General features: G+C 37.1%; 6 protein-coding genes across 7 annotated transcripts in view; 4 read left to right on the top strand and 2 right to left on the bottom strand.

The window, feature by feature from the left end:
• Positions 1-25,323: 25,323 nt before the first annotated feature.
• Positions 25,324-25,902, top strand: LOC126791717 (transcriptional activator hap3-like). The gene has a single exon (XM_050518182.1). The coding sequence runs from the start codon at positions 25,333-25,335 to the stop codon at positions 25,828-25,830; it is 498 nt and encodes a 165-aa protein (XP_050374139.1). The 5' UTR covers positions 25,324-25,332; the 3' UTR covers positions 25,831-25,902.
• Positions 25,903-33,428: 7,526 nt separating this feature from the next.
• On the top strand, positions 33,429-39,376 carry LOC126791712 (cullin-1). Its single transcript, XM_050518176.1, has 20 exons — positions 33,429-33,595; positions 33,910-34,083; positions 34,182-34,281; positions 34,525-34,710; positions 34,982-35,029; positions 35,113-35,316; positions 35,406-35,483; positions 35,600-35,689; positions 35,795-35,875; positions 35,993-36,055; positions 36,505-36,540; positions 36,627-36,713; positions 36,806-36,955; positions 37,065-37,120; positions 37,262-37,382; positions 37,490-37,651; positions 37,739-37,882; positions 38,006-38,224; positions 38,317-38,484; positions 38,581-39,376. The coding sequence occupies exons 2-20, from the start codon at positions 33,944-33,946 to the stop codon at positions 38,680-38,682; spliced, it is 2,235 nt and encodes a 744-aa protein (XP_050374133.1). The 5' UTR covers positions 33,429-33,595; positions 33,910-33,943; the 3' UTR covers positions 38,683-39,376.
• A 3,178-nt stretch (positions 39,377-42,554) lies between these two features.
• On the bottom strand, positions 42,555-44,194 carry LOC126791568 (protein SRG1). Its single transcript, XM_050518037.1, has 4 exons — positions 43,906-44,194; positions 43,525-43,772; positions 43,090-43,417; positions 42,555-43,007 (listed from the first exon to the last, which is right to left on the bottom strand). The coding sequence occupies exons 1-4, from the start codon at positions 44,164-44,166 to the stop codon at positions 42,735-42,737; spliced, it is 1,110 nt and encodes a 369-aa protein (XP_050373994.1). The 5' UTR covers positions 44,167-44,194; the 3' UTR covers positions 42,555-42,734.
• A 3,056-nt stretch (positions 44,195-47,250) lies between these two features.
• LOC126792257 (pentatricopeptide repeat-containing protein At4g15720-like) lies at positions 47,251-49,018 on the top strand (the record flags this gene model as incomplete). Its single annotated transcript, XM_050518720.1, is given in 4 exon segments — positions 47,251-47,681; positions 47,683-48,016; positions 48,018-48,992; positions 48,995-49,018. Coding segments are annotated over 4 exon segments (1,764 nt in total), but the record flags the coding sequence as incomplete, so codon positions are not given.
• Positions 49,019-49,887: 869 nt separating this feature from the next.
• LOC126790658 (cysteine-tryptophan domain-containing zinc finger protein 3-like) lies at positions 49,888-59,376 on the bottom strand. The gene is made up of 11 exons (XM_050516985.1): positions 58,896-59,376; positions 58,003-58,075; positions 57,771-57,895; positions 57,258-57,650; positions 55,864-57,164; positions 55,279-55,691; positions 53,282-55,182; positions 53,019-53,176; positions 51,796-51,956; positions 51,076-51,212; positions 49,888-50,602 (listed from the first exon to the last, which is right to left on the bottom strand). Exons 1-11 carry the CDS (start codon positions 58,998-59,000, stop codon positions 50,384-50,386), a joined length of 4,986 nt encoding a protein of 1,661 aa, XP_050372942.1. The 5' UTR covers positions 59,001-59,376; the 3' UTR covers positions 49,888-50,383.
• An 8,189-nt stretch (positions 59,377-67,565) lies between these two features.
• Positions 67,566-72,089, top strand: part of LOC126789839 (sucrose nonfermenting 4-like protein) — a 7,841-nt gene continuing 3,317 nt past the window's right edge. The window contains exons 1-8 of one of the 2 annotated variants that reach the window (XM_050515900.1): positions 67,566-67,740; positions 67,885-68,106; positions 68,242-68,329; positions 69,277-69,459; positions 69,864-69,995; positions 70,106-70,165; positions 70,505-70,594; positions 71,364-71,498. In XM_050515900.1, coding sequence (XP_050371857.1) covers positions 67,982-68,106; positions 68,242-68,329; positions 69,277-69,459; positions 69,864-69,995; positions 70,106-70,165; positions 70,505-70,594; positions 71,364-71,498 — 813 coding nt within the window. In that variant the 5' untranslated portion in view covers positions 67,566-67,740; positions 67,885-67,981. Of the gene's footprint in view, positions 67,741-67,884; positions 68,107-68,238; positions 68,330-69,276; positions 69,460-69,863; positions 69,996-70,105; positions 70,166-70,504; positions 70,595-71,363; positions 71,499-72,089 lie in introns of both variants that reach the window. The other variant, XM_050515899.1, reaches the window with a different exon arrangement.

Genomic DNA, 72,089 nt, shown 5'->3' with positions numbered 1-72,089 from the left:
CAGTGAGGACCACATGGATGTTGTTGTAAGGATCTTGAGGTACTTGAAGTCAGCTCCGGGGAGAGGAGTAATGTTTTCTAATCACAACAATATCTTTGATGTTTGTGGCTTCACAGATGCAGACTGGGCTGGAAATATTACAGATCAGAGGTCCACATCAGGGTATTTTACCTTTGTTGTAGGTAACCTTGCTACGTGGAGGAGTAAGAAACAAAATGTGGTAGCTCGATCTAGTGCTGAAGCAGAATACAGAGGTATGACTCAGGGAGTGTGCGAGTTGTTGTGGATTAGGAATTTGCTACAAGATTTGGGTGTTAAACCTAAGTGTGCTATACAACTGCACTGTGACAACAAGGCAGCTATTAATATTTCACAGAATCCTGTGCAGCATGATCGTACAAAACATGTAGAGGTTGATCGTCACTTTATAAAAGAAACCTAAGTGTGCTATACAACTGCACTGTGACAACAAGGCAGCTATTAATATTTCACAGAATCCTGTGCAGCATGATCGTACAAAACATGTAGAGGTTGATCGTCACTTTATAAAAGAGAAGCTAGACGCTAAGATCATTTGTTTTCCGTTTGTTCCTACAGAAGAGCAACTTGCAGATATACTCACCAAAGGAGTGTTCAAGAAGGTTTTTATGACTCACTTTGCAAGTTAGGCATGGTTGATGTGTATGCGCCAACTTGAGGGGGAGTGTTAGCATAAGTGAGCTGTGTGTGAGTTGTGTAAAGCAACAAACATGTTACTCATGGTGCTAGAACAGCTAGGATTCGTCATTAGTGATAGTGCTAATGTTCAAATCAATTCCTATAAATAGCTAGACTTGTATCAGATCAAATATATCAATATCAAGCAGTATAATTACCTCATTCAAGTCATCTGACTTGACCAACTCCGTTTTACACTTGATGATTTCAGCTTTGAACTTCTCCTTCTGTCTATTCAGCTCCAACATCGACCTTTCACGTTCTTGCTTCAAATGTTTTTCCAACTCGAGATTCTCGGATATGCGCTTATCTATTCTTGACAAAAGATTCTCATTAACTTGAGATTCTTGGAACTGTGGTCGAACAAGTTTTCGAAATTAAAGATGAGTAATTAACTTCAAAAAGCATGTTCATTGCAGGAGTGCAGTTACTTAAAGAAGCTTTTGAGATCTTCGGAGGATGGCTAGATAGATCATCAATCTTTAACTGAGTTCGCTTCACACCCAATTACTTGGGAGAAATTTTAATGGATGTAATGAACAATAGATGAATTTTAAACTGTATTGATCGATATGTTTACAATTGAGAATACAAACCAATATAAAGGCATAGAAGATCCAGCCCTTGCCTACCATAAGCCAATACCTAAAGAATAAAGACTATCTATACATTGAACTAATCAAAATTAACATAGAGGACAATAGGACTAAACAACTCATAAACTGCAACTAGCCGTTTCTTCCTGCACAAGAAGAAAGGCTGAGAAGAGAAAGAACTGAAGTTGTCAACCATAAATGCAGCAGTTAATGCTATGATAAAACTAAACGGATAAAACCCTAACACAAATAACCAAATCTTCCAATACTCCCCCTCAAGTTGGATCGAGGGAGTCTGTTGAGCCAAACTTGGATAAAAGATGATGAAACTGAGCAGTGGGCAATACCTTGGTAAAGACGTCTGCCAGTTGATCAGAGGAACGAACAAAAGAAGAGGCCAGAATTTTGGTTTGAACCTGGTTACAAATGAAGTGACAATCCACTTCGATATGCTTTGTGCGCTCATGAAAGACAGGGTTAGCATGCACATACTTGATTGTTACATTGCAAAGTGATAGGAGTTTTGCACTTGATACCAAGATCATACAATAAGGCCTTCAACCATATCAACTCACATGCGGTGGAGGCCATAGCCTTGTACTCAGCTTCTGCGCTCGATCGTGCCACCACTGATTGCTTTTTGCTCTTCAATGTAACTAGGTTTCCACCTACAAACGTGCAGAACTCAGTCGTAGACTTGCGATCAAGAGTGTTGTCTGCCCAATCAGAATCACAGAAACCCTCCAGGACAAAGTGACCATTATTTTTCATAAACACTCATTTAGTCATTGTGCCTTTGAGGTATCAAAGTATGTGTTTCACCAACTGCATATGTGTAGATGTAGGAGCATGCATAAATTGATTAATCAAGCTAACTGCATATAAAATATATGGACGAGTAATTGTGATGTAAATGAGTTTACCAACCAATCTTTGGTATTCAGAATTGTGAGAGTAGATATCCTTGAGCTTTAATGTTGAGATTACTTAGAAGATGAGTAGGAGCTGAACTAATATCCTTCATGTTAGCTTCATCTAATAGATCAATCACATATTTTCTCTGATTGAGAAACAAACCAGAAGATGACTGATCCATTTCAATTCCCAAAAAGTACCTCAAGACACCAAGATCTTTGATGGAAAACTTGGTATGCAGAGTGTCTTTGAGGGATTGAATCACTTCATTGCTATCACCAGTCATGATTATGTAATATCCCAGAAATTTATAATTATTTTCTAATTATTATTCAGAGATATTTAAGTTGGTGGTGATCCGATTATATAGTACGAGGGAGAAAACGAAAGTGTTCGAACGATTTATACTCAGAAACATTACCGTGAGGGGTCAAGAGTTGACTTTTTATCCGTTACGAATCTCAGAAAACTTCATTCATGAAAATCGTAGAGTTCATCAATACAAGTTCGTAGACGCGTGACATGCTTTAATCGGGTGTCGTATGTGAAAGCTGTTAGCAACGGAAGTTTGGTTTCCGAATTTGGAAAAATATAAAAGGAAAGAGATGAGATTAAAAATCAGAAAATCAGTTTTTTTTTCCAAAATCAGCTCGGTTACTGTTCACCCGAGCTCGAGTACTGTTCACGTGATTTTTCCCTCTTTGTTGCCGAACATTTCTCCGGCCATATCTCTGTCGTCCGGCGATGGAATTGAGTGAGACCGGTGGCGTTGGAACCGTCTCTTCGTCCCCTACCGATCTAAGTTAGTGTTGGGAGAGATTCGAGCTGTTTGAAGCCCAAAAATGAAGAAACAATACAGCTATTCCGTTTGAAGAAGTGAAGAGAACTCCCTCCTCTGACAACCCATCAAGATGACTTTTCTTGTGTTTTGAAGCTTGTAGGATGTATATCAACCCTCTAAAACAGTTTTATTTATTTCAAAAATACAAGGAGAATTGACTATTTCTTTTTCTATGGTCGATGAATAGTGCTGATTTTATGTTCTTCGTTGATTGGACTGGTTAGACTTTGATTTAGCCTTTGGTGTCATCTAGAAAGTTGTTGGAAATGTTGTTTTGTTATGGTGGTAAATTTTGGTGATCATTGGTGGTCACCGGAATGGTGGCGGTGCATGAATAGTGTTTCATGGACATTTATTTGTGAACAGTGTTTCGTGAACATTGTTCCAGGAATAGTGTTTTATGAACAGTGTTCAGCTGGAATGAATCGTCACCTGTGATTTTACATATCTTTTTCTAAGTACTTTATCATACTTTATCACCGACGAAATGAGTGAAGGAATCGCTCTCGGTGTCATGCAAGTTGCACGCAGGAAATAAGGTGAGTAAACCTCATAATGATAATCATGTTTGAAGTAGTGTTATAATCATTGAATTTAGTTTGAGTTGTTAACATAGTCATTGCATCACTAGCTTATAAAATGTTTTCTAAAAATATGTTTTGGTTTAAATTACGTGAATTTGATGATCTACGGTTCATGGGTAAGTTAAACGCTATTTTAATAAATGATTTTTAAATGTTTTAGTGATTATGGACTATGGTGAATGTGAGTAAATCTCACTATGACAAGTCTACCATTGGCGGTGACTCATATTTACGATTTCTTAAAAAGAGTGAACTCTGACATCTATATACTATAGTGGGTTGTGTATGTGTAGAAAAATGGTAAATACGATACATATATATGGGTTGCTATATTATATAATGTTACGGTCCTTATTTCAAAAAAATGAGATTATATTGTGGTGACGATATTTATATTGTTGTACAAGAGTCGCTTGGTTGTAGTACATAAACATGTGTTGATTGTTATATTGTACGTGGTTTTAACATTGAGTCTTGTTAAAATGTTTTCTGTCTTCGAACATTGTTGGCAGTAATCAGAACCAAGCCTTGTCCGGGTGTCAATTACGATTCAGTTAGAGCTCTAGTCTGTTTGTCTGTGTACTGCATGAGGGGTAACAGATGGGTTGCTTGGGTCTCATGAGTACCCATGTTTTTGAGTGATATTGGGTAACAGATGGGCTTCCCAGTGTCTGTCGGTGTACTGCATGAGGGGTAACAGATGGGTACCTGGGTCTCATGAGTACCCATGTTTTAAATAATTTTGGGTAACCAGATAGGTTGCCCAGTGTCTGTCGGTGTACTGCATGATGGGTAACAGATGGGCACCTGGGTCTCATGAGTACCCATGTTTTAAATGATTTTGGGTAACCAGATGGGTTGCCCAGTGTCTGTCGGTGTACTACATAAGGGGTAACATATGGATTGTCTGGGTCTCATGAGTACCCATGTTTTTAAATGATTTTGGGTAACAGATGGATTGCCCAGTGTCTCATGATTACACATATTTTTAAATGATATTTGGTAACAAATAGGTTGCCCAGTGTCACATGATTACGTTTGTTTTTAAATTTTATCTGTCATATTTTCTTTGTATGCGATGTATGTTATACTGTTGGTTTACTCATACGGGCTGAAAAGCTTACCGAATTTGTGTTTACAATCCCGGTGCACCAATTTGATGGTGTAGGGGATAGTTCTGCATGTGGGGATTAGTAGATTCGGAGGGCTTACTCTAAAGATTTATTTCTTCTGTTTGTGGTGAGGATTGAGTGAATTTTATATTTCCATTGGTTATAATACTAAGGTATAAACTGATTATGTCTTATTCAAGTCGATTGAGTCGTGATGTGGACTCAGTTTTGATACACTTTTATTATAAGATGATTTCAATATATTTGAGATTGTTTTAGAGTTTTCATGCCTTCGAATTCGAATTTTTATCATTCGAAATTTCGGGACTGTGACAGATTAAATCATCTACATAGACTAGAACAATGAATCTTCCAAACGTTCTAATCCAAATAAACATATATGAATCATCCATGCTTCTTTTAAAACCACAATCAAGGAGCACATAACTTAGCTTGGAATACCAAGCTCTTGGAGATTGCTTGAGACCATATATGGCCTTATGCAATTTGCACACAATGCCAGGTGCTTTCTCTCGGGCATGGCCAGGAGGTGGACACATATACACATCTTCTTTTAATTCTCCATGTAAAAATGCATTCTTGACATCCATTTGAAATAATGACCAGCCACAATTGACAACCATATATAAGAGAACACGAACAGTATTCATTTTAGCAACTAGATCAAACATTTCTTTGTAATTAACACCAAACGTTTGAGTGAAGCCACGAGCACCTAACCTTGCTCTCAATTCTACCATCTGAATGAAACTTAATCTTGTAGATCCATCTTGCTCCAATTACATTGTGTCCTTTTGGCAATTGAACAGTGCTCCAAGTATGATTGTCATGAAGAGCACTAAGTTCATCTTGCATAGCCTTCCTCCAAACTGGGGACTGATTAGCTTCAGTAAACGATCTAGGCTTTGTGGTGTCACATAAACTGTTGAGGAAAGCTGAATGTGAGGAATAACATTATTGAGAGTTGCTACATTGCCAAGTGGATGGCGAAAAGCATGTTACAAAACCAGTAAGTCTTATATTTGGTTTCCTAGTTCGACTAGGATACCTCCTTTTAGGAGGATTTTCAGCATTATTTTGGACTTCAGATTCATTCTCAGCAGTTTAATCAACTGCTACATCTTCTATGACTTCATTTTCAACATCATGAGTGGGAGGTGAGGGCTGATCAACGTAGTGATCAACGTTTGGAGCTGCAGTATTAGGAACAGGAATGTTGTCAGTAACCACAGGCTGAGGAACAGAAAATTCAAATAGCTCCCCCTGAAGATCATTATCATTAGCTTGAAAGAATGGATGAGCTTCATCAAACCTTACATCTCTAGATACAATCAACTTCTTTGATTGAGTATGATAACATTTGTACCATTTTTGTGAGGAAAAGTAACTAAGAAAGACACACTTGATAGCTCTCAGATCAAGCTTGTCTTGATTTTTGGCATGAACATGTACAAAACACACACATTCAAATATTCGAAGATGATCAATGTTAATTTTTCTGCCTTTTAATAATCCGACTATGCAATCTATTAATAATGTATGCAGCCATGTGAATAGCTTGAGACCAATATTTTTTAGGAACATGAGCATGAAGCATCAAGGATCTAGTCTTCTCCAACAAATCTCGATTTTTCCTTTCCGAGACACCATTTTGTTGGGGCGTTCCTACACAACTTGTATGATGAAAATTCCTTGTAAACTCAAGTAACTTTGCATGATTTTGGATGTGTATTCAGTCCCATTGTCGGATCTTAATATGCAAATGTTTGAGGAGAAATGTGTTTTGACTAGATTATGGAAATCTTGGAGGATTGAAACACTTTACTCGTTGATTTAAAGATACAGAAAAGTAGTTCTTGTAAAATCATCGATAAATGTTACATAAAATTGATAGCCATCAAACGATTATACCCTTGCAGGTCCCCATACATCCGACTGAACAAACTCAAAAGCTCGAGATGTCCTAAAATTTGAACTAGAAAAAGGTAATTATCTGGTAGATTTGGACTTGTGGCACGTCGCACATTCATGAGTGATTTTACATAAATTTAGAAACAAATACGACATGACATTTGATGAAGAATGAGCTAATCTCATGTGCCACAGATTTTGGAGAGAGATAGAGCTTGCATCTGCTACAAGACTTTGATGAAAACTTGAGGAAGCTGAGATATAGTAACGTCCATTCAAGAGGAACCCCTCACCAATCCTCATTTTTTAAATTCGATCTTGAAACACAACACTATTAATTGAGAAAATAACATGGCAATCTAACATAAGTGATTTCTCCCACCGAGAGAAGTTTAAATGGGAAGGAAGGAACAAACATGACATAAGAATGCTTATGATCATAAAATAGCTGAAGTCTACCCTTTCCTAGAATTGGAACTTTCTTTCCATTTGCAATTGACACATGTGAAGGAGTTTCAAAAGCTTAAAAATCAATTAAATGTGATGCATCATTTGACATGCGATCTGATGCACCTGAATCCACAATCCAAAAATCATTGTTTTTGCACAAATCCAAGGCAGTAGATATTGCATAAATGATACTTGGTATCTCCTCTTGGTATGCAAGATCAGAATCTACTAGATACCCTGCAAACTTGCCAAGCATGGCAGTAACACCACCACTGTCACTGTTGCCTTGTCTCTGTTGAATAAAGGTTGCAAACTCATTTATGAGGTTAATGGGATTTGCAGAGAAGTTGTTGAGACCTTGATAGGTGCTGCAGCTTGTCTAATTTGCTTTAGGAGTATAAGTAGGTTTAGACTGCCCTTTTGAGCTTCCATGGAACTTGTTCTTCAGCTCAAGATGGAGAATCCAACATGTTTCTTTGAGATGTCCTATTCCAGCCCTTCCAATTCTCTCACAGTGTGTGCATTTGAGATCCAGATGCCTGCCTCGATATGATTTGCTGCTGCTAGCAAAAGCTCTAGCAATAGGAGCTCTCTCCTTTTTTTCAACAATAGCAACTTAAGCATTCATCATCACTTTCCTCCTTATTTATTCTCTATGAATGGTATTGTTCACAATGGTAAGTGTCACAGCCCCGAAATTTCTAATGATAAAAATTCGAATTCCAAGCCATGAAAACTATAAAACAATCTCAAATATATTGAAATCATCTTATAATAATAGTGTATCGAAACTGAGTCCACATCACGACTCAGTCGACTTGAATAAGACATAATCAGTTTATACCTCAGTATTATAACCAATGGACATGTAAAATTCACTCAATCCTCACCACAAATAGAAGAAAAAAGCTTCAGAGTAAGCCCTCCGAATGTGCTAATCCCCACCTGCAGAACTATCTCCTACACCATCGAATTGGTGCACCGGGATTGTAAATACAAACTCAGTAAGCTTTTTAGCCCGTATGAGTAAACCAACTGTAAAACATACATCGCATACCAAGGAAATAAACATTTAAAGACAAACGTACTCATGTGACACTGGGCGACCCATCTATTACCCAATATCATTTAAAAATATGTGTAATCATGAGACACTGGGCAACCCATCTGTTACCCAAAATTATTTAAAAACATGGGTACTCATGAGATCCAGGTACCCATCTGTTACCCCTCATGCAGTACACCGACAGACACTGGGCAACCCATCTATTACCCAATATCACTCAAAAACATGGGTACTCATGAGACCCAGGCAACCCATCTGTTATCCCTCATGCAGTACACCGACAGGCACTGGGCAATCAACTGGTTACCCAAAATCATTTAAAACATGGGTACTCATAAGACCCAAGTACCCATCTGTTACCCCTCATGCAGTATACCGACAGACACTGTGCAGCCCATCTATTACCCAATATCACTCAAAAACATGGGTACTCATTAGACCCAGACAACCCATTTGTTACCTCTCATGCAGTACAATGGCAGACAGACTAAAACTCTAACTGAATCGTAACCGACACCCGGCCAAGGCTTGGTTTCGATTACTGCCAACAACGTCCGAAGACCAGAAAATGTTTTAACAAGACTCAATGTTAAAACCACGTACAATATAACAATTCACACTTGTTATTGTACTACAACCAAACAACTCTTACACAACAATATAAATATAGTCTTCAGAACATAATCTCATATTGAAATAAAAACCGTAACATTATATAATATAGCAACCCATATATATGTATCGTATTTACTATTTTTGTACACATACATAACCCACTATATTATATAGATGTCACAGTTCACTCTTTTTAAGAAATCGTAAATATGAGTCACCGCCAATGGTAGACTTGTCATAGTGAGATTTACTCACATTCACCATAGTCCATAATCACTAAAACTTTTTAAAATCATTTATTAAAATAGCGTTTCACTTACCCATGAACCGTAGATGATTAAGTTCACGTAATTTAAACCAAAACATATTTTTAGAATAATTTTTATAAGCTAGTGATGCAATGACTATGTTAACAACTCAAACTAAATTCAATAATTATAATACTACTTGGATCATGACGATCATTATGAGGTTTACTCACCTTATTTCCTCCGTGCAACTTCCACGATACCAAGAGTAATTCCCTCACTCGTTTCGTCGGTCAACTAATAGCATAATAAAGTACTTAGAAAATGATACGTAAAATCTTAGGTGACGATTAATTACAGCTGAACATTGTTCAGAAAACACTGTTCACATAATATTGTTCCAGTTTTACTGTTCATGATACTGTTTACAGAACATTGTTCATGCGCCGCCCGTTTTCCGACTACTATCAAATTTCACTACCACAATCTAAATGTCATTCCTAACAACTTTCTAGTTCACCACAAAGTCAATTCCGAGCCTAAACACTTCAATTTAACAATGTAATAACCCGAATTGTTCGGAACTATTATCGAGTTGATTTCAATTTATAAGTTTGTGAAATTTATTTAAACGACTTTTGTTTGCTTAGCGAAGCGGTAAATCGAAAACGGAAACGTTATCGGAACGTTTATTTAGAAAAACGTTACGTTTCCACGACGTGAATATCGACTTTTACTCTGTCGATCGTTTGAGAAAACTTCCTTCACGAAAATCGTAGAGCTCGTCGATACGAGTTCGTGGACGCGTCACGCGATCGAATCAGACGTCGTACGTGAAAGTTATTAACGACGGAAGTTAGTTTCCGATTTAGAAAGGGGTATAAAAGGAAACTTATCAGAAGTAGGGTTTCCATTTTCGGAAACCCTCTTCTCTCCCCAAACCCGCGCCTCCCTCTCATCTCTCTCTTCCCTCGAGCTCTCTCTCTCACCCTCACTGTCATCACCGGCGATATCCGCCTCCAGGCTGCGGTGCCTCTCACCGCCGGTCCCTAGAGCTTCGTGCGACCTTCCGCTTCTACCGTCGAGCTCGCCAGATCGTGCATCGCCACCTTGAAGCCGCACGACGTAACCTAGCTTCTGCAACTCGCCGCCGCTTGAACCACCATCTACGGTGACGCAAGGGCTCGAAGGAGGGCGCCTTGACACCGGTTCTCACCCTTGGGACCACCTACAAGCGATTGGGGGGCCAAATCGCATCGACTCAAGTTCATCCCGAGAGATAGAACACCGCCGGCGATCCGAGCTTCTCCGGTGCTAAATCGGAGTTCTTAACTTAAATTAAGGTATGATTTGATGTAATTGATGGGTTGGTTGTGATTGTTGTTGAATTTATGCCTTGATTGGAGGAAGATCGGAGGTGTAGGAGGAGGAGAGGATACCGCCGCCTTAGGCGGAGTGTGTGGGGGTGTGGAGAGGTCTAGGGGCGGCGTGAGGCCGTGGGGAGGAAGAGGGGAAAGAAAGGAGCAGTTTTAGGACGGTGGTGGCGTGCTACGCGCCGGCCTTAGGCTCGGCGCGTGAGCTCCACGCCCGGCCTGTTGGAGGTGGCGCATGTACCCCACGCGCCGCCACGTGCGGCGGCGCGTGAACAGTGATTTCAAACAGTAATTGTAAAAATTTATTTTTTTACGACGATGAATGTAAAAAGGTGATTTACGTACGGTAAATGTAAATTTATTTTACGTACGGTAAATGTAAATTACTTTCAGTAAATGTAAAAAGTAATTTCAGAAGGGTAATTCAATAATTATTATTTACTGAGACAGTATTTACATTTGAATAGTATTCATACGTACAGAATACGTAAAACAGTATTATACGTACATGAATACGTAATGATGTGTATTTGTACAGAAATACGTGAATAGGAAATACGTGAATAGTAACATATTATTACTGTGGCAGCAAGTGGGGCACGCCAGAAATTGCTGAACAGTAACATATTATTACTGTTTTGGCATTTAAAAGTTTACATAACGATTCTAAATTCTTTTCTTATCTTTTCAAGGTGATCGATAAATCAAGGAAAGGAATTACTTTCGAAAATTGTGGAATTACGCACGAGATTATAAGGTGAGTAAAATCTCACTTAATTACGAATCTACCCTTGTAGAGATTCAAGATTATGCAAAAGTTTAAAGAATGAAATATGACATGTATTTAATATAGTTGAATATATATATTCGTATTAATAGTAAATAAGTACATATATATAGTTTGCTATATTATTTACTGTCATGATTTCGTTGTGGATATATTCATTTTGATGATGATATTATATATTGAGCATGTCGATTTAATTGTACAATATGAGGCGATGATTATTGTATGTGGTTTTAACATGGAGTTTGTTTAAACGTTTTGTCTTCAAACGTGATTGATGTCTTCGGACGAGTTTTTTTTGTCTTCGGACGTGTTTGATGTATTCAGACGAGTTTTTGTCTTCGGACGTGTTTATGTCTTCGGACCAGTCTTTGGACGTGTTTGGCATGTCGGGGCCTAGCCTTTGGCCGGGTGAAAGTTATGATACAGTTAGAGCTCTAGTCTATCTGCCGGGGTACTGCATATGTGGTAACAGATGGGTTATCGGCTTATGAGTACGCATATATATTTGATATTGGATGACAGATGGTTGTTTAATATCGGCGGTGTACTAAATGAGGGGTAACATAGGTGTACCACCGCTCATGAGTACCCGTATTATAAATACATTTGGGTAAACAGAGGGGTTGCCTAATTCTCATGAGTTCATATATTTTTCACACTATTAGACAACCAGATGGGCCGTCTAGTTTGTAATGAGTGCATTTATATTTGTTGATTTGTGTATTTTCGTATATATTGATATGCGAGTGGTATTTGTCATTTTACTCATACGAGCTGTGAAGCTTACCGGGTTTGTGTTTAAAATCCCGGTGCACCTATTCGATGGTGTAGGGGATAATTCCGCATGTATCGATTAGTGGAAAATCGAAGGACAACTTTGAAGATTCGAAGTCGTTCATTTTCCATCTTGTGGTGAGGATTTGTTGTGGATTTGTGTGAGATTATGTGAGGATTATTACATTTCCATTTGATGTAATATTGAATTATAAATTTGGTTTGTAATAATTGGTTTGTCTGAGTTATATTGTGAACTCAGTAATGATCCACTGAGACATTAAAACGATTTCGATTTATTGAGATTTGTTTTAGCGTTTTTTTTCATGACTACGAAATTAGAGTTCATACTCGAAATTTCGGGGTCGTGACAAACAAAAAACGAAAAGCCCTAATTTAAAACTAATATTTCTTTTCTTCGATTCTCCAAGCACAAAATGATTTGGATTAAATATTTTGGAGGGTTTGTAGTATGGAATGAGACCTTCAAAATGGAACAAGAATCTCATCCATTGGTGGCCGGAGGAGAGAGATCCGGCGAGGTGAAGTTCGGCGAGGTGAAGTTCGGCGAACTGTGCACTTTCGAGGGAACTTACAGGCTTCACCGCTCCCAAACGGCGGCAAGATGGCAGGTGGCACTCCCACCAATCGACAGAGGATGCAACAACCTTTCAAACGGGACCGGTGCGCCGGTCTATGGTGGTCGGACAACGAAGATCCGACGGCCCAAAGTCAGCTGTTCGGGAGGAAAAATCTGTGTTTTCATGTGAACAGTGATCGTGAACAGTACCCGATCCGAATTTCTGATTTTTCTCCCCCTTTTCTCTTTAATTTTCCTATTTATACTACTTTCCAAAAATGTACAAATACCTTTTGATTAATAACTTTTTCATACGAACTCCGATTTAAGTGTGCCGCATGTCCACGAATTCGTATTGACGAACTCTACGACTTTCATGAACGAAGTTTTCTGAGATTCCTAACGGATAAAACGTCAACTATTGACCTCTTACGGTAACATTTCTGAGATTCCTAACGGATAAAAAGTCAACTCTTGACCTCTCACGGTAACGTTTCTTAGTATAAATCGCTCTAACACTTTTGTTTTCTCCCTCGTACTATATAATCGGATCACCACCAATTTAAACGTCTCCGAACAATAATTAGAAAATAATTATAAATTTCCGGGATATTACAGTAAGAGTAGGTAATATGAGAAGGTGGCTTTTGATGTCTTCATACTCAGCTCCAAGGCTAGAAAGGAGCTCAAATATCTTATCTTCATTTGCTCTTTCCAAAAGTGTAGCTGTGTCAGTGGTGAAGGGTCTGTGAAGCTCGAGCTTATTCCATTTCGCAGTAAGGTTGCCAAGATGCTGAGTGAAAGTTTGACTTCCCTGACGGAGGTCAGCCGATTTCCTCTTGACTTGGAACAGTCTAGGACAATTGTTTAGGTCACCATACATACTCTTAATAGCAGTTCACATGTCGAGAGCACTTTATGAGTATTGAAAAATTGGCTGCAACCTTGCTTCCATGGAGTTGATGATCCATGCTCAGACTAATTGATCTTGAGAGAGCCAAAAACTCGAGATATTCCTCACTCCCTGGCATGGCACCAATCAAACTCTGTAGCAGAAGTAGCAGGCCTCTTGACCTTATCATTGATGTAGCTCATTCTCTGCCTTCCACCTATTGCCAAGGTCATGGTACTGGCCCATTGAATGTAATAGAATTCATTCAGCAGTGTGAAAGTGAGACGAGTTGATGTGTTGGAGTCGATGACTTCTTTGGAAGCAGATGAGGAAGCCTCGGTTGGCCTATTTCATCCAGTCATGATGAAAAGATAATGAACACAAGAACGAGATTAGAATTGAACACGAAAGCAGAAGCATGTCTTATAAAGATCACTGCTCTGATACCATAAAGAAAGAGATGCAATGAACAATAGATGAATTTTAAACTGTATTGATTGATATGTTTACAACTGAGAATACAAACCAATATAAAGGCATAGAAGATCCAGTCCTTGCCTACCATAAGCTAATACCTAAAGAAGAAAGATTATCTATACATTGAACTAATCAAAATTAACATAGAGGACAATAGGACTAAACAACTCACAAACTGCAACTAGTCGTTTCTTCCTGCATAAGAAGAAAGGCTGAGAAGAGAGAGAGCTGAAGTTGTCAACCATAAATCCAGCAATTAATGCTAGGGTAAAACCAAACGGATAAAACCCTAACACAAAGGAAACAAATTTGTCGTCCACCCTATCATACCCACCACATTCTCACCGCCTTAAGTAAATGTCAAATGTATTTTATAATACTATAGTTATAAATTTGTTAAGAAAATATGCACTTGATATTTACTTAGGGTGGTGGGTATAATAGAGGTGAACGACAAATTTACTTCTTAACATAAATAACCAAATCTTCCAATAGACATCTTTGCCATTAGTGTCTTATTCTCTGAAATAAAACTGTCAAAAGTATACAGTAAGGATTAAGGTTGAAGAGGGATGAAAAAAACAATAGAAGAAGTACAAATGCTTCATTGTTTCACAAGTAGGTCAGCAATAATTGATCTATTGATGTTTTCTAAAGGACTGTCCGTAGATCATATTTTCCTAACGTGGCTATGAAAACAAACAATACTGAATGAAGGAAAGTGGACAATTTGAAAGCTAAAAGTAAGAAACTGATTCACAACCACGAGTACGTATGGGGCCACTTAAATACAGTAACAACCAAGATTAGAAAAGGTGGTAAGACAAATATAGCTCGGATGGCCAGGTAGTAAGAACTTCCCAATGCATCTGAAAGTGATACACTGAACCATTTCAGATCCCTAGATTTATTTAATAGAAAGCTTCCAATGTTAATGGACGCACAAGTTCAATTTAGTCAAAAAGTTTTAACGGAACTTCTTTAATTGTCACGACCCCGAAATTTTAAGTGTTTAACTCAAAATTGAAACCATGAAAAACTCTAAAACAATCTCAATAAATTGAAATCATTTTATAGTCATAGCGTATCGTTACTGAGTTCATAGTGCATCTCAGTCGAATTGATTATTACAAAACCAATTTATAATTTAAGTATTATATCAAATGGAAATGTAAAATCTTCTCAATCCTCACCACAAAATAAATAAATAAACTTCGAAATCTTCAGAGTATTCCTCCAATTCTGCTAATCCACACATGCAGAACTATTTCCTACACCATCGAATAGGTGCACCGAGATTGTAAATACAAACCCGGTAAGCTTTGTAGCTTGTATGAGTAAAACAACAGTATAACACGCATAGTAATGCAATAGAAAAATACTGAAATCATTTAATTATAAATGTACTCATGAGTCACAGGACGACCCATCTGGTTGTCCAATAATGTCTGAAAATATAAGTGTTCATGAGGAATCGGGCAACCCATCTGTTTACCCAAATACATTTATAATACGGGTACTCATGAGACCCAGGTACTCATCTGCTACCCCTCATGCAGTACGCCGTCAGACATTGGGCAACTCATCTGTTACCCAATATCCAAAAATATGGGTACTCATAAGCATGTAACCCATCTGTTACTCCTCATGCAGTACGCCGTCAGACATTGGGCAACTCATCTGTTACCCAATATCCAAAAATATGGGTACTCATAAGCATGTAACCCATCTGTTACTCCTCATGCAGTACACCGACAGACAGACTAGAGCTCTAACTGAATCGTAACTGTCGCCCGGCCAAGGCTAGGTTCCGACATGCCAACACGTCCGAAGACAAAAAAACGTTTTAACATAACTCATGTTAAAACCACGTACAATACATTCCTCACATGTTATTGCACAAAAAGACAAGTGATTCATGCTTAAATAACATAATATCAGTGTTATAAATAAACTCATTTGAAATATACATATGACAATATATAATATAGCAACTCATATATATATATATATATATCGATTTTACCATTTCTACGCATACACAACCCACTATATCATATATATATCATAGTTCGATCCTTTAAAATAAAGTGTAATTATGAATCATCGCCAAGGGTAGACTCGTCATAGTGAGATTTATTATCCTTATTTTCCTGAGCATAAATTTCCACAATACCGAAAGCAAATCTTTTACTTGTTTAGTCGATCACCTAAATTGGATAAGAAGTGATTAGAAACATTACATAAAACCTCAAATGCCGAATCAGTACTAATGTTTTACTCTTCAGCAATTTCCGGTTTTTACGAAATTACTGTTCATGTAAATACTATTCACATATTACTGTACAAGTACATATTGTTACGTATTCCTGTACGCCAATGTACTATTCCATTGTAAATATTGTTCTAGTAAATACTAATAACCGATTTACCTTTTAGAAAATTACTTTTACAACTATTGTGCGTAAATTACTTTTACAATTACTGTATGTAAATTATTTTTACAAAAGCTGTACGCAATTTACTTTTATAATTACTGTACATAATTACTTTTTACATTTGCCGTACAGAAATTCATTTTTACAAAAATTTACTGTTTAAAAATTACTGTTCACGCGCGACCACTGCGCGGCCCAGAATGGCAGCGCGTGGGGCCACGCGCCAAATCAAAAGCGCCGCGTAGCTCGCCTACCGTCGCCCAAAACCGTCCATTTTCATCTCCTACACCCTTCCACAACCTAAGGCCGTCTCCTGCCCCCTGACACTCCCTCACGCGCTATCCTAAGCGGCGGTACGAACCTCCCCTCCTCCTCCTCCGAAACTCCTCAAATCGCCACAATTTCACCCACAATCAAACTCAACAATCAATTTAAACAAACCCTTACCTAGATTGGACCTTAGAACCACCGGAAAGTCGCCGGAGAAGCTTGAATCATCGGAGGAGCTTCGGAGCAGCGAACGACGGCGTGTAACGTCCAAGGGTGGAAGCTAGAGGCAGTGCGGTGCCTTTGGGGTCAGCGGTGAGGGCCACGGTGGCCGGTGAGCTGAGATCGCCGGAGGCGATTTTTTTGAGAGAGAGAGAGAGAGAGAGAGAGTCTCGGGGTAGAGGGGTGCAACTACGGGGGAGAGGGAGAGAAAATGAGGGTTTCCGTTTTTGGAAACCCTAGCTTCTAAAAATTCATTTTATACTTTTTTCCAAAATCGGAAACTAACTTCCGTCGCTAATAACTTTCACCTACGACGTCTGATTAGAACGCATGACATGTCCACAAAATCGTATCGACGAGCTCTACAACATTCGTGAAGGAAGTTTTCGGAAACAAGCGACAGAGTAAAAGTCGACTCCCGCGTAGCGAAACATAACGTTTTTCCAATTTAGATTTCCAAAGACGGTTCCATTTTCGATTTGACATCGTCGTGAAGCGAAACAAAATGATTTATTAAATTTTCCAAGTTTATTCAATTCTAACAATTCATAGAAATTGAATCCGAGAAATCGGGTTATTACATCAATTGAAGTGACTCCTTTTGAGCTCTGACTGCCAAAGTACAATGCTTGCTCAAGAAACCTTTGAAGCAGAAAGACATGTTCAAATATGGATGAAGCATATCTTAGATAAGATGAAACACAACCAAAGGAAACAACAGTGGGTCAAGAAGGACTAAAGAAGTGGAAGTCATCAGATTTGCATGCTTAATGAATAAGCTTGCACAGGCTCAATGACTAAAAAAATGCCTCAATTAGTCAATTACGTCAGTAATCTAAATGCTCCGTAAAAGAGTAGTAAGCATCCTGGCTGAGACTTCACTACATAAAATACGTAATCAGAGGCTAAAATAAAATACTCTGCAAAAATATTCTTATATTAACAAACTTACGGTCTTCAAAACAAGCTAATTTGTGGATGTGCTGGGTACCAAGCAAATCAGGGAAAGAGTCCGTGGTCTGCTTTACAACTTCAGAAAATTTTTCTTGCTCCCCAGAGCTTAAATCTGCAAGTCTCTTCCGGAGCACTACGCTAGAAAGTAAATGAGGTCAGACACAAGAAACAATAGCCAATAACAGTAACAACATTAACAGAAGTTCTGCTATTCCACGATCTAACATAATTGTTGCTTTCTGAAACATTTAGCAAGCTCTCAACTTTCTCATTGGTCCAAATTGACACCTTAACACCATGAGAACAGAAATAGTTACAAACATCCAGAGGGAGAATGAATTTCCACCCCCGTACCTATCTCCAACTCTAGGAAGTACCTCAGTGTTACCGAAAACATCAGATATATCAAAAGCTTCTAAAGAAAATAAATGCTGACCAGATTCATCCTCATTGAGGTCCTCATTTGAATTTACTTCAAGTCTTCTACAGAAGAAGCTAGTTTATTCTTCTTCTTTTTTATCAACAAATGATAAGTTTGACAAAGAGGCAAAGAGATTCTGAAACTTGATGAATGTTGCATGCCAATTTAGAAATATTTTATTCAGTACTAGTATAAGTAGATAGGAAAACAAAAATGAAATGAAATTATGAACAAGAAACATGCTAAAGACCAGAGTTCCTGAAGAAACACTCGCTCTTTCAACTTAAAAGGAAACATGATTGTGCTTTTAGCCTTCATTTAATCAATCCCCCAGGAAAATGAAAAACAAGTCTTTGATACCTTTCCTTTCATGCCGAAGAGTAAACTACTGATTCGTGATACTAGCTAAAACCAGTACACATGGAAGAATTCATGCAACAGTTTTTCATGAAGACAGATAGGTAAGCTATCGTCTTGACATGTTTGATTCGAGTCCATAACATACACTGAAACTGTAACACTACGAAAAACTCGCTAAACAAACTTCAATTCCAGCCTGAAATCCATGACACCCCACAATTCCAAAAGGTGAAAACTTTGAAACAAAAATCTGAAAACCCATGAAGCACATTGATCTGAATCAGTAAACCCAACAACATTTCCAAGTTAAAAGTCAAAAACCCATCAGAGAAACTAACAAGAAATTAAACAGCACAAAGGAGAGCGGCAAGCACTCAGACAAACAAAAATCGATTGGAAGTTTTAGTATGGATTGTCCGGTTAGTTTTACTCAACAAGCAAAGATACATGCAAAGAGTTCGTTTTTATATCTCCATTGATAAAGACACAACTTTAACGCCGAAACGGTGACACCCACTGAAAATGAGAAGCTTAAGTAAATGGATCTTCAAATTCTAGCACCAATGTTCGCGAAACCATATTCTCATGAAGATCAAACTCAAGCTCTCAAGCAGATGGGAAGGAATTACTTAGAGAGAGACCGAGAGAGAGTAGGGTTTAAAGGCCAACAAGTAAATTTCTCTTTTCAATTTTATTGCAATATTATTATTTTATTTCAAGTGTTTTATAAATTTAGAGAGCTAAAATTTACACTCAAATTTGTAATCCTCACTCCCTCTTTTCTTATTTAGTTATAAATTTATTGAAAGACAAAACTTGAATGAATAATGACAAATTTCAAGTTACTTAAAAATGAAATATGAAGTGTGGGATTGTAAAATAAGGGGCATACATTTCAGCTATTTAAATTTAAATATCAACAAGTCACATAGCATAATTTCAAGCATCAAATAGTTATGTTTTGAGAACTAAGTACCAAATTGTTAAATTGACCTTACAACAACAACTCGTAGAAAGAATCATTAGGTGATCACGGTACATTTTCATACTCAAATAGTAACTATCACGACCCCAAAATTTCAAGTATGAAACTCGAATTTCGAAGTCATGAAAAACACTGAAACAATCTCAATGAATTGAAATCATTAAAATGTCACAGCGGATCATTGCTGAGTTTAAAATACAACTCAGTCAAACCGATTATTACAAACCAAATTATAATTCGACATTATAACAAATGGAAATGTATAATCCTCACAAAACCTCACAAGAAAATCACACAAAATCCTCACCACAAGCTAGAAATAAATAACTTCAAGTCCTCTGAGCGGTCCGTCAATTCCCGCTAATCCACACATGCGGAGTTATCCACTACACCATCGAATTGGTGCACCGGGATTGTAAACACAAACCCGGTAAGCTTTACAGCTCGTATGAGTAAAATAAAACTATAACTCGCATATCAATATATACGAAAATCACAAAACATCAATTATAAATGCACTCATGAGTCAATGGACGGCCCATCTGGTTGTCCAAAAATATGAAAATAAAAGTGCTCATGAGAAATTGGGCAACCCCTCTGTTTACCCAAATGCATTTACAATACGGGTACAAATGAACGCTGGTACATCTCTGTTACCCCTCACGTAGTACACCGCCGACATTGGGCAACCTCCTGCTACCCAACATCCAAAAATATGAGTACTCATGTGCCGATAACCCATATGTTACCTCACATGCAGTACTCCGGCAAACAGACTAGAGCTCTAACTGTATCGTAACTTTCGCCCGGCCAAAGGCTAGGTTCCGACATGCCAACACGTCCGAAGACATAAACACGTCTGAAGACCGTCCGAAGATATAAAACTCGTCCGAAGACATCAAACTCGTCCGAAGACAAAACATTTTAACAAATCTCAATGTTAAAACCACGTACCATAATCATCGCCTCATATTGTACAAATTAAATCGACATGCTCAATATATAATCCCATCATCAAAATGAATATATTCACAACGAAATCATGACAGTAAATAATATAGCAAACTATATATATGTACATATTTACCATTAATACAAATATATATTCCACTATATCAAATACATGTCATATTTCCTTTTTTAAACTTTTGCATAATCTTGAATCTCCGCAAGGGTAGATTCGTAAATAAGTGAGATTTTACTCACCTTATAATCTCGAGCAAAATTCCACAATTCCGAATGTAATTCCTTTTCTTGAATTATCGATCATCTTGAAAAGATAAGAAAAGAATTTAGAATCGTTACGTAAACCTTAAATGCCGAAACAGTAATAATATGTTATTGTTCAACAATTTCTGGTTTTACGAAATTACTGTTCACGGAGTTACTATTCATGTATTTAATATTCACGTATTTATGTACAAATACACATCAATTACGTATTCATGTACGTGTACATATTATTTACGTATTTCTGTACGTATGTATACTATTCAAATGTAAATACTGTCTCAGTAAATAATAATTACTTATTTACCCTTCTGAAATTACTTTTACATTTACTTAATGTAATTTATATTTACATTTACATTTACTGCACATAATTTACTTTTTACATTCACCGTACGTAAAAAATAAATTTATAATTTACTGTTCACGCGCCGCCGCACGTGGCGGCGCGTAGGGTACACGCGCCACCTCCGGTAACCGGGCGTGGTGCTCACGTGTCACTCACTGTGACAGCGCGTGGGGCCCACGCGCCGAGCCTAAAACCGGCGCGTAGCACGCCACCGCCGCCCAAATCCTCTCCTTTTCTTCCTCCTCTACCCGTACACGGCCCAAGGCCGCCTCCAAAACACCTCCCGCACTCACACGCGCCACCTAAGGCGGCGGTGTTCACCCCTACACCTCCTCCTCCGATCCTCCCCAAATCCTCCTCAAACAACCCCAAAAATTCAATCACAAACATTACAATCATCGAACTGAACTCAACCTTACCTAGATGGCGTCCTAGAACGACCGGAGACTGCCGCAAGATCTTGGATTCGAAGGAGATGATCGCTGGCGTCGCCACTCGAAGTGAGTCTCACCGTGGGTCGATTTGTGTCGAGGAACAGGAGGGTGAGCTAGTGGTGGTGGCTCCGAGCTCCTGCGATGCCGGCAACGTCACAATCGGCGAATCTGTGGTCGACCTTCGTCGGCTCTTCTCGATCTCCGCTCGGGGTGCGTCGCCGTCACCACCGGTCGCTGCGTCGTGGCCGTGCGGTCTCAATGACACCGGCGGTGTCGAGCACGGAGGCCGGTGGAGGGAGATCGCCGGCGTGGGAGGTAAGGGTCGGGGAGAGAGAATCGCGAGGGGAGAGAGAGAGAGAAAAAGGAGGCGGGTGAGAGGAGACAGAGAGGGTTTCCAATAATGGAAACCCTAATCTGAAAAATACATTTTTTATACTCGTTTCCAAAATCGGAAACTAACTTCCGAAGTTAATAACTTCCACGTCCGACGTCCGATTCAAACGCGTGATGTGTCCACGAACTCGTATCGACGAGCTCTACAACTTTTGTGAAGGAAGTTTTCGCAAACAAGCGACGGAATAAAAGTCGATATTCACATCACGGAAACGTAACGTTTTTCTAAATAAACGTTACGACAATGTTTCCATTTCCGACTTACCACTTCGCGAAGCACACAAAATTTGTTTAATGAATTTCATAAATTATAAACTTAAAAACAATCCAATAATAGTTTCGAAAAATCGGGTTATTACAGTAACCATTCACTTTTTCAGTTTACTTTGATTCAAGATATACTAATCTAGATCTAGATGTAATAATGTAGGTTTGACAACTTAAAACTATACTATCACATTAATTTCCTATTGGAAAAATTGCCAAAATACACCCCAAATTTGGCTGAAATTGTCAATTTGCACTGTGAACTTGCATTTGAGTCAATTTACATCTTAAACTTGGTAAAAATTGCCGATTTGCACCCTATCCGTTAAAATTAACTGTTTCTATCCAATTTTGCTTCACATGTCATGCAAATGAAGCGTAATATTGTCATTTTATATTTATATTTTTCTTAAAAACAAATAAAATATTATTATATTAGTCACTGTAATAGAGATCGATTAGGATTTCCTAATTTTCGTTTTCGTTAACTGTTTCTTAGCTGGTTGAGAGATAATTGTATTTGTTATTCTTTATTCCTCTTTGTATCTTTTTTCCTTTCAATAAATTTTCGTAGGAGAATGTTGGTCCTCTCTACGCTTACCCAAAAAAAAAAGATTATTTTTTAATCAAATTATGTATTTACATCTTTTTTTCTACATACTTAACCCTACTTTAAATTATATATTCAACATACCCACTCATTCAAATATAGTGTATTGTGTATATATATATATATATATTTATATGTACATATTTAGTTTTAATTTTTTATGTATTTATTTGTATTTTTCTAATATCTTTTAACATATCATATCACTTAAAATTTATTAATTTATGTTTTAAAAAAACATAGTAGCAAGTGTTCCTCTTAAGTAATTTTATTAATTTATTTCATTATTAAATATGAATAATTATATAATTGCAATAATGCCCCTCAAATACATGACATGTAACTGAAAATTGGATAGAAAACATTAAATTTAACGAATGGGGTGCAAATATGCAATTTTGACCAAATTTAAGAGGTAAATTGACTCAAATGCAAGTTTGGGATGCAAACTAACAATTATGGCCAAATTTAGGGTGTAAATTTGCATTTTTGCATTTCCTATTTCATTGTAGGGCTTTTGTAACTTGAACAGAAAAGAAACATACGTATGGAAGTTTATTAGTGTACTTCTACTCATGGTACTAGAAGCTTATGTTTTTAATTAGTTTAAGCAATAAAGCCATGCTGTCGCATGGAATGATGTAAACTCCAATACTAAAAACTAAAGTAGATTGTAGTGCCTGAGTTAATATACTTATTTAATCTAATCTCTCCATTTGAATTCGTTAAGATCGATCTGGTTGAATCCACGCAAAGATCGACACTAAGCGGGATTAACGTTATCTCCATCGATAATCCACACACGTACTAATTAACTTTTCTTTCAAACATGCTTCCATTCTAAGCTTATGATGGTGAAATGATCCAAGCAAATTCAGAATTCTATTGTCACACAACTTTCGCACAGCTTAGCCCTCGCAGCATCCATAATTTCATATATTAATTGAAAGTTTGAAACTGTATATTAGTTATTCTACGTGTATTATGAATCAGAATTCACCCTGCATCGATCAATATTTAACTACCGTAGAATTGCTAACTACGTATGTTTATTCTTTGAAGTGGTTATCGTCATTCGTCAGTGTCATTATCGTTGACGCAGTTCTTACATTAGTGCATGACTAGTTAAATTTGCAAAGAAAACACTAGGTAAGTATAAATATCATGTCTGTGTGTCAAATTGGATGAAACTTTATAGAGATGATCTTGAATAGCATATCTAAATATTGAATCGCTTATGGTGAAAAAATTTGACCGAAAAATGTGTCAAAATTGGAACTTCACTCTGAAACTTCAGAGTGAACCTTCACACTGGATAGGGACTATATATATATATATACAGTTTCTATCCAGAGTGAAGCTTCACTCTGAAATTACAGAGTGAAGTTCCAATTTTGGCACACTTTTCGGTCAAATTTTTTCACTATAAGTGATTCAATATTTAGGTATGTTATTCAAGATCATCTCTACAAAGTTTTATCTAATTTTACAATTGTTTGAGTTTTCAAAATTGAGATTTACACGAACGGTTCACGTTGAACAGTTTTAATTCATTCATTGATTTAATCTAATTTCAATACCTTAACGATGTCCGAATTAGATGAAATTTTGTAGAGATGATCTTGAATAATACACCTAAATATTGAATCACTTATGGTGAAAAAATTTGACCGAAAAATATGCCAAAATTGAAACTTCACTCTGTAATTTCATAATAAAGCTTCACTCTGGATAGAGACTATATATATATATATATATATATATATGTTAATATGTTATCCGGCCAATATATAGATAAATGAGCTTGTTGTTTGGCTGTCGCTCCATTTACATGATCGGGCCGGTGCCGACCAGGTCGGCATCATAGCATGTCATAGATTGAAACAAGACAGACAGCTAGATGGCTAGAGTTTGATAAACATGATCAAGTTTTTGTTTTACTCTTGACTGATGCAAATTAACGTACTGCATGTTGTAATAGCTTTCACAGTCAATAACTTGTTTCAAAATCTAAAAGCAATCAGCCACCTTAAAATAATAAAATTGATATTCCCTCATAGAGCGGCCATCACTGCATGTTAATAATTAAGGAGCATTTGAAAGGTGATCATGAACCAAATTCTGCAATAAACGAGCCATGTAGTACGTTAATTACAGAAAGCGATCGAAGCAAGTTTGCCTGAGAACTTTATCTTAATGAGACATGAAATATGAATATCCAAAACCATGCCATACTGATCAAATCAACATAAAACAGTAGTATCATCACTATCATGTAATATTGAATTAATATCCAAATATATGTTGTGGGTGCCTAATTAACTATACATATTCTATATTATATATACCCGTCCCAGTTTATATATAGAGATTGGGATTAGTACAGTACTAATTGTGTCGACCATTCAAACCACATAGTACCTACCTCGTATCCAGACCTATGGTAGGCAACAATATTGGTGGAAGTGTTCCCAAGAACTTTGATCAGTGTCAGGAACATGTCAAGACGACCGAGCAGCCAGACCAGCTGCTCCCCATAGCCAACGTTGGGAGGATCATGAAGCAAATCCTGCCGTCAAACGCCAAAGTCTCAAAGGAAGCCAAGCAAACGATGCAAGAGTGCGTCTCCGAGTTCATCAGCTTCGTTACCGGAGAAGCTTCCGATAAGTGCCGGAAAGAGAGAAGGAAGACGGTGACTGGTGACGACATCTGCTGGGCCCTGGGAACTCTGGGATTAGATAACTACGCCGGCCCGCTGAGGAGGTATCTGGACAGGTATAGAGATCAAGAAGGAGCTGAGCTCAGAGCTAATGGTAGCAATAATAATATTGAAGACGAGCTGAAGCTGCTGGCTGACTTGAGCACTGCTCAAGAACAAAGGTTCATCATGATCATGAACCAAGAGGACAATCCTCGTCAAAATATCCAAGAGACCTAACAAAGGATCATCCTCGTGTCCTCGTCATTAATCAACTGGTGATAGGTGACCTGCTGACCCCATACACTTCAATCTTTACAGCAGCCGGAAACATCTGCTAAATGTTATTTGCAATAAAGCTAATGACCGTACCCCTAATCAGAGTCATTACTGAAAATCTCAAAATCACATATCTGATTGCTTTACTCTCTAGGATCCAGCTAGCCTTGCTTGATATTACTGATATGATGAATAATGATAATTTTTTCTTTCAAAATCTAGGATCTCTTTATTATTTCTTGTGATTCATAATTTGATGATTTTGATCTGAGAGGATTGGATGACATATATAGGTAAAGCGGTAACACCTAGCCACGTCATTCAGAATTCCGATCATGGTGCTCCGGCATAACCTATTTCCGGTGGCGGAATAAAAGTGTTAGAATATTCATATTAATTCAATGAAGTATTTAAATGGTAATGTTTGACAAAGCTCGATGATGACAGGTCATATATAGCTTATAAGATCGAATCGATCGATTAGTCCAACGTTAGATTAAGCACTTGTTTGAATGATTTAACCCAAAAAAGGAATATCAGTGCAGAACTAGGCTAACACCACTAAACTACATATTAGAAAAGCCAAAGAAAGATATCAATTATTTTAAAAAATATTTCAAGGTTGTTCATGTTTTACTACGTTCATCGTATCAAATCAACTTCCTTATCGTATAAGTTGAAACATTGATTGGTTAACTTATGACCTATGTATGAGAGTCATCACGCGCGGCCAAGTGCATGCCTAGGTTTACACGTACTCCGATCTGCTTCCAAGTTCCAACTTTTGCTCTGGTCTGAACGTATATACCATGATCTACTTCCACGCTTAAGCAAGCAGGTTCATCTCAAAGACGTACGTTTCCATCGCTACCGTATTTTTGAACATATTTCATAATTCTCGTGAAGTAAACTTTGTGGTTTTGGAATTCGGGTCATAACGCATTTAACTCAACTATTTGGAGGAGATATTCAAGTCCATACTTTGATCGTTGCTACAGGCGATGAGACCATCAAAATACTACACTCATTTATCTTTCGAGTCTTGTTGTTCGGATTGTTCAAGTAGCGTTACAAATTCTTGAATTCGTGATTAACTCCGATATTCAATTCATATGTATATATATATATATACACACACGGAGGTTTACAGGTGCAGAGGTCCGTACCTTAAGGCTTAAGCTAAGATACATATTTTCATTTTTATCAACTTTCGATCGAGTTTTCACATCTCCACCGTCTAATTCTTAGGTAATAACGTATAAATCACCTCTGTAAAATTTCAGCCAATTTGATAATCGTTAAGTTATCTAACTAAGTTAAACCAATAAACGGATTAAATCTGCCGAATTTTGAACCATTCATGTGTATAATACAAAAACATAGTTTTAAGTGACTTAACGATTATCAAATTGGCTACAACTTTGCAGAGGTGATCTATACGTTATTAACTAAGGACTGGACGGTGGAGATGTGAAAACTCGATCTGAAAGTTGGCAAAAGATGAAAATATGTACCTTAAGCTAAGGTACGGACCTCCACCCCTGAATCTATCGTTGTATGTGTTTTAACCTTAATAGGTTTCTTTTAGAGATAGATTAGTATCTCTGTAATAGATTAGTACTTCGAATCCTACGGGATTGTGATTTTGTAATGCCTATATATAGGCCCCCATATCATTCAATAAAGACATAGTTATTTCATCATGCATCACGTTATCACGCACTTTGCTCTATAATCCTAAACTTTTTCCCCTGCCGGCCGCCCTTGTCTCCGGCCTCCAGTAACCTTCCCGTCGGTGCTCCTCGTTGGCGACAGCCCCTGCCCGCAACCCCTGCAAACCCCCACAACACCTGCACGTAGCCCCGCAGCTCCGCAGGGTATCCTCTGCATTCGCCTCGCAAAATCATCTTTTTGGCCGGCAAGACCCCGCATTAAAGCATACAAGATTGCTCATCCAGCATATTCACGCAAGTAACGTTGTCACGACCCGAAATTTTGAATGATAAAAATTCAAATTCGAAGCCATGATAACTCTAAAACAATCTCAAGTATAATGAAATCATCTTACAACAACAGTGTATCAAAACTGAGTTCACAGTACGACTCAGTTAACTTGAATAATACATTACCAATTTATACACTCAAGTATTAAAAACAATTGGAAATGTAATATTCACTAAATCCTCACCACAAACAGAAGAAGGAAACCCTCAGTAATCCTCTGAGTAAGCTCTCCGAGCCTGCTAATCCCCACCTGCAGGACTATCCCCTACACCATCGATTTGGTGCACCGGGATTGTAAACACAAACCTGATAAGCTTTTCAGCCCGTATGAGTAAACCAACATTATAACATACATCACATACAAATGAAATGTAACAGATAACATTTTAAGACATATGTACTCATGAGACATTGGGCAGCCCATCTGGTTACCCAATATTATTTAAAAATATGTGTACTCATGAGACACTGGGCAACCTATCTGGTTATCTAATATCGTTTTAAAACATGTGTACTCATGACACCCAGGCAACCCATCTGTTACCCCTCATGCAGTACAATGACAGACAGACTAGAGCTCTAACTGATCGTAACCAACATCCGGCCAAGGCTTGGTTCCGATTTACATGACATCGTCATTCGAAGACCAGAATACGTTTTAACAAGACTCAATATTAAAACCGCGTACAATATATATCTATCTACGCATGATATATATGCACACCACAAACAACACGTACAATATATATCAATCCACATATGATATATATATATACACACACCACAACAACACGTACAATATACATCAATATATGCACACCACAACCAACACGTACAATATATATCAATCCGCGCATGATATATATGCACACCACAAACAACACGTACAATATATATCAATCCACGCATGATATATATGCACTCCACAAACAACACATACAATATTTATCAATCCACGCATGATTATGTACCATAACCAAGTGACTCTTGCACAACAATATATATAAAGTCACTCTACTAATCCATTATACCGGAAGGTACGTTATCTCCCTTCCAGTCTCATCCGCCACCATTAATCGAAAACAATACACTCTCATAATTTAAATAGAAACCATAACATTAAATAATACAGCAACTCATACATATGTATCGTATTTACCATTTTCATATACATACACAACCCACTATATTATATAAATATCACACTTCACTCTTTTTAAGAAATCAAAAATATGAGTCACCGCCAAATGTAGACTTGTCATAGTGAGATTTACTCACATTCACCATAGTCCATAATCACTAAAACCATTTAAAATCATTTATTAAAATAGCGTTTCACTTACCCATGAGCCGTAGAAGATCAAGCTCACGTAATTTAAACCAAAACATATTTTTAGAACAATTTTTATAAGCTAGTGATGCAACGACTATGTTAACAACTCAAACTAAATTCAATAATTATAACACTACTGCGATCATGATGATCAATGTGAGGTTTACTCACCTTATCTCCCGCTGCGTCTTCTACTCAAAATAAGAAAGGTACTAGCTACCACAATCACTCCATAACCAAGCAACAAGTACCTAATTCATATCAAGGTTGCAAGTCATTAACATTTGAGACACGACAACAACAAATTCAACCTAGAATCGCCAAACTTTTAACAACAACTAACTTACTCAAGAATTAACCTAACATATGCAAATGACCTATGTAAACCCTCGTATCGACGAGCACATCACAATGGAGTAAATCATTACTCTGAAACATAACCCAACACACCGCCACACACCGCCAACAGTGGCGGCACTGTCACTATTCCGGTGACCACCAATGATCACCAAAATTTACCACAACAATCTAAACAATATTTCCAACAACTTTCTAGTTGACACCAAAGTTTAAATCGAAGCCTAAACAGTCCAATCGACGAAGAACATAAAATCGGCATTATTCACAGACCCTAGAACAAGAAATCATCAATTCTCCTTGTGTGTTTCGAAATAGATAAAACTATTTTAGAGGGTTGATAAACATCCTACAAGCTTCAAAACACAAAAAGAATCATTTAATTGGTTGTCGGAGGAGGGAGTTCTCCTCACTTCTTCAAAACAGGACAGCTGCCTTGTTCTTCATTCTGGGCTTCAAACAGCTCGAATCTCTACCAAACACTAACCTAGATCAGTAGGGGACGAATAGACGGTTCCAATGCCACCAGTCTTACTCAATTTCTTCGTCGGACGACGGAGATATGGTAGGAGAAAGATCCGACAAAAAAGAGGGAAAAATCGCGTGAACAGTACCCGAGCTCGGGTGAACAACAACCGAGCTGATTTTGGGAACAAAAATTGATTTTCTTAATTTCTAATCTCACCTCATTCCTTTTATACACATTCCAAATCAGAAACTAAACTTCTGTTGCTAACAAATTTCACATACGACATCCGATTAAAGCGTGCCGCGCGTCTACGAACTCGTATTGACGAACTCTACGACTTTCATGAATAAAGTTTTCGGAGACTCCTAACGGATAAAAAGTCAACTCTTGACCCCTCACGGTAACGTTTCTGAGTATTAATCGCTCGAAGACTTTCGTTTTCTCCCTCGTACTATATAATCGGATCACCACTAATTTAAATATCTCCGAACAATAATTAGAAAATAATTATAAATTTCTAGGATATTACAAACGCGAACTTAACAAGCAAAGTCTTCACTCCAAAGAAGCTACTCTCGTCTTCTCCACACCTATAAAGGTAATTTTTTATTAACGTTCCAGCTTTTGAACGTATAGATATATTATATCGGGCGCTATTAACCTTCTTCATGTCTCCTTTCCGGCCTTTCTTATAACGCCGATGCGACCAAAGGGGGATATGATTCCCCTTTTGGTTAATGTTTTTTGTGTGACTGTCCTGGGGGAATCACGATTGTTTTGAAAATGGAAATTAATCGATTTTCGTGGGGTCACCTGAGTGCACCGCTGTTTTGGGAGTATCGCTGTTTGCATCAATTTTTCTTATGACCATATACGTCACCCCTTCTAATTCTTATTATAATTGAATCTAATCGATTTCGTATTCATTTTCTTAGATGTCATCATCATCTCGACCGGAATTTTGGCCTTCTTGATCTAGAAGGCAAGGAATACCACTGCTGGGTTTCCAACATGGAGCTCGCTTTCGAGAGCCGAGGGATCCAAGGCATGTTTGCCGACCGTCCTGCTAATTTCCCACCTATGACCAAGACTCAAGCTCTCATCTTCATGAGACACCACATCCATGTAACTCTCAAGAGGCAATACTTGAATGGATTGAGACTCATCACATCTCCATTAAGCCCGAGCCCCTTACTACCAAGGCTAAGCCTCCGGCCCCTACAATGGATGCCTCCGACTTTGATTAGTCGCCTTTATCTTATCCTAGTTTTATGATTTCAAGTATTGTTATGGCCGACCACCATTGTTATTTTCATTGACTTTGAAATAGTCTTTTGATTTTGGAATTAGAAGTTCATGTGTGATGTATTAAAGATTGGCATTCAATAAAATTTCTCAATTTCTTGTTTACAAGTCGATCTCTTTGAGATTTTTTTTTACCTTACACTTAGCATGATGATCAACGTGTGCAACTCACGTAGTTTTTAAATTTGACGCTTTTGGGTTACATGAGACCCCAATAGCACTACATTGTGAATTTGGAACTTAAAATTAAAAAAAGGACCTCGAAACGTCAAAAATTGACGTCGTTTTGGCCTTTTAGCCATACCCAGTTACTGTTCTAGCGTTTTGGCTGCCTTTCGGCCACTGGCCGGCGTTTCCAGCGCCACCATCCGGTTCTTGCCGGCGTCCCCTTTCGGACCTGCAGCTCCGGCCGCCGCCGTCTAGTTTTCCGACAATCAGCGCCGCCGGTTTCCTGCGAGTTTTCCGATGCATTTTTCGTCGTTTCTAATCATTTTTCTGACATATTTCCAGTAGTTCTTACTGTCACATTTTTCCAGTCCAAATTTCACCCGGGTTTGAGTTCTTTTGTCATGGTTTTCCGGTTAATTTTCTGGTTTTCTTCAAGTCCGTTATCTACACTCACCGGCACTCTTTTATGTGTGTTTTTACACCGATTTTGGATAGTTTCTACCACCCTAGTTTACTTTTTTTTATTCCACTGCTTCAATACCATGTTTTCCCAACTCTTTAGTTGAATAATGTAGTACTATTGTCATATGATACATTTGATAGGATCACACTTTGTTCTGATTCCCTTTCTTACAATATCCTACGATGTATTGTATAGAATTGTTCCTGTGTCACTGACTCTCTTAATTTTCATTTTGTAGATGTCCCGCGGCGAAATCGAATGTCTAGCTGATTGCAGAACCAACCACACTATCCTACGACACATGCAGTTGTTCACGGATCTAGTGTTTTCGACTTCTTCGATAACTATAATGATTGGCTCGAAATCCATCATTCAAGGAAGAGGCACCGGTTCTTTTTATGTTTCCTAATGGTACAACTCTCAACGTCGTTGACGCTCTTTATGCGCCGAAGTCTCCTCGCACCTTGCTAAGTTTTAAGAACATACGTGTCAATGGTTTTCACCTCGATACTTATGTTGAGAATTAAGAGGAATATCTTTGTGTTACCTCTGAGAAAGCAGGCCAGCGCCGCATCTTAGAGAAGATGAAGAGTCTCGGGAATGGTTTGTATCTCACTTCCATTCGAATCTTTGAATCAAATGCGGTTGAACGCAACTTTTGTGATTCAGAGTCTTATATGCTTTGGCATCCCCATCTCGGGCACCCTTGACGTGATATGATGATTAGAATTCTTAAGATGGTCATCCATTTTTCAAGTCCCGGAAGCGATTGGACGATCACCTCACCCGTGCATCGCACGGTGTGGCTGAGCCTGCCCCTCTCGGCAGCTCCACGACATTCATGCCATCGGTGGCAGCATCCCCTCCTTCATAGGAGCTTGCGATGCCTCCCGTGCTTTCTCATGCCTCCATGACAATGTCTGATGCCCATCGCTCGTTTTGCAATGTTTGTTCTCTTATTAAATTTCAGGGCATTCCTTCTTTTGCTAATGCTTCAACCGAGAACATTTCATTCTTACAACGTATCCAATGTGACATTTGTGGACGTATTCAACCAGAATGCGGACTTTTTAGATAATTTATGGTATTGGTTGATGCATTGAGCGTTGGTCACATGTGACGTCTAATTAAGAAATATTCATCGTTTTTAGGGTTATATATCCAATGTCCTCTCAACTATGTCGTTTTAGGGTTATACATATATGTAATGTGTTATCAATCATGTTATTATTGTTTTTAAGTAAATAGAGTCGTCATTCAAATAATTTTTTTAATTTTTTTTTTTGTTGGTTAGTGTTTTGTTGAGTTTGTTTATAGAGATTACTAATATTATTTTTGTTAAATATAGATTTTTGCTTCGTATCCCGACACTTTTATTAAGAAAGATTTTTATTACGAGAGAGAGAGAGAGAGAGAGATAGAGAGAGAGAATGAAGTGGTAGATTTATCGCTAGATGGAATCCGCCATAACGTAGCAAGTTGACCTCCACTAACAGAAACAAAGAGAGAGGGACCCGTTTTCCGCTAAAATGACTAAGTAAGCGCACTAGACTTAATTCCCAGCTTTCACTTCCATCTCTTTCGATCTCACTCCAATTTTAGGGTTTCTCCTTCGCGCCCAATTCAGGTCCATTTCTCTCTCTCTCTTTCTAATTCTACTCCCTTAATTCTCTCTACTCCTTACTCTGATCAGCCAATTACTTCCATGCTGCTTCTCTTTACTATCTTGATCGCAAGCTCGAGCTCGCTAGCTTTCATTTACTGCCGTGATTTTAAAATTTTCAACTTCGATTTGTGAGGTCTGGAGTCTTTATTGAGTTTATTCACTGCTTCCAACCATAATTGTACCTCTCTGAAGTTGCGAGCTACTTCGATTTAGTCTCTTGTTCTGTGAAGTGTGAGTTTCAGGTGTTGAATTTCACTGGTGATTGGTGTTTGCAGGTTATTGGGGGTTGGGGAGAATCCAAGTGTCGAAATGACGATGAATGAGAGGAAGACTATTGATTTGGATCAAGGATGGGAGTTTATGCAGAAGGGGATCACCAAGCTCAAAAACATTCTGGAAGGGTTTCCGGAGCCTCAGTTCAGCTCTGAGGACTACATGATGCTCTACACGTGTGAATCTTTGCTCTTTTGTTCTTGTTTTCGTCGTTGGATTGTCCGAAATTAGATGGTTGCTCATTGTTTTTTTTTCTACTGTGGTTTGTTTGCAGGACGATATATAACATGTGCACTCAGAAGCCGCCGCATGACTATTCGCAACAGCTCTACGATAAGTACAGGGAGTCTTTCGAGGAGTACATTAGGTCCACGGTGAGGAAGAATTTAGCTATTTTTGCCAAGTCTTCACATTCGTAGTGATATATAGATCGCATTGTTTACAATGTCATAGAGATTCATGTTTCTTAACTAGTTTCACTAATGATGTATATAGATCAGATTTTTAATGTGACATGTGTATTGTTTGAGATGTTGGAGAATAGATTTAATTACTTTTGCATACTCTTCATGTAGATGTCTGTCTAGTATAGTTTAATTGTATGAACTTGTGATCAGGTTTTGCCATCTCTGCGAGAGAAGCATGATGAGTTCATGCTAAGAGAGCTTGTGAAAAGGTGGGCAAACCATAAGATCATGGTTAGGTGGCTTTCTCGTTTCTTTCACTATCTTGATCGATACTTTATAGCTCGGAGGTCACTCCCGCCCCTGAATGAAGTTGGACTTACTTGCTTTCGAGATCTGGTAAGTCATTATTGAACACTTATATGCCATCTTACATCATGGCTATTGAGAGTATTTTTTTTTTTTGCCTCTTCAATTACTGCCCAAGATGATTTCTTTCTTACCATTCAGTGCTCGATTGTTTTGTAGTCTCTCTTATGCCCTATTTCCTAACCTCTTGTTGGTATTTTTAAATAAAAGATGTTCGTAAATCTCATCCCTTCACTGCTTTACTGATCTTATTTTTGTGTAATACATCTAATATAATGGGAATGCTATTCTGGTTTTTCAGGTCTACCAAGAACTAAATGCAAAAGTGAGAGATGCTGTAATCTCTCTGGTATGCTTTCAAGTTTCTTCAAGTGCATATTGTATCAGTGAATTGTTATCTCAGTTTGACTTGACAAAATCTTTTCACTTCAGATTGATCAAGAACGAGAAGGAGAGCAGATTGACAGAGCTTTATTGAAAAATGTTCTGGATATATTCGTTGAAATTGGCATGGGACAAATGGACCACTACGACAATGACTTTGAAGCAGCGATGCTTAAAGACACTGCTGCCTATTATTCTCGAAAAGCTTCCAACTGGATTTTAGAAGATTCTTGTCCAGATTATATGCTGAAGGCAAAGTTTCTTATATATGATATATGAGGTTAATGTGTTTTTCTATATAAAAAAAAAACATTCTCTGATTTCTTATCCCGAAATTTCAGGCAGAGGAATGTTTACGAAAGGAAAAAGACAGGGTTGCTCATTACTTGCACTCCAGTAGCGAGCCAAAGCTACTTGAGGTCATGTTTCTGTACTTTATGTTGACTTCACATTGTATTCATACCCATGTTACTTGGGTGACTACGGTACAATGTATCTGATATTTGGAACAAAATCTTCTTTTTACTTACTGTAGAAAGTTCAACATGAGCTATTGTCTGTATATGCAACTCAACTTCTAGAGAAAGAGCACTCTGGATGCCATGCACTGCTTCGAGATGATAAGGTGACTACTAAAATGTTGAACTTAAACCATTGTTGATCAGATTGAACAAACCCTGGAAAACAAAGAGTATTCAATATTTCTTGTCGTTTGTTTTGTCTGCTCTAGGTGGATGATTTGTCTAGAATGTTCAGGCTCTTTTCTAAGATACCTCGTGGATTAGATCCAGTTTCAAGTATATTCAAGCAGGTATGTAATTTTTGATGCTCCTTTTAGTTTTCTGGGTTAGCACGTTCTCTTGATTTTAGCATAGATTTTCTGCTTTTAACTTCAGTCTTTTCAAATAATTGGTGTCTGCTGATGCAGCATGTTACTGCTGAGGGAACAGCCTTAGTTAAACAAGCTGAAGATGCAGCAAGCAACAAGAAGGTCTGTGCCTTATCTATCTTTTGCTTAAGTAATATTTCTATTCTATTGTCTGCTGGTGTTTGCGGCTCAAACTGTCATAAGAATCAGAATTTGCTGAAGTTCTAGAGCAGCTCTCGTGGGGAAACTTAGAAACAGGCTTAGATAGGAAAACAAGCATGATTGACTGTACTTTCAGTGCTTTTCTCTCACGGAAATCAAATTAAATGTATAGGACTTCTCTTTTCATTAGGGCTGACAGCTCTTTTGGACATTAGTAATCTATAGTTACATAAAGTAATGGGATTCTATGAATCCTGCCTGCTGTTGAGCTGGAAGGATTTTTACTTTTTTTTTATACCATTTAGCTAACAAGACTGCTTTTTATAATATCACTGCTATATCCTATTTTTTGTGCATCCCATCTTAAAGTTTACTTTAGTTGCATGCTGACTTTTTTTTACCCTCCCCAGGCAGATAAAAAGGACGTGGTTGGCCTACAGGAGCAGGTAATTAGATAAATTGTACATATGAAATTTACAGGACTGGTATCCACAGTGGTATACTAATACGAATTTGCGATTGTGCACCTCAGGTTTTCGTAAGAAAAGTGATTGAACTTCATGACAAGTACCTAGCATATGTCAATAATTGTTTCCAAAACCATACCCTTTTCCACAAGGTTTGTATTATAGCTGTTAGAATGTTGTTGTCAATAGCCTCGCTCATCACATCCAACTACTGTGCATGTTGACAGTGGTTTGTTATCTATAGGCGCTGAAGGAGGCCTTTGAGATCTTCTGCAACAAGGGTGTTTCTGGTAGCTCAAGTGCAGAACTACTTGCTACTTTCTGTGATAACATTCTTAAGAAAGGTGGTAGCGAGAAATTGAGTGATGAAGCCATTGAGGAGACACTTGAGAAGGTCTGGTGTCTTGATCTGTCATTTCATTTGAATGTCTTCTATGAAACTATGGACCAGTTATACTGATAAAGTAGTTTTTTTTTTTTAATAAATGTTAATCAAACTGCAGGTAGTAAAGCTGCTGGCTTATATTAGTGACAAAGACCTTTTTGCTGAATTCTACAGGTGTTAATTGTATTTGTTGCTGCTTTCTTGTGTTTAGTCATATATCTCTTATTCGTATACATATTAATTGGCTCATGGATGATTAGATATGGTCTGAAAGCTGATTGCATCTGACTGACTTTAGATTGTTTATGGTGACAGGAAAAAGCTTGCCCGACGACTTCTTTTTGACAAGAGTGCTAATGATGACCATGAAAGATGTATATTGACAAAATTGAAGCAACAATGTGGTGGTCAGTTCACCTCAAAGATGGAGGGGATGGTCAGTTGTCTTGTCTAGTCCTTTGAGAACTATTGTTGTGAATGTAGAGAGCACTACACTTGTTGCTGATATGTGATCAAAAATGAAATTCTTTGGCTTTTTTCCAGGTCACAGATTTGACATTAGCAAAGGAGAACCGAACCAACTTTGAGGAATATCTCAACAATAATCCGCAGGCAAATCCTGGGATTGATTTAACAGTTACCGTTTTGACCACTGGCTTCTGGCCAAGCTATAAATCTTTCGACCTCAACCTTCCAGCTGAGCTGGTATATATGGATTATACTGACATTATAATCTCTGCTGGGTAAAGATCTCAAGACAGTTGCTAATCTTATCTAATGCGCTTACTTTAGGTTAAATGTGTTGAGGTTTTCAAGGAATTCTATCAAACGAAGACAAAGCATAGAAAGCTTACATGGATGTATTCACTGGGTACCTGTAACATCAATGGTAAATTTGAACCAAAAACCATAGAGCTTATTGTCACGACATATCAGGTATGTATAGTACACTGTTATCACTTCCCTAGTATGTGCATCTTTTGTATTTATTTATGGGTTATGTGGTACAACTCGCATTCTCCTATTTCTAAGATAAACTATTTTTCAATTTTACTTTAGGCTGCAGCTCTGTTGCTGTTCAATTCCTCAGATCGATTGAGTTACTCAGAGATCAAGACTCAATTAAATTTGAATGATGATGATGTTGTGAGACTGCTACACACACTGTCATGTGCTAAGTACAAGATCCTTAACAAGGAGCCGAATACGAAAACCATCTCACCTACTGATTTCTTCGAATTTAACTTGAAGTTTACTGACAAAATGAGGAGGATTAAGGTACTCACATGAGTCACATCTTTCAAGGTATCTTGTTCTTGTCTTGTCAAGTTTTATGTGGCTGATGCAATATTTCTGTATATAACATGTAGATTCCTCTTCCACCTGTGGATGAGAAGAAAAAAGTAATTGAAGATGTAGACAAAGACAGGCGGTATGCCATTGATGCTTCTATCGTGCGAATCATGAAGAGCCGTAAAGTTTTGGGTCACCAGCAGTTAGTGATGGAGTGTGTGGAGCAGCTCGGTCGCATGTTCAAGGTTCTTGCTTATTATTATGTCACTTAAATATGATTTAATACCTTTTCCTTTGATTTGTAAACAGTGGAGTTGATTTGTTTTCCCCTCTTATTTCAGCCTGATTTCAAAGCAATAAAAAAGAGGATCGAAGATTTAATCACAAGAGACTACTTGGAAAGGGATAAAGAGAACCCCAATTTGTTTAAGTACTTGGCTTGATGTGATTTATCTTCAAATGAAGTTGTACCCATTGCTTCTGTAATTAGCACAGAAAGAGGGACAGGTCGGCGGAAGAATTGGCAAAAATCAGGCTAACTTCATTGTGTCTGTGACCTAAGTGATTGCCAAAAGGAGCTGAGAGAATGCTTTGTACATTTTGCACTTGGAGCCGGCGGTGAAATTTGTATCGACTTGATTTTTTTATGCCCCTGCACCATGACTGCCTTGTATCTTTGTTTTATTAACGCATTCCCCTGCCTTGACTACATCACCCCTAGTTTGTTAATATCTACTTTGCCTGGCCCAGTGGAAGGAAACATGTTGGCAGTTATGGTATCTCATTGAATTACATTTTGATTATCAATGGAGGCTTCACAAGGTTGTTGCTTTGTCTTGATTTCAAAGTGCATGGCTTGTAAAAACTAGGTTCTATAAATGTGCTCATAATAACTGCCGTATGATTTTCCTCATGTTCCGGGTGTTTGGTCCCTCTTGGTGTTTGTGTTTTATAGCCACTATGAGGGTTTGAATGTTCTCAGTGAAATTTTGTATAATTGTATTGCTTTCCATAGAAACTAGACGATGATCAAGGTACATGCTCTCTTTGCTTCATATTAAGAAAGAAGCATACGCTTCGAATCCATAGACACTAGGCAATTATAACTTTGATTATACAGGCCTCGTGTTTTGCCAACTATGATCAAAAGATTGAAGATGACAAGGGTATGGTTGAAAGTTTAATCAAGATGGAGAGGGGTAAACTTAAGAGAGTCGTATGCATACTTTGAAAGTTTGGTATCATTTGAAACCTGAAGCTTGGGAAGTGGAAGTAACTTTCAGTAAGATATGAATTGCTAGTCATAATATTGAAATGAAATTGGGTACGCTGGTGGCTGACAGCCGTTAATTGAACTGAAATGGCGTGCCCATCAATCAACATGTACAGTTAAATTTAGTTGGCAATACTCAGTTGAAACTGGAAAGAAAAGTGCTTATCAATCAGACTCGCAGAATCGAATCAAAACATAAGTAGCAGCTTTGATAAGACAACATTCCAACAATCAACTCAGGAATCTTCATTTGGTTTAGCCTGCGGAGAGGTATTATGCACCTTTTACGAGTTAGAATTGACGCCCCTCCAAAAAAATAAGTAAATCATCTAAACTAATGGCTAATTGCGTCGAGAATTTTCACTTATCCATGATTCCGATATTTTCACAAATATCACAAGCCAAACAACACAAAGGTTTTCATTTCATGTTGTTCATACTTCAGAGAATGAGATTAAGGTCTACACAGACTCACAGAACCCCCGGTGCACAAATTAATTTTACAAGAGCAAGTTTTCCGGAACGTTCCAGTTCAATGAACCATATAAAGAGATTGTACAAATGGTAATGGAAGTGACAGAAGCAAAACCAACGGTAGCTAGTTTTCTCATTTCCAACTGGCAGTGGGGAATACCAGAAATTTGCAACCATAATTGGAGCCCCCCACTCTTCTACACTTCTCAGTTCCTCATAGCTTCCTCCCATTGGTGCTCACTTTTTCAAAAGCTCTTCCCATTCGTATTATATATCACTAGTTAATTTAGGTTTGGCATTCGCAACTTATAAAGTGATTTTTTTTTTTGGGGGGGGGGGGGACTTCATCTCTCTACCATTTGACCATTTTATTGCATTATTCATGATAATATATTTTATACTTATATATAGTGTGTTTATATTCTAGCATGTGAAATTGTATTCATAGACATTTTTTTGATAATGATATTCATAGACATTGAGCAGCAGGGATTCAAATTTCAAAACTACTTATATATACTGTATATGATTTATAACATTATATTGGAGGCTAGGAATAAAATGAGTTGATTTTGGTTTGACGCACACCTTAACCTTGAAAACACAGAGCTAGAACAAAACCATCAATACCCTATTGTACTCACATCCATACGTACGTATTTTTACTACTTATTCAATATGCATGTCTTGCACGTACACTGCCTTTTTTTTATACGTGCTACAGTACTCTCTCGGTTTTTGTTTTGTTTTGGCTGATACTAGGTATTACTTGCTACTCTTCGAAAAGCAGGCATATATATTGAATATATTTATAAGATCTAAATATAACATGAGAAACTGAAAACAATGGAAGTGAACTGATTCTAAAATCTATGGATTGATGATGCAATATGGTAGAGCGGTAATGAAAAACGTTATTCTAAGTTCCTCTAGCCTCAAACCATAGCCCTTTTCATAGCTAATTATTAGTTCACTCCACTAAACAAATTGCATCATGAATGGCCTTGTTGTCATTTTGTTGTTCATTTGCATATCTCATATTTGATGTGGTAGGGTAATTATGCAGGTTCTTGTATGTCATACAACAAGATCGGATGGTAGATTGAGGAGGAAAATATTAATGCACTTAGGGTGGTGGTGTGAATGTGTGGTCGATATTACTGTTGTATATCATACGGGCAACATAGAATTTTCCTAATTATTCCCCAACGTTTTGTAAATTGATTGCATACTGTAGCTTCCTTTCTTTTCTTTATTTACACAGTGAATTGTGTGGGGGGCTCAACAATGATATAATATCAACTCTTGTTTCCTCTGTTTACCTCAGCTTGCTCTCATGTCATATATATAATGTTTGAGCTTTACTTTGTGCTCTAGTTGTTACCACTCGCATATAATTTCAGCTTTGAACACCAGAAAACCCCATCACAACTTGCTCAGTGCTTCTGTCTTCCTTCCACATCAATAATGTCGAACAACAAAAATAGAGACACATGATTTTAATGGGCCTCTCTTCTTTGCTACCATTGAGAAAAAGTTGCCTCTCCCTTCAGCAATGGAACACCGATAATTTCGTCCATCTTCCTTTTCTGATTGTGGAAGGAAGCATGCCGGGGTTGGTCGCTGCAGTTGGATTCCTGCATATGATTGCATGCTTGTTTCTATATTAGGAATCTTATAAAGGGGAACAGTAGAAAGTGTCTTTCTTATGCTTGCTAGCTTCGATCTGCTTTACTTCTTTGTTTTCTTATGCTTGTTAGCATCTGATGAGTCTCCCGACACTGCCTAACTATCTTTGAAATATACATCATGTTATTACGAACATGCATGAACCTCAGTAACTCTTAAGTTTGCGAGCTGAATGCTCTAATTCTATTATAAAAGTCGGGCTTGGTAATTTTTACCCTAACCCTTAGCTAGCTATATTGGAAATATACATCATGTTATTACGAACATGCATGAACCTCAGTAACTCTTAAGTTTGCGAGCTGAATGCTCTACCGGGCTTGGTGATTTTTACCCTAACCCTAGCTAGTTGCCAGTACAAATGAGCGTCAAGTGAATTTAATTAGGGAGTACGTGCTTCTTAGCTTCTTCAATCCGAATACTTTCAAAATTAATTGATAACATATATATAACTAAGAATCTGCATGATCTCTCTACTCATAATTATTCTCAATCTCACTAAGACACTATGGAATGCTCTATTCCTAAATTGATAAGGTAAGAGCTGTTGGAGAGGAGAGATCTCACATCTAATAAATGACAAAGAAAATAAATTTTATAAGTGGGTGGATAATAACCATTTATACCGATGCCCTTTTGTGATTAAAACTCAACACTCGTGAGGTGACTAAGTTGAGATACAGATTAAGAGTAAAGACCGTGTGTTATATAGCTCTTGCCCTGGCTGGAAGGGACTTTAATTTTGAGCTAGTTTAGCACTGAAAAATGAGTTTTTGCATGTAGTAGCGGCACCCAAACCTTTCCACTTAATTAGAACTAATTATTTTGAGCATGCCCGCAAGTGTAACGAATGCTTAGTAGAATAATTAAGGGCATGCTCAATTTGACAAGAAGAGTTTATAAACACAAGTACCCCACAAGCTTCCATTAACTGTTAGCCTTGTTATACAAATGCGTTATACATAAACAGTGCATTAACTTAAGCTACTTTTCACAACATACTCGACCAGATCTTTGGTCTAAATTCCTATTTACAAGATTTTGGGAACTAAAATATATGCACTACATGGGTCCTTGATTCGAACTTTTGCTTTGAATCTTAGCAAACTCGAGTGTTTTTTTTCCTTGCAACTTGTTTGTTACATAGTGTTTGCTGTACTCTCCATGACTGTATCTTCTATATTTGCATGGAGTGTTTTCATCCACCAGTTCTTGCACAGGTCCAAGCTCTACCTCATAGCTAGGAGCATAAAATGTGACAATTGAAAGCCTATCTTTCACCTTGTGAGTCACTGCTCTATGTTCCACACTCTTATAGATCCCATTTGTAAGAACCTGTAATTATTTTGATGCGTGTTAGAAATGAACAGTATTTGAAAAATTGTATGATGAGGTTGAATTCCAGATATTTTCTCACCTCTATGGTGTCCCCAATGTTGATCACAAGAGCATTGGGAATGGGCTGAACAGGTACCCAGTTGTCATCTTTGAGGATTTGGAGTCCCACTGAGTTGTTCTTCCCTTGCTGCAGAACTGTTAGGGCACTCCCATCTGAATGAGGGCTTAGGCCTAAAACAAGGTCAGGTCTTGAACATGGAGGATAGTAGTTCATCCTTATGGCTTGAACAGCCTCCCCAAACATCTTTTCAAAGATGTCACCTTTCAAGCCAAGGCTCATGGCTATGTACTTCAAAAGATTCTGGCATAGTTTCCTCACGTCTTTTGAGTAGACCTCTACAGTTTCACTGGAGGGGAAAAGAAAAAAGAAGAAAAAGATTTGGACTTTATCAAATATATTTGTGAAAACGAGAGTTGAAGACTAAATCTGAAAAATAAAAGCAAAAACTTTTACCTGAACTTTTCTGGGTTCGTTGGCCAAAGCATTGGGCTCCTTATGAACTTAGGTTCCACCCCAAGAGCAAACATGTTGCACCAGTCAAGTTTTTGGTCCTCTGATAAAACAAAAGCTTGCCCATACCCTTGAACAGTTCCAGGAGCCATTGGATACTTCTGCTTCTCTGCTAATGGTAGCATGAAGAAATCCTGGGCTACCTTCTCTATACTCTCAAGCAGACTCAGATCAATCCCATGATTTACCACCTGCCATGCATATCGTAATCAAAGTTAACTCAAGCTAGTTAGCAATAGCCGGAGAGAGGCTCATGATGACCTTACATGATGCAAAGCTTATTTTTTAAAACCCCCCGACAAGGGTAAATAGCGATATAATTACCTGAAAAAATCCCCAGTCCTTGCAAGCAGTTGCGAGCTGAGAGAGTTCAGTTCTGAGTTCATCTGTGTTTCCACTGGAAAGGTTTGAGAAGTTGATAGTGGGAATGTCACTAGCGGATGGTATAACAGTGGTTAGACTTGTTGGTCTCTCAATTTGGTCCCTTACAAATCTTTGAGGAATTATGGTGGGCTTGGTCTTTCTCAGCTCTTGGACATCATCAATGTGTCCAACCTTAACAGAAGAAATGGGAATTGGGGCCATGGAAGAAGAAGAATTTGGAGTAAACAAAGTAAACAGAATTCTAATACGTACACTAGTTCTCTTTGATAGTTCAACTCTTTCACATGCCTGTATTTATAGGCACTGGAAAGCAAAAATATAGGTACTTTATTTATTGACGAATTCTATATAAAATTGCAATTGTCACATCCAATATGGTTCTAGGTTGTGGGTACTTAGTTTATTGACTTTACAAAGTTAAGTAATTAATCTCTCAAAGTCTCAAATGTATACCTTTTATTTTATTTTATTTTATTATGATCTTTTACATGCAGCCCTAGCCTTTAGATCCAGATATTAAAAAATGACAGTGGTAAAATTAGTACGGCAGTTTATGAGCACAATAGCTGGATCTCATTAGCTAATAAAGTAAGATCTAATCAGGTGACAATACTTCTCCACTGGTCATTACACTTTGCATGTATCTGGAAACAAGCACTTGGTAATATTATTCTCTATAGCCACATAAATATTCCATGATTGAACTTGAGCTTATTATATTTGGAGTAATGTATTTTGTTAGGCATCCGTATAGTTCCTTTGGCAAAGATAACTTGTTGCATACTATATTCATTTATTTGCTAGCGTAATGATAATATTGCTCTTTGTTCTGGTGATTATTATACTCTATGTACTCCCCTTACCAAGAGTTGTGTCTAATTTGAAGTTCTTCTGGATTTTTTTTTTTTTGTAGTTGCAACTCCGAAACTAATTAGAGAACTTATGCAAGTTGATGGCCTGACAAATGAAGAAGTAAAGAGTTTGATCTACTAACGGAAACCTATTTACTGTTATGACAGAGAGTTTCAACTCCATAGCCTCACTTTGTACCATTTACCAATCGTCCAATTGTGGTATTGTACTGAATAGATTCTAGGAATATGTGTAGGCAACCCATATAATTAGTGATGAATAATATCCTTATGTAAGAAGAATATGAGTACTTATTTGTGCAAAAGTGCACAACTATATATAGCTTCTATTAGAGAAGATATTACATACTAGCTTTTTAGAGTATGATCGACATCTTTGGGTACATAATTTATTCTCTGAGCTTGCCTCTGTTAATTTGTAGGATTGCAGGCACAATTGATGGTGATCAAGTTCAAGAGGTAGTAAATTATTAAAAAATCTAAATTATTATATACTTTTTAAGATGTTGATAATAATACATTATAATTTGAATAATTTAACAATATATATGTCTATTTTAGTAATTATACAACTCTAACCAAATACAAAATTATTTTTCGGTTCCACATCAATTTTCAAAACAGTTTATCAAACATTTCAATTAATTCCTCTTGCAGCAGTTTCAAAAATAATTATGCTCACAACAACTTCAAATGCAATTCTACCCACAGTACAACAATGCCAAACTGAGTCCTAATCAGGCGACAATTTCATTCCATGTCAATACTTCTCCACTGGTCATTACACTTTGTACAGATATAGAAACAAGCACTTGGTAAGACTTGATAGCTGAACTCTAAATCACTATGGGTAAATAAGATGCAAAACAATAAATTAAATTAAAAGCCACAAGGATTTTAATTGAAATGAGTTAAGATTACAAAAAAAATTAGGTAAAACACAGTAACATCATCTCGTGAAATACAATCAAGTATAAATCTTTCTCGTTTCTGTGAACTACGCACCTTAATTACTAGTGGTGGTGCCTTGATAGATCAAGAGTTCAAGACGTACTGTTGACGTGTGAAGCAATGATTTTTGTTCTTCTTTGAAGAGAAAAGAGATAGGAATCTAACAGTGGTAGTGTCAGGTACACTCCATTAATTGTCTCTGTAATTGCAGACTTGTTTGGGGGAGGTACGTACGTAGTCGAGTAGTCATGTACATTCAAATCTGGCATGGATTCCCATTACATGTCTTCGTCTTTTCAGACCAAAACCCAGTGATGTTGTCCTATCTCTGTCCACTCTTCTCTTTTCTTCAAACCCTAGCTCACTCAGACTGTATATCAGTAATATGGTTTCTACTTTCTACTGTATTTCGGAGACGGCCAAGAATCGAAGAACAATCGATTATGTTAACTAGATGCTAATCAGGCATGTAGTTTTATGCTACTTGGTTACTACTCAATCTGGCATTTCCCCCATTACAAGCCCGTGGTTTATTTTGATGAAGGAGATCGATTCATTGAAGAGAATATGTAACAAAAAGAAGAGGTATAAGAGCTAGGATATTCTGCAGCAATTATAGAGGTGAATACTGTGGATTGCCGACTCTTAGTGAATGCTTTCAAGTATGCACGGACAGGAACCTACCACATTGGAACATGGTGCAAGTTTCTTTTTGAAAAGGTAAGAGACTTGCGCACCATCGTATATATTGTCAAATCAGGGGATGATATTTCTTGTTGTTTATATATGCAACCATAGTTGGTCGAACCAAATTCAGCATAGGTCTGAAAAAGGTGATGGGAGCGTCAAATCACGGGATCAACTATCAAGTTAATTATTGAGTAGCCAAATCACATGATCTCATAGCATATACTATGAGATCCATACAAAAGAGTAAGCCAAACTCGGAACCTTATTCTGCAATCTGCATACATTCATTTTTTTAAGACAAAAAAGATTATTGTGATTCATATATTATCTTAAACATATAAAAAAACATATATATTTATAGACTACTACAAGTAAAATTCAAAGAGCAAAAGCGCAAGACAAAGATCTACGACACAAGAGGTGTCTTTTCTTCATCTCGGCATGTCTTAAGAGTTGTACATTCTGATCATCTATCCCAATTTTGATTCATCTTTCCCAATCGTCTAACTGGAAAATAATTAAATTAAATTACAAATGTTCACAATCACCCTCGTAATCAAGATACGTTGAAGGTAAACAATATGCACACATAGGTACCTGTCACCCAGATGTTGAATGCCAAAATTTCTTTCCTCATTTGAAAAAAAATAAATAAAAGAAAAAGAAACAAACACAAAAACAATCTGACAAAAATACCCTCAACTGATACTTCGTATAAATACAACACCCAACGGAAACTCGCGCGCACCCCAAATGAAAAAGCCGTTGAAACCAATTGGTCCTCCTCGCCGCTTCTTCAAACTTTTCCCGCCAAAACCAACCGTCGGAACACCACCTCACGGTCCTCACCCTCCTCCTCCGCAACTGTAACCACTCCTCCACCGCAACCTCCCTCCATTCCGTTGCGGTAAAGTCGGCCTATTTATACGACACTCTCACCACCAATCGCCTCATCAACTGCTATGTCTGGCTCCACAGGATCGACTCTGCAGTCAAGGTGTTCGACGAAATGCCCCGACCAAACATCGTGTCGTGGACCTCGCTCATCTCCGGCTGCCCCAGCACCGCTCGCCCTGAATCGTCTCTGCGGCTGTTCGGGAGAATGCTTCAGTCTTCGGTTCATCCCAACGAGTTCACTTTCGCTACTGTTGTTAACGTGTGTTCGGCACTTACTGATGTCGAAACAGGACGGAAAATTCACGCGCGTGGGTCTGCAGAATAACCTCGTTGTGTGTTCTTCGATGGTTGATGTGTACGGGAAGTGTAATGAAGTCGGTGGCGCTAGGCGGGTTTTTGATTTGACGGGTGGTGGGAATGTTGTGTCTTGGACTTCGATGATTGCTGCTGACGCCCAGAATGGAGGAGGCAAGGAAGCACTTGGGCTTTTTAGGGAATTTAATCGGCAGATGTTGGAGTGTCCGAGTCATTTCATGTTGGCTAGTGTTGTAAATGCTTGTGCAAGCTTGGGTCGGTTAGTTTCTGGCAAAGTTGCACATGGAGCAGTGATTCGAGGTGGCCATGATTTGAATGAGGTGATTTGCGAGTGCAATTGTTGACATGTACGCTAAGGAGTATTCTAACAGGGTTTTCAGGCGAATCCCAAATCCGTATGTAATACCCTACACTTCGATGATTGTCGCGGCTGCCAAGTATGGAATGGGGAAAATGTCCCTTCAACTCTTTGAAGAAATGATTGATAGAGGAATAAGAGCAAACGATGTCACCTCTGTTGGTGTCTTGCACGCTTGTAGCCATTCGGAGCTTGTGGATGAAGGGCTCCAATTATATGAGTCTATGTATGAGAAACATGGAATATCCCCCAACGCAAAGCATCATACTTGCATAGTTGACATGCTTGGACGTCTCAATGAGGCATACGAATTAGCCAAATCCCTCCAAGCAGAACTAAATCAAGAAGCCTCGGTGTGGGGGACACTTGTTTCAGCAAGTAGGCTTCATGGAAGGGTTGATATTGCTGTTGAAGCTAGTAGACGGCTTATAGATTCCAACCAACAGGTATCAGGTGCATATGTCACATTGTCAAATGCTTATGCATTGAGTGGGGACTGGGAGACTGCCCAGGGTCTTCGGTCAGAAATGAGGCACACTGGGCTTGGGAAAGAACCTGGCTGCAGTTGGGTAGAGATTAAAGACACAAATTATGTGTTTTACGCTGGAGATGTATCATCATGTGCACGCCAAAGTGAGGTGATTACTTTGCTGAGGGAGTTGGAGGGGAAAATGAAACAAAGGGGGTATGTAGGAGGGAGTAAAGGATTGGTCTTTATCAATATAGAAGAGGAAGCCAGGGAGGGAATTGTAGGTCTTCATAGTGAAAGACTGGCGTTGGGTTTTGCATTTCTGTGTATACCAAAAGGAGTCACCATTAGAATAATGAACAACTTGAGAATGTGTACTGATTGTCATGAGGCTTTCAAGCTTATTAGTGATATTGTTGGGAGGGAATTAGTTGTTAGAGATGTTAATAGGTTTCATCACTTTAAATGTGGTTCCCCTGCACTTGTAGGGATTTTTGGTAACAATATTGAGTTCAGCATGTAGTTATAGTAAATCCACAGGTACAGATTCTTCAAAGTAACGGCCATTTCATTTTTTTCTGTATTCTCATATTGATATAAATCCGAGTCCTCAGCTACCTAAAAATGTCCTTTGGGACCTGTTACATATCATTAATTTTGATAAATGCCACTGTATCACGTAATCTTGTCCACTGTTTGCCAATCTGTCTTCCAAGTTCCAATATAGAGCTCCAACTCAAAAGCAGTCGATGAAGCTATTCAAATACCAAAAGTGCATGATAAAAAAAATTAAAAAAAGACATCCAGGACTTTATAGAATAATAGCGTCAAAAACAGAGGGGGGGGGGGGGGGAAAACAGATTTTATTGCTTAATTGTTTCTATGATACAAGGTGCAAGATTCTAGAGGCTAAAATGAGTGCTCTTATACAACCAGCCCCGAGAACGAGAACAAAAACTACAAACAAAACTAATGGAAGGTACATTTTAGAGCATCATATCAATAACCAGAACGAAGGCTGCTAAAGACCAAGTAAAAGTTCCATCCTCAACTTCCTCAAGCCAAGATACCACTTTATTAGTATAAACAACTGAAAGTAATATGCAAACAGTAAGTAGAATGCCTGGAAAACATGCTTGTGCATTCACCCGTGAAAGGTAAATGTCATTAACAATATTTGCTTATGCGCTCTCCAATCGAAACTCAGAAAAGATACGAGCTTTACCTTCCCAGCAACTACAAAAGAATGGATGAAATTTTTTTACGTCTCATCCTAAGCATCAGTAATTACCTCCAGACACGCATGGTATGTACTTCAGTTCTATGCTGAATTTCTAATCAGAATACACACAAGTTAATGAGGGCAAGTCTTGCAACAAAATAAAAATTGTTGTTTTTATTATACAATAAAATAGTAATAAAACAGAAAATTCTCTGATAGGACATTGATCAGTCATCACTATATTAGTATTCAACCTCCTCAAAATGGTTGCCTATGAGTATCCAATCTCTATAGATATTTTTCCCTCAAGCTCCGAATCCAGGGAGCGCAAAAATATAGAACTGAACTATCACACAATCTCCAAGCTGTATTGTGAACTAAATCCTTTTCCTCTTTCCCAACCCATGAAACTTAAGGATGAGCATGCTGTGCTCTTATCCACGTCAAGAATAGATGTAATTTGAAAAGAAAATACAATACAAAATTTTCAATCTCACTTTGTACACATGTACAGAGGGTAATAATCTGTTGAATCAGCCTCTTACGCAGATTTTCAAGTGTTGATCTATGTAGGCATCCTTGTCTTTCCTTTCTTGATGCCTGTTTGGAGAAAACCAGAAAAATGCAATATCTACAAGGTCGACTTAATCTCTAGGACCAGTAAATTTGGATCGACCTATGGCCTTCATTGCAAGTTCAACCAACCGGACGAATTCCTCTACATCTTGGAAGCTGAACTCAATTACCCTCCTAATAGAAGAAATACAATCATTCTTATGTGAATCTTCCAGGGCCAGGCAAGCAGCTGAAAAAGCACTCTGGGATTTTTGGGAGGCTTCCATTGCAAAATTTACATCCTGTGTCTGCAAAATAATACCAACCAATTTTACCCTCTTGTAACACCTATTAAATGCATTGCCACAATGGACTTCAAGTCTGAGTCGTTATTGTACTGGCCCTAAAGGAGATCCCTTAACACTAATCATTTGAAAAGCCTTCAGATAAAGAATCTAGTCAAGCATATGTCAAAAGGTTGCCAACAACCTAATGTCTCAGAAATGCATAGGGTTGGCTGCTGCGTCGACAGAGATGATCAGACACCTTTACAAATATCTCATAATAATAAAAAAACAATCACGAAGCCTGTTGAACAGCTATGTATATCCATAATATTCATAATGATGACTCCTTAGTCGCCTAAGAAATACGTATATCCATGGTGTTCATAATAACGACTCTTTAGTCCCTAAACTAGTGGTGATCAAAAGACATGAAAAGAACAGCATACGACAAGTTCATAAAATTCATTCAGAGACTAAAAGCATGATTAACTTACAAAGTCGAGCAGCCTGAGAATCTTAGGGCGGTTTCTAGCAACATGAGAACCAGTACCCTTAGATAAGATAGCCTTTTCTGCCATCACTTGGTCGGTTAAATTATCAATATCTGATGCAGAAGATGATGGAGACTCCCCTAAATAGTATTGTTAAAAGGAAATAAATAAAAAAGTGAGTGATTTAATATTACATTATCAAGAAAAGGAAAAGACTAATTGGATTTCCACCAAAACGCATGCCAAGTTCAATTTCCATATCTATAAAATCTTTGAAATCAAAAGATGACACTGCTTCTATTTTTCAGATAGATACATCATAACATGTTGCATGAACCAAACCTGTCAAATGTAACTGAAAAAAAATTGGAGAAAGGTTTGATGTTCCAATTTCAGTTATGATTTTGTAAGGTAAGAAACAAGAATTGGTTCTATTGGTAATGAAATAAATAAACTCTTAAAGCTTGAGATTTTGAGTAAAACAAGTAACACCTATAGGAACAGCCTAGCTTCATAGAAAAGAAAGGAGAATTAGCTAAATGTATTCTCAACTATTTTTTAGTGTAATATGAACTGCAGTAACTGAATTACACTACAAAACATCACTTAATGAAAGAAAAATCACATCATAAAAGAACATAAATGGTACGTAATATCAAATTCAAAGACACAATGGCATAGAAGTTTAAAAACCTAAATTTTATTCATAAACAGGCCCTTTACCTTGATGAGGCATATTTAGAGTAGCTTGCAACTCATGCCGATCTCTGGTTATACTAGAATGTTTGCAGTACACTACCCTCATGTACGCCACCTCCATGCATTTATAGGCCAAAGCAGCAGAAGCCACTTCTTTGAAATTTTCATATTCATGGGCACAAAATCTGTGTATTCAATGGGTTTAGAACAAAGCCAAAAACAGGTTTATAAATGTGGAAAAAACCAGAGCTTAGAAACAGTGTCTTGCAAAAAACAGGTCTGCAAAAGTCTAAGGTTATTGAGTAATTACAAATGTGGAAAATTGCTTTCTTATAACTTATAACAAGCAATAAAGAAAAAAAAAGTATGGGACAAGGTGTTCACTGGTTAACTAACAACCTTAACAACACCTGAGATTAAAAAAGAAAGTGACTTACAAATGAAAAACTAAAGCCACTCTCTCTTATACTGTATACTATAGACACCTAATATCCCTAATACTTCATCGCAAACAAGATAATGCAAGATTGCAATAATAAGATTTTGAAAGTGTTAAGGACCATATAATTTACAGTTCTGTGATAAAAACAATTCACACAGGCATTTTCTGAGCTAGTCACTCCATATTCTACGTATCATAATAAAGTTTAAGGTACAATGTATCATCATCTTCACAGTGCCTGAATGCAAAAGCTCAGGAGTTTTAATAGTATAGGTGTCAATGAATCTATAGAAGTGCAACTTTGTCAGTCTGAGATTCTTGAGATTTCCTGCTAGTGTAAAGAATGGGTCAACTTGGAGCAGTTTAACTTTCATAATCTTTCTCTAGGTATGATTCCTATAACATAATGCTCTAAATCTGGTACGTTCTAGTAACGAGTTTTAAGTACCAAGTCCAGCTATAGTAAAAATCTAACAGATAGCAAAAAAGTATAGAAGATGAATATACTAACAGAGTGACATAGAAATCTGCAATTATGAAGCACGTCTAAGGAAGGGGACTAGATTAAAAAATATGGAATGTTGGACTTGGCCAAAAGAAGCGACCCTAAAATAAAACCTTGAGACTGAAAAATTGAAAATTGGAAACATTATCTCAAAACTCAAAAACGGGCATACAAATACTAGTTAGTATAAACATGTACTCAGACTGAATTAAAGACTATTTCCAGCAGTCCATTTACAAATTAAAATTTGAAGGATGAGGTACATCTATCTGTATTTGACAAGAAGGCACTATGACTTACTCGCAAAGCTTAGCTGTACTGCTATACACTTGCAATGGAGTCATATCTTCATGCTTGCCTTTCTCATAACTGCAACTTTCCAAAAGCGATGCTCCTTGAAGAAACTTTTGGGCAGCTTGGAAATAAGCCACAGTACTTACATCGTGGAACCCACCTTTCTATAAAAGATATTAAAAAAATTATATTAATAAAAGAGACATAATAGGAACACCACATAGATCATGTAAATAAAGCTGAAAATTGGATAAGAATTAAAAAGAAACCTTAGATTGTTCGGCCTTGTCTCTTAGACTTCTAGCTTCATTCAGGATCTTAATAGCAATCTGCCCAGAGGCGCTTATCATAGGACTTGAATCCACTACATCTCTTGCACCCTGATGGTCAGGCATAAGATGTCCCCCATTGCAATTATCTCCATTCTTGGTAGTGGCAGTTCCACATTGTCTTGATGACTTTTGCACATTACCATTGACAGCAAAACTTGGAAGTCCTTGAAACACAGCTTCTCTCTCAGGCCATGCTATGGCTTGAGAACCACGATATCGAGCCCCTTCTTTCCTTTCAACCCCTTCTGCCCCTTCTTTTGATTCACTGTGAGAATTTGAAGAGGATGTTGGTTTTCCGCTATTGGACTTATTTTGTTTTTGGCCACACCCAAAATCATGATTCATGTTCTGCCGTGGGGCACCTTTTTTAATAGGGAACTCAGTAGCACCCAACTTCTCATCTGACACTTCATAGCCTTTTTGTTGTAATTGAGTTTCTAATGCACTTCCACTTGACCCTTGTCCCACATTGTCTAGCTTAATTTCATAATTCTTTTCATCTTTGACCGTAACTGTCTCAATGCTACACTCTTCAGGAAGATTGTTTCTAACATCATGATTGCGGTCAATCTCAGACACATATCTTTGACTCTTTTTTGAGTACTCAGTCACCGGATCTGAGATCTTCATCTTATCCCTATCTAAGTCACTCGAAGAACCTCTAATATTGTCCTTCGATGGCAAAGAGGAGCCATTACTGGATCTTTTCTGAAAACTTAGATCTTCAGGATGGTTCTTGTTTTCTCTATCATCATAATGGCAACGCAGGTCATGCTGATCATTGAGGAACTGGCCATCATTACCACTAGAATCTCCCCTATGGTAGCCTACCGTTGAAAAATTATGAGATTCAGGACAAATATTGTCTGAAGTTTTCTCTGTCCCAGTGTTCCCCAATCTATCAAAACTACCGTTTCCACCCCCATCCCGGAGTCTTTTGGATTTACTCGTTAAAAAGAATCCACCACAAATGGGTTCATCCTTCACAGAGCCATCTTGCTTTGCCAAAGTCGGCCTGTTTGAGTTAGAGGTCCTCAGAGGAGATGAAGAAACCGATTCCACAGGCGAGCCTTTCACTTCCTCAATGTCACCTTTGAATTTATGGCAACCTGAAATCTTTGAAGAACTTGAAGTGGCAGCTATAGAAACATGTCCTGATCCATTATCCCTTTTTAATGCATTTGCACCTTCCAAATTTCGCTGAGATGCATTCCTTTTACTATGTTTCCTGGGTTGCTGATCCTTAACAATATTTCTGTCCTCTAGCATGACAACAGATGGACGAGCTTTTGTGCCCGACACAACAATCTTGGTAACTCTGCTTTTTCTATCTGACTTATCATCAATATTACTAGTAGTAGAATCTTTACATTCATTTTTCAAATTCCTGGCCTTCTTCTCCCTCCAAGAACCACTCTCACTACTTTCCTCCTCGTTATATACCCTACCATCATTTACAGAATGTACAGATGTTTCCACATTATTCTGCCACTCTCTGTTTCTCTTTTTCTTCATGGAATTATCCCCTTTACTGCACACTCCCACATCCGAAGGCCCACCATCTAATGAGACCTGAATTTGATGCGCCGGTTTCCTCACAGAAAATTGTAATTTAACATTTGTGCCTTCAGAACTTAAGTCATTGTATTTTCTGTCATGATCAAGTACATGGGTCAGCAAACCATTACTGGAAGTGACCCCCATCCTCCCAAGGTCAATCTCAGAACTCCGATCTGTATCAGCATGCAACATATCTTCTCTCCTGGGCTTCTTGGAGGTACCATATATATGGTGATCAATATCCTTCTTGTGTATTAATCTTACTCTCTTTGCATCACCTGAAGACATAAAAGAACCCATATAGATACGCTACCCAGCATTCCATAAAATTGTCATATCATAGCAAAGCGAAACATCATAACAAATTTGCATACCTCCACTTCTTTGCTTCTCCTTCTGCTTAGCTATGTTTTTGTCCATGCCCAGGTTCTGGAGATTACTCATACGTTGATCAGTAGATTTCTTCATTGAATTTGATTCTAAAGGAGGCTGGTTAACGTCGTTTAAGCTTGTACACTTCACAGGTTCTTGCAGGTAAGATATTAAGACACCACCACCACCATTAATTGTATTATGTCTTTCCTTCGCACCAAGTCGCTTCTTCACCCTATCATACATGCTATCTCGATCGAGATGTTGAGCATGATCTGAAGGTACTACAGATGTTGTTCCACTAGCATGAGTTAGCAGGTTAGTTAAACTTTCTGAAGATGGTTGTTGGTATAATGCATTGAGAGCTTTTGTTGTTTCCTCTTCACTGATGTCACATTGATTCATCCCAGGCCCCCTACAATCCATTTGGAAAAACCACCATGAAAAGGTATATTATGACAAACACCACAAACAGAAATAACAGGGGGAGAAAGAAAACACATTTGTTAGGTTAATCCGTAATTATATGAATAAAATGAGTACATAATTTTTATACTTCCCACAAGCAAGGATGAGAATGAACTCACAGCCAGTCCAGCATGCTACACAACCATTTCTCAGGGAGTAGATCTTTTCTTCCAAAGGGAAGAAGCCTCCACTTCTGACAATTATCGCAACAAACCCAATCTTCTAGAAGTACAATAGGAGCTGCAACTACTGGTACAGTATCTGACGCTAGTCCATTTTCAAATGTAGGAAGGCATGTAGCAAAAGCATCTTTTATAGATCCCCTGGGCATCAACACATTATCGACCTTTCTACCACTCAGTTTTTCACTTGGTTTGACCTTAGATGACTTACATTGCACATCAAAATCATCAACAGGCCTTTTTGCTGCCTCCATTTTATCCCTTTGTTCCAAAACTGTACCCCCCGATGAATCTCTACGGTTATCTCTGACAGAATCCTTCTGCAACTTTAACTTGTGCGCTTTTCTGCTAGATAGACAGACACCATAACCACCATGCAGTTCATCTTCTGTCACTATACCCATTTCAACTCCAAAGCTTCCGTTTGTTAAGCTACCTGGTTGTTTTTCATTAACAAGTTTTTCATTTGACTTAATATTGCCCTTAAAAGACAGTTTTTCCTTCTTGCCATGGACATTTTTTTTTCCTTGACCATGATAAGTAGTTTCCTCACCAACATTCTGGGGGTGCTGGTCTAGCTCTTCCTTGCATTTGAATGCACCAGAATAATCTAGTGAGGCAGAAAACTTGTAACCCTTGTGGTTGCCTCCATCTATGAGCTCAACCGGACCGTTCTTGTGGAAAATATCTTTAGACTGTTTCTGAAATTTTTCTGCGGAACCACACCTAGTATTTTGCTTCTCATTCTTGTCAAAACTATGATCGGATATCAACTCCTTTGACTCCGGCTTTGCTAACCCAAAGATAGATAAACTTCCCTTCACCCCATTCTCATTGGTACCCCCAGATTTTGGTGTTCTATGCATACCTTGAGCACAGTCACTAAAATCACCCACTGAGTTGGATAGCTGTAATGATTTGTAGCCACTGGACAATAGCTCCTTGCTTCCTAGACAATGAATTCCTGATTTCTTTTTTATAAGAATTTTCATGTCATTCTTGACATTCTCAATCTTCGGTTCTACCTGCTCTTCACCTTTAGCTGCAACTTCAACATTTAGCTCCTTTGACAATTTTCCATTACCCCGTGTGGAAGCTGACAACGAACGTTCTTGAGGACCCTTAGATTGGGGTACAATTTTTAGTTGATGAAGCTTTTTCTTTCTCGTGAGACAAATAAAACTGTCATGAAGAGGTGACATCAGATCATGCCCGGGAACATGAAATGAAGTCATAACCTGTTAACACAAAAACAATGTCCATCAATATAACCAGAGCAGTTTTAGGTCTATCTATCGCAAGAGGAACTGCATGAATACCTAGAACATTACCTGAACAATGTTAGTGGGAGACTCATCCACATTCACTTCAGAGGCAGGTGGCATCTCTCCACTTCCATCGGGGCTATTCCCAAATGATGAAGATGGGGAGCTAAGCCCAAGACCACTATATATTGCTATGTTCTTCCGAGATGAATTCTCAGAGTTCATTTTGATTCGAAACTTCAGTGTCCTTTGATCACTGGAATTACCAGATCTGTTTGACATCTCATCTTTTAAGGAACACCTCTCAGCTACTTGGGTAGATGGAACACATAGATCCTCTTGAGATGAAATGCCCCCAATAACCCTAGAATCATGTGAGAAACGAGCACTGGGTGAAGAAGTTCCAGGCCTCACAGTTGGAAGTGCTTTTGATGACGCTTTCAAGTTTTGAGAGGCACCCTGTATGTTATAAAAACCACAGTGCTCAATTAACCATGGAGTTATCTCAATTTGACAAGATCTCAGCCATATTTGTCTCCTTCAAACCATATAACAAGTATCAAAAAAAAATTTATATACCTCCATGGAACTTTTAGGAGATCTTGATGTGTTGCAGTTTCCCAACAGTGTCTTTGGAGTAGACAAAACGGATGGAGATCGTTCATATGTAGGTAAAAATGAACCATATCCACCATATTTGGCCCCTGACAGAACAATAAAGTAGATATTCCCCATGATGAGCCATTAACCAAACTTTGAGAGAACAGAACTAAAGCTTCAGTGTGTCAAACTTTCAGGATAGGTCACTTACCCAAATTCTCAGCAAAAGCCCCACCCTCGAAATCCTTCTGGAAATGTCCTAGAACTTGCTCAAGTTTCTCCTCCTTGAAAAACAAAAGCAATAGTGTCAACGCCCAATACATGGATGAGATCAGAACAAAAGAACAATATAAAATGATCAAGTGTTTATTTCAATAATCAAGGAGCATGAAAATGAATACTGAACCTGTTACTCCCATTATTATAGACTAAGTAGTTTGTATAACAGACGCTAAACAACATCAAGTATCAAGGTTATCAAAAAAAACATCATCATCAACAAGATGTGATACATCAACAAGAAATACAAAAAAAAGACTAATCTACTACAAGCACAATTGGGATCTCTGGAAGACATACAGGAATACTAAAATACGATTACTTGTGGATAACAAGGTATTATACTAAGATACAGTTCTTGCAAGAAATTATTCAGTTGTCAGCCATAATGTGCACTTTTTCTGTACATGAACCAGAAAAAGAAGCTACATTGTTTCAGATCCAGCAAAAGACATCCACTGGCCGTTTCCTATGCTATTTGCACGACAAGCACACCGGAACACAAAGCAGTTCAAAGCAAAATAATGAACTCTGATTTTATTCCATGCTTTACTTTCCATCACTAATTGCTACTCCACCAACCCACATAGAATCACATTCCAACCCAAATCCTTTCACCTTAGATCAGAATTCCAGTAAAACATACAAGCTCTTGTACTCAACACACATACACATGGCCATGCAATTGAAAACTCGCTCTGATTCCAGCACATTCCAAACAAATTCGATATCATTACAATCATATGATCACCATCACACATTAAAGTTCAAACCTTTAACCAAAAAACTCCAATGAAATAAAACAACTGAACACAAAGCCCTTACAAGGTAAGCAAGATCAGTGTCCGGGTCAAACTTTTCGCCGTCGTCCTTGTAATAACAAGAAGCCTCGCCTTCTTCAAGCTCAGTACTATTATTATTCACCTCCATCTCTCCCTAAACACCTCGAATCAAAACCCTATAACCGCGCCCAACCTTCCCTAAAGTCCAGCATACAAGTCCGAAATTCCCAGAACAAAACCCACCAAAAATCTCGAAAAATCCAACGAAACCCAGAAACCCTAATCCCCCGAACGGTTTGGAATCGAAGAGAGTCACAGTCCCGCTATGAAAAAAATCCCCAGAAAAATCAAATAGAAATTGACGGAATTCATATTGGAATTCAAAGTCTCCGAATTTAAGGTGACGATCGGGGTCGGAGAGTGGACGGCGGAGATTGGAGACGAGAGGTGATCGGAGCTCAGAGTGGGATTGTGTATGACGGCGAGTGAGAACATCCAAATTGATTTTGAAGAGCCGCGTGCGGGAGAAAGGAGCGCGAGGGTGCGTGAGTCACGTTATGTATTTGAGTTTGGGAAAGGGTTTGTTTAGGAAAACGGCGCGTCGTTGGTCACGTAGCTTGTTTGGAGTTGATTTTTTTTTTTTAGAAAGGTTTTAAGTTGAATTTTATTTTTTCTTTTGGGTCAAAAAGACAATTAACAACTATTAGAAAAGTAGGAAGCTCTTCTAGTCCTAATTACAGCAACTATGATCATCTAAATAATACAACTATGAGCAAGAGGATTAGCAAAAGCTAGTCACAAGACCCTTCTCAAGAGAATCATCAATCATGTGGTTTCTCTGAATGTATGGCACAGGGTAGCAGATTCTATAGAATTCATAAAGTTAAAACGACTTTGAAATAAGGAACCAAGAGGATGCACAGCAGAAATTGGCTTCAACATAAGCTGCACAAAGATTGCAGAATAGGATTCAAGTTAAAGATTTAATTCACAAGGAAGAGACAATTTTGAGACTAGAAAATGGACCCCGAACTTCAACATCAAGGATCTCTTAAGATTAATTTGAAAACCAGAAATCCATTTATGATCACAATCTTTCAACACCCCTTCAGCACCAATCTTACCATATACAACAATTTTAGAACCATTAATGTTTAGCTTGACAAAGCCATTAGGCGTCCTCTATGCAATATATTTCTTATCGAAAAACAATTTCAACATCTTTTCTTAAGATTTTTCTCAAGAAAATATATATTTAAGATTAGCACTGGGTTGTTCTCAATTGAACTTTAAATCACTTCTTTTAGAGATACAGGTAGATGACAATCATAATAACGTCATGTTTAATTATTTCTCCATTTTCATGATACTACAAAACAAGACAAACAAGCAGCACCAACTAATAATATTATTCTTAATTAAGGTATGACAATATAACTGAGCATGAACAATCAAAACGAAGGAATTAAGAATGAGACAAGATTAAGAAAGAACCTACAATAGTTCAGTTGTATATGTTCGGGTTTTTGGTCTTTTTTCACTTCAAAATCAGTCAAACTGGGGACCGAACCGGCCAAAACAAGAACCAAAAACCGGTCCGCTAAAATGGTTTAAAATGGCTATGAAGACCGAACTAAACCAAACCAACCAGATCGGATTGGTTTGACCAGCCTTGTTTCGGTTCTTGGGTTTTATGCCCACCCTTAGATATACGGTGTAGACACAAACAGTAAAGATGAGAGCAATTGTGACCTGAAAGAGGAAATAGCTGGTCGATAAGCATTTTTCAGAGTAACTCTAATACTTTATACTATTACACTCACAACCGGTGCGTGCCCCTATGGAGAAGATGTCATATGTTGGTTGTGTGACCATTTACAAGCCAAAACTCATGGCACCTGCTAATAAGGAGATCTCATCTCTCATCCTTGGTTTCTTTGACCTCCACAGTGGGAGAGACATGTGTTGAGGCTGCAATGCACTCCTCACATCTCAAGGCAAGTGCTAATGACAAGTTCATTATATAAATGTAATTGCTTTCTAAAGTATCAATAAAATTTCATTCGAAAAAAGTTCATTAAAAAGAAAAATCTTGCTCAACAGCTTCTTCTGAAACATAATCCAATCAAAAAGTCTTTTAACTTATAATGAATGTTAAGTCTTATGAAGATGATTCAAATCATCACCAAAAAATAAAATGAGAAAATAAACACATTTAACTGAGAACATACCACTAATAAAACAATCTCAAAAGTGAAACATCATCCCCACAATTATGTAAATTAGTAGGGACATTGATTATTTGACTGAGAACATACTACTAATAAAACAATCTCAAAAGTGAAACATCATCCCCACAATTATGTAAATTAGTAGGGACATTGACTATTTGACTAAGGATCATATCAAGCACAATATGAGACAAACAATCAATATTTCAATCATTCACTCACTTAACAAATTATATTAATAGTTGCATATGGTAAGCAGTGTTCAAAATATCGGATATATCGGCCGATATATCGCCGATATTTCGAATCCGATACGATAATGGCATATCAGTCAAAATTTATCGCTCAACGCAGAAATGATGGTCAACGGTCAAATATCAGTCAAACTTTAATTTTTTATTTATTTTTCAATTTTTGTTTAATTTTTTAATATTTATTTCCTCTCTTTTTTAAAAAAACTTATTTTTTTTATTTTTTCATATATATTTTTAATTTATATATATTTTAAATATATATGATGAATTTCAAGTCTAAATAATCATTCTTAAATACCTATTTTTCAGAGTAACCTATTAGATGTCGTTCGTGTACTTTAATTGTCACAAAATCAAGTATTTATTTTCTTTAATTTACTTAGTACCGTTTTTAGTTTATTTAGTACATATTGAAGTATAATTTTATAAATTTTATTGAAAATGAGCAAATCCGATAAAACCGATATATCTCTGATATATCGTTTTACTCCTCAACTGATACGATACCGATCAACGATATTTAGACCATTAATGGTAAGACGTAACATAAGAGAGGAGATTGACCAACCCAAATGGATGATATTCATGTTGTTGTTTCTTCATTCTAGATGACCACTTTAACATACATATGTATGAAAAGAGATAAATTTATGTGTAGATGCTTTAGCTTTTATATTACATTTGGTTTAATTCTCTACTTCCTACAACCTTATCCACCTTTGACTTTTGACTTTTTAGCTAGATGGAGATTGTAGTAGATGTTTTGGTTTGTAAGTCTTTATTCTTAATCGGAAAAAAAATTATTGGAATTGTTATTGAATGAGTTTTTACCTTTAAAAAGAGAAATGTTGGTAATGGTGAAGATTTTTTTAAATGGCTAAAACCTATTAGTGGAGGCATGACGGAACCAAATGTGTAATAATTGTTGAAAGAAAATTAATTTTCCTCTTAAGAAAAAACATAATTGTAGTGCATGAAAAAATAATTATGAATTCTGTTAACCTCATTAAGAAATATAAAAATGAACAATAAAAGAAAATATTCCAAATTTTGATATAATTGATGTTAGACGTTGACATTGGAATGGATAAAATGATTGTGAAAAGTAATCTAAGATTCTAGTTAGTTTGTTGAATATACCGATAAGTTGTTAAACTAAATTGAACAAATCATCACATAAGCAATAAGAATCAAACTATCGTCTATTATTAGGAGATACATATTTCATACAATTCCTCGTGTTTAGCATAGTTAAATCATATCTTTTTGTTTATACTCAAACTTCCAAGTAAAACCAATTCTTAAAACTACAATTACAGACACGTAAGTTTTTTTTCCACTATCATCTATGATATCAGTTGATAACTTACTACTGCTGCCTTTCCTCTTCTAATCCCCAAGAACATCTTGTAGTGTTAGTATTCCTCCCTTGTAGTGCTCAAATGCATAATTTGTTTTCATAGCTCCCAGTAGAGGTTCTTCTTTGGTACACTTTAATTTATTTTTCATACAATTTATCAACTCATTTATTTGATTTTCAATAACTTTGCATTTTGGTTTGGCCTCTGTAGAGTGTAAACAGTGTCAATTGCAAAAGCTGAAAGTAGATATATAGCCAAATAATTTATTCATAGATATTTTAATAAACACATATATTAATGAATTAAACTATCTAACATTTCAGTTGCAAAATTGAAAATCAAATATATAAACTTACATATGTATTAGCCCATGGTTGACTGTACAATTTAAGGTTGTTTCTGTTGCATGTCTTTTCTTTTTCACGGTCATATATCACGTCATCTGTGGTATGAATTCTAAGTTGATCGGTAAACCTAGGTCATTACTATGACGACTCAACCTAAATTACATTAAAAAAACTATAAACTCATATTGCCAATGAACTTAAGAAAGGGAATTTGTAAATGATAAAGAATACAATCACGTGGGTGTGGTTGTCTGGGAGACCGGGAGACGCTGTTGTCTCATGGTGGTGACAAGTTCGTCCCCCTCTCTATCTCTCCTCTCTCTCCTCTTTATCCTTACCTTGAGTCGGTTTATACTGACTAATCGACATTTTTTTAATAAATTAACTTTCATTATAATAGAATAACAAAACAAGATATTATGATCCACCTCCCTTAAAATAATTTCGTCCTTGAAATTATAATGGATACATCATTAGTAATCTCATAGTCATTTCTTTAACATAGTCATTGTCTCCCAACTCGTTATGATTACAACCAAACTTATACAAAAATTGCAATAGGAATCTCATGACATATATACATATTAGTAATTATATAAAACAACATATGATATATATAATTACCAACTAGCCTTGCTAGTCTGAATTGATATAAATGAGTAAACAACAATATACTAATGAGGGCTCTCACACCCATGTAATCGTTGTAATGACACTCGTTCTCTGGCTCTCTTATAGGATTATGACAGGCTTACCATGAAGATAAATCATCTACCGTGCCAAAATGGCGGAAACTCCATTTTGGGCTACGACAGGTTCACTTGGAACCGTCCACTGCACCATTGAGATGGAAAAACGAGTTCGTCCTATGACTCCCCGTATTGTCATACAAGGGTACACTGTGACTATGTATACCCTCATGATAAACCATCAACCACATTAAAATGGTGGAAGAGCATAATTTAACTAACCATAACATTAAGTCAACAATACATCAATCACACAAACCAGTTGCATATAAAATAAAACATAAATCATAAGAGCACAAAACACAAATATCACATAATCTACACCCACATATTATAAAAAAAATTAAAAAAATATTATATGTATAATTTAGTAGTTGAGTAAAAGAAATTAAACATTAGATAAAAGGGAATAACTTACATAATGATATGATAATTGGCCTCTCATGACACAACCCAGACAGTATTACAAATTAAAATAATACAAAATATAAAGTAAATATGCAATATATGAGTAAAGTAATTGATCACTATAAATGATATAATGAAGATCAAATTAAACTATATTTGCATGTATAATTCTTATGGTCTTCCACATCAAGGCATTTGTATGATCAATAAAGATTGAAAATATAATCTTAATCATACAAAAATTTAAATTAAAGCCGACTAATTAATCAAAAAGAGGATTTGGCCTGACTTTATATTTGTATTCAATTCTAGAGGTCATGACATCTAACTCAACCCTATGTAAAAACTGAATATATACTTAGTCCCAAAGGTTATTACATCCAAGTGATCCAACCAAATTTCTTCATTTGCCAGATACATATGGCTGAATATACTCATAGCACATAATACAAAGTCCTCCAAACATCTACTATGCACATTGGAAGTAAAATAGATATTCACGACCAAAAAGGACTGATACTGAACTAGTGGATACGCCATGGAAGGAGAAAGAAGGATGATACCAACAAACGTCTAATATTGAATTATTGAATTCACCTGACCCGATAGTACCCATTTCGGGACCCTAAATTTCAGATTTATCAGAGTTACAAAGTCATACAAGAAGTCTAACACAACACATCTACGTTGTAAAACACATGTACATGCTCCCAAAATTACTTTCTACTGGGATTACCACAAATAGAATTAAACATATAATTTTACATGTACAAAACTATAAAGAACTCATTGAACTTAAAATAAGAGATAGTGATCATATCATGAACTTGATCATTATATGAGAAAAGCTGACAAAAATAAAATTCTAATACCGAGTTAGTCACATTTGCACGGTACCTATATATATTAACTCTCCAAATATAAAAGTCTATGTGAGACACATGTTTATTTAAGACATATAAAACAATGAGGATCAAGCTCCATATTATAAATATGTCACCAGTGATATAAATATATATAGAGGATATAAGAAATTTTGAAATTGAAATTTGCCAAGATATGACTGGAAATGGTATATATTGTTATAGGACAAGAGCTCTCAATTAACCATGACCCCTTAAGCAAGGACTGAAATGACTGAAAATAGATCCTATAATTGGTGTAGAAGAAGAAATCTTGCCTCTTTTGTAGTAGATCCCATCAGTGCTTTCCTGCCATGTACATTTGATGATGCTAATAATACTAAGAACACAAATGATATTCTTAGGTGTAACTGGAAATAGAGCAGCCCATCTTATTCTATGACAAACCCAAAAATCTTTAGAGTCTAAATAAAGAAATTGGGTATTACACTAACTCATCTCTTATAATCTCTATTTGTCATTGTGACGTCACTGTAATTGTTTCCATATTTTGGATCTTTTGCTTTTAAAGTCTTTTATCTTATAAGTGTTGAGCACACTCGATGATAAAGTTAGTAATTCTAGCATCCAACAACTATAAAATGCTCATCAAAATCAACAACTATAACTGCTCATCAAAATGATTTGTATGATCTCAAATTTCTGATGGTATTGAGAATACAAAACAGAGCCTCTCGATAATGGAGGTTCACGGGCAAACCACTAATTGCAGCTCAAGTGGTTCGATAAAAAAGAGAGGAACATGATCAATCCGACATATTCCATCATAGGTATTGAGAACCATTATTATGTTTCGATAAAACCATGGCCTTTATGACATATCCCACCATCACCATTGCCATATATAGCTCTACTGCTCCACCATGCGCCGACTCTCAAACGATTCCACCATTACCATCTTGCAATCACCACCACCATACCTCCACCAAGCACTGATTCCCAAATAATCAGGCCATTCTGGGTTGCAACCAAGTCATCGCTCCCCAAATCTACTGACGCCACCACCAGACTAACACATTGGTGTCCTACACAACCATGATTTTTGTTTCATTTCCAAAAATAAAATTGATACCAATGAACATTCACCCAACCACAAGGCCAACACTATTAACAACCAATAATTGTAAGATATATTCTACCATATCATATGTTTAAATTTATAATTCTCAATACTAACAATATGTGTAGATAATGTAATTCAAGTTTATGTAGAAATTATAAAATTATGGGAATTATATTGAATTCTATTAATTGAAAATTTCATTGTTTATATTACATAATGTAAAACTTTTAAAATAACAAAAATTGAGGCCATTTAGAATGAATTAAAATAAATACCTATTTTTAATGGAATTCAAGTTAGAATCTCCATCATAAATTCTCTGATTTATTTTCCATATGAAATACAATTTTCACAAAATTGTAATCCAAATAGAAACTTTGAAGAAATGAATTTTGAAATACTAATTTTTATTTAGGGGAAATTACTTATTGGTACTAGACCACATTTAAATTAACTAAAACTCATTTTGCATATTTCTTATACAAATTAGGACATAAACCCAAACCCAAATAATAAGTAGAACAAAACTGATTAATTAATTAATGCAAAAATATCTAAAATACCATTATTTTCGTGAAAATTACCAAATGCTACTCCTAGATCTAACAAATTTCTCTCTGCTCATTTTTTAGTTTTTTTTTCCCGGCAAATTTAAGTTTTTCGGCCAAACTACCGGCAATTTGGAGGTGAGCCAATATATAACGTTGTTCATTATCTCATGGCGTTCATTTAAGTACAATATTGCATATGTTTTGAGAAATTTTGAAATTTACTCACAGAAAACCACAGTAGCAGTTAGTTTCTCAGTTGACAGTAGCAGCTAGATTTATAGTTGACAGTAGCAGGTACCTTCCAAGTCGACAATAATAGTTAGATTTATAGTTGACAATAGCAGGTGTCTTCCAAGTCGACAGTAGCAGCTGGTTTTTAACTCGACAGTAGCAGTTAGTTTTTATAGTCGACAGTAGCAGTAAGTTTTTATAATCGAAAGTAACATATAACATATTCATTGATGGTAACAAACAATATGAGTCAAAGATGAGTAAAAAAGTAAAATATTTTATGACATGTGGCAACTTGCCATCATTTAGTCCTTATTTGTAAATTTTAGTTCTTATTTGCTGTAACAAATTAAGTAGTGAGTTATTTGTAAAATAAATTATTATCTGATATTTTTGAGTAATTTATTATTTTATTTAAATTGTAGAAAATTTGAGGCTATCTAAATGTAGATTGTGTAAGAGATGGATGATATAATTTTGTTTTATTTGTTATAATTTAAAGTAAAAAGAAAGACACGTCAGTATTAGTGAAAATTTTAAAACATCTCTATCAGACTTTTCTTGCTTTTTAGGGTTCGAAAATTAGATTCGATCGTGTCGCAACCCGTCTCGGTTTTCTCACCCATTTCTCCACAATATAATCCTAATTCTCTCTCCCTAGGGTTCCTCTCTCCCCCAATTCTGTAATGGAGGGCGTTTCACTGCTCTGATTGTCCAGATTCTGCCCCAAATTTTACAAAGGTTGGGTTTTTCCTCTTCAATTCAGCTCTGTAAGTAAACTTCCCCTTAAATTTCTTACCTTTTTGTCTTCTGCGACTCAAATTAGCTTCCAATTTGTTGCTGTGGTCTGATTATGGCTCAACTTCCATGATTTCGAACTGTAATTTTGTTGGTTTTTTTTCCTTATGTAACAGTGGATGAAATTGAGCTTCTGCATGCCATAAGGAGTTGATTATTGCTTTGGAGGTTTGATTGTTTGTGAAATATTGTTCATTGTTTTTTGGGGGGCAAATGTTTGCTACCAACATGGATTCGGCACGAGATGTCGGTGGAGCTCAGAGCACAGTGTTGATCCCAATGCGGTTTGTGTGGCCTTATGGTGGCAGGACTGTGTTCCTCAGTGGTTCCTTTGCACGGTGAGGCTCTCTGTGTTTCGGTGTTGAATGCGTGCCCGGTGTTTTGTTGGGAATTAGAAATGCTTGTTTGTATAGTTGAATTTGGTGATTTTGTGGGATAGGTGTTGATAAATGGGGTGTTTTCTTTTACAGCAGGTGGTCCGAGCTGGTTCCTATGACGCCGGTTGAGGGTTGTCCAACAGTGTTTCAGGCCATTTATAACGTTACTCCCGGTATTCACCAGGTAAGCTAGTGAAGTAATGTGGTTTAACCCAATTTAATAGTAGTTGTCCTGACATTTGATAGGAGCTAAGTTAATGAAGTTGGTTGTTGGTAGTGAAACAAGGTGTACTGTAGCCAGTTTGGAACTTGAATGTTTTGTTTTTCCCAACCATAGCCAGTTTTAAGCACTGTGTGGTCGTAGTCTTAGGAGATGAATCATGTAGTGGGGGTATTAAGAGTTTATTCAGTTTTAAGATCTTCTCGTCATATAAGTTCGTTTCTAAGTTATGGCAGAAAGAGTAATTTGTATGTGTAGGAGGACCGATGACATGTCTTGCATTTCACTTGCCATATTTCTTCTTGAGAGGCTCATGAATTAAGTCGTGGGTATTAAGTATGTAGTCAGTTTTAGGACCTTTTCATCATGATAGTTCATTATATAAATTATGGCAGAAAGAACTTCTGTATCTAGAGGTGGACCGATTACACATCTTGCATCTCGCTTGCCATATTTATTCTTAAGAGGCTCATTTATACTGAGAATGTTTTTGGTTTTTGTCATTTTCTATGGAGCTAGAACTAGGTGCTATCGGAACTTCCGGAATGGAATTTCTCTTTTGGGTGCTTAGCTAAGCTTAAATCATTGAGTGTAATTTTACCAAAATATTTTGTGTCGGTGGTATTTCTACGAATTCAGGGAAATATGCATACATATGTACAGTTGAATAGATTAAGCCCATGGCAGGATGTAGTATGTAGCATTTATTAAAATTTCCTAATTTTTTCTTAACATCTTCACATCATAGTGATCAATGCTGTGGAACTTTATGGGTTGAAGTGCTCAAATGATTTGAATATATACTAAGCCTTACTTATGCCTGCCATTTGATTTAAAAATGGTTATGCATTAAATTGATAAGACTTAAGAACTCCCACTAGCTTTACCTGCATGTGTTCATCTTACTACAGTACAAATTTTTTGTTGATGGGGAATGGCGACACGATGAACACCAACCCTACGCAAATGGTGAATATGGGTTAGTGAACACCATGGTCTTGGCTACCGACCCTAATTTCTTTCAACCAAATGTATCTTCAGAGATGACTCCTGGATCTCACATGGAAGAAGACACTGAGGCCTTCAGGCGTTTGGTAAGATCTGCTGATTCCTTGTTATTTGAGATCTTGTTACAGGAAAACATAGTGTTCCTTCTATCATCCTCTATTTCCTTAATAATGTTAATGTACCTGAGGGTGTTATAGCACTGTAGTCTCGGTATTTCGTTTAAATTCAAGAAATTAGCATGCTCATGCAATCTATGTATAGCAAATCCTTGAACAATTTGAACCTTATGGAGCCCTATGTGGCTAATTATATAAGATCAAGTCACCCTTCTTTTCTATTTTTTAGTTTTGGTATTATAGTATAGGTACGAATACAATTTTGTATTGTGGTGGTTTCATGGTGTGCGGTTTAGCAGTCAATTTATGCTCCTTGAAGCTGCAGTTATTAGTTTTAGTTTGTTATATAGTGATCCATAGTGTATATAATGCAGGTCCAGATTACAGATGGTACATCTGATGTTGTACCAAGGATGTCAGAGGCTGATGTGCAGGGATCCCGTCATCGAGTTTCTGTCTTCTTGTCTACACACACAACTTATGAACTACTTCCAGAGTCAGGCAAGGTTTGGATCCCATGCCATTTTCCATCTTTCTTTGTCTTGTTTTTGGTTATGTATATAAAGTCAATTCATTATGGTTTAGATTATGTGTTCATTGATCAACAACTTTACAGGTTGTCGCATTGGATGTTGATTTACCTGTGAAGCAAGCATTTCACATATTGCATGAGCAGGTAGATTCAAATTAAGCTGTTTCTCAATTAGTTTTATAACCATTCTATGTTGTCTTATATTCTTCAAATCGACTTTAAATGCATATACTTTTCCTTATTGATTATTGGTAGAAGAGCTAGTTTTTCTCATGTAAAGTTGGTGCCCTTGTGCTATAGTTTCTCTTGGAAAGAAAACAAAACTTATTTGATCAAAAGGCAGATTAGTTATAGTCATATGATTCCATTCTTAATATAATTTCTGAAAAGGTTTATGTTTTCTCATGATCTTTTGTAAAAACTACAGAAAAATGCGGATAATGGGTTTCTATATGCATAATACTGAGTAATATATTTTTTCAGGGGATCCCTATGGCACCACTGTGGGACTTCTGCAAGGGACAATTTGTTGGAGTTCTTAGCGCATCGGATTTTATATTAATATTGAGAGAGGTTAGTGCATCTAGTGTTTTGATCTTCTCCCCCATTGAGTTTTCCAAGAAACAACTATGGAGTTGTTATTTGAGATTTTTTAATAAAAATTCGAATCTTATAATGCACATGTTTTACTTGTAGCCTCCGATTACTTCTGGTTTGGCTGTGTACCCTTGTGAGAGATTTTGCATGACATATTCTTGCCTTAATAATATATAGTAGAAGATTAAACTGGCTGTTGCTGGAATTATTTTTCTTATCAATGCTGATTTCAATTGGTTGTGCTCAGTTCTATGACAATGACATATAATGTATTGATTTTGGGCCTTGTTCCCTCAGCGTCTCAATTCTTGTGTAAATGGGTAGGTGACCAATCATGTACACCTTGAAATTTGAACTATAGGATTATGAGATCTCATGACCCACTTGACCAAGTTGTCAGTAAATCACCCCAATTTTTTATTTTATTTTGTTGGCTTGATAATCTGGTTAATCTGTACGTAAATCTGAATCTCGAATTTGTCAATTTGTTGTTTTTCAAGCATCAAACCATTATATGGCTTGAAATCCTTTGCGTGTAGTAAGAAAAATGCCCTACGTATTCCTGATTGGTATTGGAAGGCCGGAGGATTACTGATGGTGTCGAAACATCAGCTAGGGGAGTGTATGGTAGTCATAAGTAAGATAAAGGTCATTTGCTCAGAAATTATGTGCACACATTGACATGCTACTGATGCTAGAGGTGCATGATACTTGTTATGTAGCTAACTTACTTATATATTTTTAGCTTGGGAATCATGGGTCGAATCTGACAGAGGAAGAACTTGAAACACATACCATAGCTGCTTGGAAAGAAGGAAAAGCATATCTGAATGGGCAAATCGATGGTCATGGGAGAGCATTGCCGCGACGTCTCATCCATGTGAGTTTTTTTTTTCATGTGGCATCTTTCGAATTGCTGCCTTGTATTGCCATGTGTGCACGTTGATATAGGCATTCTCAAAGTAATAATGTTCCATTCTACGCATTCACATGATGATTAACTTTTTAGTGGAAGCATGTAGGTGTATCTGTGTATTGTATGATCAAGGCATTCCCTAAATTTTGATGTTCTATGCTAGGCCTTAATTCAATGAAATTGATGTAGGCATTCTCTAAGTTTTTTTTTTTTGGCTCCTTTGTGGGTTGGTGAATATAGATAATTATTACTCGAGGCAGAAGAAACATTGCCTTTCTCTTTAAAAGCAGCACAGTAGCAGCCACCTTCATGGGCTATTGAAGAAGACTGTTGAAATTGCAGTGGTTGTGTTAAACTGATCCCCTCACGACCTTAGTCATTAGCACTTGTGCAGCAAAATTATGAATGTTTATACTGAACCAATCTTAAACTGCTGTCATCCTTTATGGGTATTTTATTTTGTTTCTTTTTCGACTAAAGAACAGTCAATGTTTGTGGTGATTGATTTGATATTTTGTTTTCTCTTTTCTGGTTTTGTATCTTTTGTTTGTCATT

The sequence above is a fragment of the Argentina anserina genome, chromosome 4, assembly GCF_933775445.1.
Source record: "Argentina anserina chromosome 4, drPotAnse1.1, whole genome shotgun sequence".
Classification (NCBI taxonomy): Eukaryota; Viridiplantae; Streptophyta; class Magnoliopsida; order Rosales; family Rosaceae; genus Argentina; species Argentina anserina.
Note: the sequence above shows the minus strand (reverse complement) of the source record. Positions and strands in the feature narration are given on the sequence as shown.

Bases quoted from the DNA above. Each gene is read 5' to 3' on its own strand.
- LOC126791712 (XM_050518176.1), top strand. From the start codon at position 33,944: ATGACGATGAATGAGAGGAAGACTATTGATTTGGATCAAGGATGGGAG. The intron at 36,056-36,504 runs GTCTGTGCCTTA...TACCCTCCCCAG, and splicing joins ATGCAGCAAGCAACAAGAAG to GCAGATAAAAAGGACGTGGT. The intron at 37,883-38,005 runs GTATGTATAGTA...ATTTTACTTTAG, and splicing joins TTATTGTCACGACATATCAG to GCTGCAGCTCTGTTGCTGTT.
- LOC126791717 (XM_050518182.1), top strand. From the start codon at position 25,333: ATGGTAGGCAACAATATTGGTGGAAGTGTTCCCAAGAACTTTGATCAG.
- LOC126790658 (XM_050516985.1), bottom strand. From the start codon at position 59,000: ATGGAGGTGAATAATAATAGTACTGAGCTTGAAGAAGGCGAGGCTTCT. The intron at 53,177-53,281 runs GTTTCTTTTTAA...TATCTTTTATAG, and splicing joins ACAAGGCCGAACAATCTAAG to AAAGGTGGGTTCCACGATGT. The intron at 51,957-53,018 runs GTAAGTCATAGT...TTGAATACACAG, and splicing joins AGTACAGCTAAGCTTTGCGA to ATTTTGTGCCCATGAATATG.
- LOC126791568 (XM_050518037.1), bottom strand. From the start codon at position 44,166: ATGGCCCCAATTCCCATTTCTTCTGTTAAGGTTGGACACATTGATGAT. The intron at 43,418-43,524 runs GTAAAAGTTTTT...TTTCCCCTCCAG, and splicing joins ACGAACCCAGAAAAGTTCAG to TGAAACTGTAGAGGTCTACT. The intron at 43,008-43,089 runs GTGAGAAAATAT...AAATAATTACAG, and splicing joins ACATTGGGGACACCATAGAG to GTTCTTACAAATGGGATCTA.